The sequence below is a fragment of the Chiloscyllium punctatum genome, chromosome 29 (genome assembly GCF_047496795.1).
Source record: "Chiloscyllium punctatum isolate Juve2018m chromosome 29, sChiPun1.3, whole genome shotgun sequence".
NCBI classification, from domain to species: Eukaryota; Metazoa; Chordata; class Chondrichthyes; order Orectolobiformes; family Hemiscylliidae; genus Chiloscyllium; species Chiloscyllium punctatum.
This window is the reverse complement of record NC_092767.1, coordinates 39,350,940-39,423,028: the sequence shown is the minus strand read 5'-3', so window position 1 is coordinate 39,423,028 and position 72,089 is coordinate 39,350,940. Positions and strand designations below refer to the sequence as shown.

Genomic DNA, 72,089 nt, shown 5'->3' with positions numbered 1-72,089 from the left:
TCACCTCCATCAAGTGAAACACATGAGATATTACATTGACTCAAGAAAAACAATTCCTGGAATTGTGAAATAGAATGGGAACGATGTGGAGTATTCAGTAGAAACTTTCAGTAGCAGTTGGTGAGTGTCGGTGTGTGGGTGATATTCACCGTCGAGCACAGGGAGATGGAGCTGTGACTGTGAAGCTTTTATAAAAGAGTCCGAGAGATCGCCATCATAGAAACAGGCCTTTCGGCCAGCGTGACTATGCTATCCAGTTTTCACCGTTAAACTAGTCCCTTTTGCCTGTGTTTGGTCCATGTACCCCCCGTATCTAACCCATCCATGCACCTGTCTAAATGTTTCTTAAATGATGAAATTGCACTCACTTCCACCACCTCTGGCAGCCCATTCCAGACACTCACCATCCTCAGTGTAAAGAAAACTGCCTCTCTATACCCTTTTGTATCTCTCCCCTCTCACCTTAAACATATGCCCCAGAGTTTTAGACTCCCTTGGGGAAAAGCTGCTGGCTACCTACCTTATCTACGCCTCTTATGATTTTATACTTTTGTATAAGGTCACCCCTAAATCTCCTGCGCTCCAGGGGAAAATGTGCCATCCTATCTCATCTCTTCTTGTAGCTCAAACCTTCCAGTCCAGGTAACATCCTAGTAAATCCTTACTGCCCTCTTTCTAGTTTAATAGTTACTTTCTATAGTAGAGCGTCTAGAACTGCGTACAGTATTCCAAATGTGACCTCACTCATGTCATAGAGTCATACAGCATGGAAACAGACCCTTCAGTCCAACCTGTCCATGCCAAGCAGATATCCCAACCCAATCTAGTCCCACCTGCCAGCACCCGGCCCATATCCCTCCAAACCCTTCCTGTTCATATACCCATCCAAATACCTCTTAAATGTTGCAATTGTACTATCCTCCACCACTTCCTCTGGCAGCTCATTCCATACGCGCATCACCCTCTGCATGAAATAGTTGCCCCTTAGGTCTCTTTTATATCTTTCCCGTCTCATCCTAAACCTATGCCCTCTAGTTCTGGACTCCCCAACCCCAGGGAAAATACTTTGCCTATTTACCCTATGCATGCCCCTCATAATTTTGTAAACCTCTATAAGGTAATCCCTCAGCCTCCGACGCTCCAAGGAAAACAGCCCGAGCCTGTTCAGTCTCTCCCTATAGCTCAAATCCTCCAATCCAGGCAACATCCTTGTAAATCTTTTCTTAACCCTTTCAAGTTTCACAACATCTTTCCAATAGGAAGGAGACTACAATTGCATGCAATATTCCAACAGTGGTTGCAACATGACCTCCCAACTCCGATACTCAATACTCTGACCAATAAAGGAAAGCATACCAAACGCCTTCTTCATTATCCTATCTACCTGCGACTCCACTTTCAAGGAGCTATGAACCTGCACTCCAAGGTCTCCTTGTTCAGCAACACTCCCTGGGACCTTATCATGAAGTATATAAGTCCTGCTAAGATTTGCTTTCCCAAAATGCAGCACCTCGCATTTGTCTGAATTAAATTCCATCTGCCACTTCTCAGCCCATTAGCCTATCTGGTCCAGATCCTGTTGTAATCTGAGGTAACCCTCTTCGCTGTCCACTGCACCTTCAATTTTGGTGTCATTTGCAAGCTTACTAACTGTACCTCTTATGCTCACATCCAAATCATTTATGTAAATGACAAAAAGTAGAGGATCCTTGTGGCACTCCAGTGGTCACAGGCCTCCAGTCGGAAAAACAACCCTCCACCACCACCAGTCTCTGTCTTCTACCTTTGAGCCAGTTCTGTATCCAAATGGCTAGTTCTTCCACTATTCCATGAGATCTAGCCTTGCTAATTAGTCTCCCATGGGGAACCTTGTCAAAGCCTTACTGAAGTCCATATAGATCACATCTACTGCTCTGTCCTCATCAATCCTCTTTGTTACTTCTTCAAAGAACTCTTGTACGCCTGCAACAAGGCATTCCAACACCTGTACTCCATGCTCTGCAATTTGTTCAATAAACAATAAACCTGTTTGTTATTAATTATTTCTTATTATTACCTGTCTTCAGTTGTACATAAAGCTATATTCAATTTGTCTTAAACATATGTTTATTACACAAACAACCATATGTTCAAGTGTGTAATTATTCCCAGCGTTAGACTTTAGACATTAGACAATAGGTGCAGGAGTAGGCCATTCAGCCCTTCGAGCCTGCACCGCCATTCAATAAGATCATGGCTGATCATTCCTAATCAGTATCCTCTTCCTGCCTTATCTCCATAACCCTTGATTCCACTATCTTTGAGAGCTCTATCTAACTCTTTCTTAAATGAATCCAGAGACTGGGCCTCCACTGCCCTCTGGGGCAGAGCATTCCACACAGCCACCACTCTTTGGGTGAAGAAGTTTCTCCTCATCTCTGTCCTAAATGGTCTAACCCGTATTTTTAAGCTGTGTCCTCTGGTCCTCGTGTTTCCTGCTGCCAGAATGTCCAATCCTTTCATAATCTTATATGTCTCAATCAGATCCCCTCTCAGTCTTCTAAACTCAAGGGTATACAAGCCCAGTCGCTTCAGTCTTTCAGTGTAAGGTAATCCCGCCATTCCAGGAATTGACCTCGTGAACCTACGCTGCACTCCCTCAATAGCCAGAATGTCTTTCCTCAAATTTGGAGACCAGAACTGCACACAATATTCCAGGTGTGGTCTCACCAGGCCCCTGTACAGCTGCAGAAGCATCTCTTTGCTTCTATACTCAATTCCTCTTGTTATGAAGGCCAGCATGCTATTAGCCTTCTTCACTACCTCCTGAAACCTGCATGCTTGCCTTCATTGACTGGTGTACAAGAACACTCAGATTTCTCTGTACTGCCACTTTACCTAAATTGATTCCATTGAGGTAGTAATCTGCCTTCCTGTTCTTGCCACCAAAGTGGACAGTCTGTGTTTGATACTGGGTCAGAGATTGGTCAGCGCTGTAGCTGTTCCCCTGTGGGAATGATAGGGTCTGCATCAACAGGATGTGTAAATACTGGGTCAGAGATTGGTCAGCGCTGTAACTGTTCTCCTGTGGGAATGACAGGGTCTGCATCAACAGTGTGTGTAAAATCAGTCAGGATCAGGTCGTAGTTTGGAACCAGTGACCATCTGCACAATGTGTGCCTGTCCCACTCTCATCAAATACACTAGAGACCCCGACACTTGCAGAAATCCCGCTAACAAAACTCTGAAAGAAATCACATTTGTAAGGGAAAATTAATTAAGTAATCTACCTCCCAGTCCCTAAAAGGCCGTTTTTTGATGCTCCCACTGCATTCACTTTGACTATCTCTGGTCCCTATCTCATGTCTGGTTGCAGGGTCGGGTCAACTTGTCAGAGTCCAAAGGCAATTTTGTTGATTTGTCTGTTAAATATTTGCCTCTAACACAGATCTCCACAAGGCTCCATTCAGTCTTCGACTTCAACAAATGGTGCATCATCCAATGGTAAAGACTGGAAAGGACCCAGCATCTCATTGTGCACCCATGTGTTCAATGCAGGCTACACTCAGCTAAATATTCAAATATCACTCTCCCACACTGTTGACTATGTATTACTGTAGACAATACAAATGTGCACTCTGCTAACTGTCCACATGTCATTGTCACACACAGTAGACAGCAATCACTGTTGGAAGTTCACACTTTGCACACTACAGAGTGTCCGTATATTAGTTATCAAATATTATAGATGTTGCATTCCTGTAGATATTGTATTACTGTAGACAGTACATATGTTGCACACTGTGGACTGTCCATACATCAGTTATCTCATACAGTAGACATTGTATTCCACGCCAGCACTGTAGCTGTACTGGCACACCTTTATTAGGCATGTGACAATTTTTAGAGACTGATGTTGTCAGGATGCACAATCTTTGCAGTATACAGTGCGACCAGTCAGGTGATGGCAGTTTAGTGGAACAGGGAGGGTTGAACCTAGACTAAGTGTGGGATATCCAGTGACCAGGATCCAGCCCGTGACATCCCCACATCCACACACAAACCTCTCTCTCTCTGTCAGACTGACTTGTTAGAACCAACCGAGATTGCTGCAGATCTGTTCCAGTCCCAGAGTCACAGCTTCTTGATGCTGTTCAGACTGAGCTGGAGGGAAAGGAATTGCTGGACCTTTCCCTATTCCAGCAATTATTTCACACAATTCCCACGGGATCAACACAAGGTATGAATGAGACTGACATGAACCTGTAAAGTCAGCAAGTTTTACTTTTTGATTGAGTTTCTGAGGGTAAACATCAATCCTTTTCACAGACAGCCATCCAGTGATTACACAGATTTGTTATACAAGTCTGTTCATTGTAAAAATGACCATGAGATTCAGCTCTTCCTTGACAACAAGCTAAGGAACACTGAGGTAATGCCAATGGTTCTGCAACATTATACAATATTGGGGTGAAGATATAGCCACAACTACTCCTCTGTTTTCATTGATTTGGTTCCAGTTTCTTCCATCTGTGGGAAAGTTGGCATGGTGGCTCAGTGATTAGCATCTCTGCTTCACAGTGTCAGGGACCTGGGTTCAATTCCGCCCCCTGTCTGAGTAGAGTTTGCATGTTCTCCCTGTGTCCATGTGGGTTTCCTCCTTCAGTCCAAAGGTGTACAGGTTAGGTGGATTCACTATGCAGTAGTGTCCAGGGATGTGCAATGCTAGGTGAATTGACCATGTAAATTGGGGTTACAGTGTTAAGGTGATGCACTGAGTTTAGGTGGGATGCTGTTTGAAGGGTTAGGGCAGACCCAATGGTCCAAATCACCACCTTCTGCATTGTAGGGTTTCTATGATTTAGACAGATTGGGCAAAGAGAATGAATGAGCAATTGACTTCCAAAACAGGCTGCATAAGGATAATAACAGAGCACAATTTCACACAGAATTACCACCATCTGAAATAGTTTAAGAGAAAAGAAAAAAAAATAGGAAATTCGGTCTCCTCACTTCAGGAATTGATTCTGAGCTGGCTACCCACAGCCAGTGTACTGTGCACATGTAGATAAAAGGTGACCTGATAATGGGATACCAGCTCTGTGCAGTTTTTTTCAGAATCACAATTATTTTACCATCTACAACACTACCTGCATCCCCCCACACACCGTTCCCCAGCAGCATCTCATTCATCCACCCACAAAATCAGCCACTAGAGATATGCAAATGTCAAGTTAAGATATTAATAAACCTTCCATGCTTTGTAAACACTAGGAACGGTATTTGGACACTCTATGCTGTTCTATTTGTTCATTACAATGCTGATTTATGTAAAAGAACATTTCACTGCTTTCTTGATCTGGTGCCTGAATTTGGACTGTGTTGCCCCACAAATAAATGCATTTGTGCAACCACTTCAATTCAGCAAAATAACCCCGACTTGTTCAAATACGTGTAAAGAATGATTTCCATACTTACCTGGCAGGGGAGATACCATGATCACCAAGGGGGTTCTCCCAGGACGAGGTTAGGATCAAGTATCTGTTCTTATCAGAACAGGTTGCGAATTATCAGAGCTAGTGAAGAGATCATCTAGGATCAAGTATCTGTTCTTATCAGGACAGGTGTCGAGTTGCGAGTCTTCAGAGCTAGTGAAGAGATCATCGCTGGATCGTGATTGGACGCTGGAGGATCGTTTGGTTGTGCTGACCTGCTCTTCGTGGATCTTCATGCTGGCTTCGGCCTAACGCCAATTCAGGGACCAGCCAACATCAGAGCTATGGCCTCGACATTTGCCCGCAGCCCTGGGCAGGGGGTTCGAAATACAGTCAGGGTGACTGTGAAGAAGATTGAGGATCATACACCACTCGACCACACCTTGTTTATTAAGAAGGTAGTGTTGGGATGGTGTGGGTTTGCTACTGCGGATGTATACTGCCTGGACGTAAAATACAGAAATGCTCCCGTGAGACTAATCAATGTGTACGGCCCAGTGGGTAAGAGTGAACGGTTGGCCGTCCTGCAACAGCTTCCACTGCTGCTGGCTACGTCCAGGCCGGTCATTCTGGCCGGAGACTTCAACTGCATCATTGATGCAGATGGACGATCCGGCTGGGGGGACAGTAAACAAGACGCTATGTCCAGAGCCCTGATGGAAACGGTCAAAGACGCCAAGCTGCACGACATCTTCAGCATCCCTGCAGATGGAGCGCAGCGTAGATACACCTGGTCACGGGCAGACAGGTCTATCCGCTCAAGGATAGATTTGTGTCCCGAACGCTCTCGGTCAGATCCACCGACGTCAAGCCAGTGTTCTTCTCTGACCACTGCTTCCTGCTGGCCGACTGTCACCTACAGGACGAACAGCGGGCGGGCAAGGGAACATGGAAACTGAACACTAAGCTGTTGACCCCGGGAAACATCGAAGAGCTCAAGAGGGATTACGCAGGTTGGAGAACCGTGAAGCCTCTCTTTGAGTCTCCAGCAGACTGGTGGGAAACGGTAAAAGGGAACATCAAGAGGTTCTTTATCCTCAAAGGTGTCCAGGAGGCGAGAGAGAGGCGGGGAAAACTGTCCCAGCTCCAGGAAAGTATGCAGAACCTGCTCCTGCTGCAGACGATGGGGGTCGATGTCACGGAGGACCTCAAGGAGGTGAAGGGCCAGCAAGCCTCGCTCTTTGCCTCGGAGGCCTCCAGGATAATCTTCCGGTCCAGGGTCCGCTCGGTGGAGCAGGACGAGACGTGCACACGTTTCTTCTTCCAGAAGGTGCACAAACAGCAGCCTGAAGAAAGAAGATGGCTCGGTAACGTCATCTCAGGCTGACGTCATGAGGATCAGCAAATCCTTCTACGCCAGCCTGTATGACTCGAAGCCAACCGACAGCGCGGCCTCCTAGTCGTTCCTGTCCTCTATCACGGAGGTCCTAAATGACGGAACACGAGAGAGGCTGGACCAGTCGCTATCTCTGGATGAACTGACCAAGGCCCTCGAGTCCTTTGAAAAGAATAAAACTCCCGGAAATGACGGCTTACTGGTCGAGATTTATTCCGCTCTTTGGGACTTGATCGGCCAGGACCTGCTGGAGGTGTATGTCAGTATGCTTCGGGCAGGTACCATGAGTGAATCCATGAGGAAAGGCATCATCACCCTCATCTACAAGCGGAAGGGGGAGAGGGAGGAAATTAGAAATTGGAGACCGATCTCACTGTTAAATGCAGACTACAAAATCTTGTCAAAGGTCATCGCCAACCGGGTCAGGTCTGCTCTGGGATCGGTGATCCACCCGGACCAAACCTGTGCTGTACTGGGCAGGAAGATCTCTGAGAGTCTCGCACTCCTCAGGGATACGATCGCCTACGTGCAGGACAGGGGGGTGGACACCTGCCTCATCAGCCTGGACCAGGAGAAAGCCTTTGACAGGATATCGCATACATATATGAGGGATGTCCTCTCCAAAATGGGCTTTGCAGTCTCAATCAATGGGTGGGAATCAGATAGCTTCCCTGTAAGATCTGGAGTCAGGCAGGGATGCCCCCTCTCACCCGCCTTGTTTGTGTGTTGCATAGAGCCATTTGCCGAATCCATCAGGAAGGATGCGAGCCTGAGAGGGGTGACTATTCCTGGCAGCGGGGGCCTGCAGGTTAAGGCCTCCCTGTACATGGATGACGTCGCTGTTTTCTGCTCGGATCCGCTGTCCGTGCACAGACTCGTGTGCATCTGTGACCAGTTCGAACGGGCCTCGGGGGCCAAGGTAAACCGAGGCAAGAGCGAGGCCACGCTCTTCGGGAACTGGGCCGACCAATCCTCTATCCCCTTCACCGTCAGGACTGACCATTTGGTTCGGGGGGGCTGGGGCGTGCGCCAAGACCTGGGAGGAGCGGATCAGGAAGATGAGACAGAAACTAGGCAGATGGGGGCAACGGTCGCTCTCCATCACGGGAAAAAACCTGGTCATCAGGTGTGAGGTACTCTCAGTATTGCTATATGTGGCACAGGTCTGGCCTATCCCCAGGACCTGTGCCGCTGCAGTCACCCGGGCCATCTTCCAGTTCATTTGGAGAGCAAAGATGGACCGGGTCCGAAGAGACTCAATGTACAAAGACCGGTGCAATGGGGGAAAAAACACGCCCAATGCCACCCTCACCCTGATGGCCACCTTTGTGTGTGGCTGCATCAAGCTGTGCGTGGATCCCCGGTACGCAAACACCAAGTGTCACTACGTACTGAGGTTCTACCTGTCCCCGGTGTTGTGAAGGATGGGCCTGGCCTCGCTGCCGCGGAACGCTCCGAGTAGTTGGACCGTTCCGTATCACCTGTCCTTCGTGGAGAAATTTATGAGGAAAAACACCTTTGACCACAAGTCCATCAGGAAGTGGTCAGCACGTAGCGTCCTTGAGACCCTTCGGGAAAAGGAGAGGGCGGATCCTGTCGAGCGGTTCCCTGAGCAGACTGTCAAAGCCATTTGGCAGAATGCCTCATCGCCAGAACTTTCCAACAAGCACCAAGACGTGGCTTGGCTGGTGGTGAGAAGGGCTCTGCCTGTGAGATCCTTCATGCACGCCCGGACTCTCTGCCGCACCGCACGCTGCCCTCGAAGTGGCTGCGGGGGGGACGAGACTGTCACACACCTCCTTCTGGAATGTGCCTACGCAGAGGAAGTCTGGAGAGGAATGCAGTGGTGCTTGTCGAGGTTCGTCCCGAGCAGTGCCGTGACGCGGGACTCCGTACTCTACGGCCTGTTCCCCGGGACTCACACCGAGACGAACATTAACTGCGCCTGGAGGATCATCAACTCGGTGAAGGACGCTCTCTGGACGGTCCAAAACCTGTTGATCTTCCAGCTGAAGGAGTTGACCCCGACCGAGTGTTGCAGACTGGCACATTCCAAGGTCCAAGACTACGTGTTGAGGGATGCGCTGAAGCTTGGGGCAGCTGCCGCCAAGGCGCGGTGGGGAAAGACCACCGTGTAAGATCGGCCTGCCTAAAGAAGAACAGGGGGCCCATGCGGATGTTTTTTTGGGCTCTGCTGATGCCTCAGCCAAATATATGTATATATACAAGATTGAAAAATGCACATACCTGTATATGACAAGGATAAATTCGAATCTGTGTTTGTAAATGTGGACATATGTATGGCATGACCAAATGTACAGATCATCAAATCATTTTATGAATAAAGTATATTTTTGAAATAAAAAAAAAGGACGTGTACTGCCTACAGGATTTCCCTGGGGCAGGCTACTTCGATGTGACCTTCAGAAGCGTGAAGCAGGGCGAACAGCTCCTGAAGGTCTTCAAAGAGAAGGAAGGGGAGCCACTGTTTTCCATCTTGTCGGCGACCCCATTGTGTGTGCTTCCTGCACAGAGGAATCGGGTTGTTACAATCCATATGTACAACCCTTATGTTCCAGCGGCTGATGTCCTGACCTTCCTGGGAAGGTACGTCCAAGTTGAGGGAGAAGCCACTGATGTGATCGAACCCTTTGGGACCTGGACCAGTAAGCGGCAGGTCAGGGTAACTCTGAGGGGCGATGATAGTGGGAACATCCTCCACCCACCCTCGAGCTTCGCAATTGGAGGGAGCAGAGGCTACCTGACATATGCAGGGCAGCCGAAAGTGTGCCGAACCTGCGGGAAGTCGGGACACGTGGCGGCGGATTGCAAAGTGACCATCTGCAGGAACTGCAAACAGGAGGGTCACTTGACTAAGGACTGTCGGGAGGAAAAGAGCTGCAACCTGTGCGGAGAGGCGGGCCATATGTATAAGACCTGCCCAAGACGGGGGGCCCCTTCTTACGCACAGATGGCTGGAGGTGGCAATGTGAGCCGTGGACCCCCAAAGACCAGTAAGGTCCACCCAGACAGCAGGGAAACGGAGTCTGGTAGCACCCAGAAAGAAGAACAGGCTGGAGTGGAGGAGGCGGCAGCCAGCGGGGAGACACAGCAGCTGATCCTAGCTCTAGCCGGGCAGATGGAAGAAATGGAGGAGGAGGTAATCAAGCAGGCAGAGGAGTGGATACCTGTTAAAAACAGGAAGAGGAAATCTTGCCAGGCCCCCAAAGCCTCCCAGCAAAAGGGGAAAAGACAGCTGCACGAGGGAGGGATGGCCAGCTCTTCGGAGGGGGAAGATAGACGCAAAGAAGGCCATCACCATCAGAAGAAGAGACAGAGAGCCGTCGGTAAAGAGGAGGGCATTTCCTCCCAACCAGGAAACAATGGACCCCCCGAAGTCCACCCTCCACCCAGTGAGAACCAGGAGATACCCACTGCCCCACAACTACAGGCAACCGAGAGCTGTGATCCTCTGACAGTCCCATTGTCAGACACAGAACTGGACAGTGAGGACCCTTGCCCTGGCTCAATGACACCAGAGCGGGTAAATGACCCCAGTGAGGAGCTGGACAGCTACCTCAGCTCAGCGAAGGTCCAGCAGTTCGTGCTTACCTTGGGGATGTAGACAAGCTACCCCAGAGACAGGACAGTCATATGGACAATGGTAACCCCATAAACTGGGGGTTAAAGAAGTTTCCTTTGCTTTCATATAACAGGGCACCCACTCAGTAGGTGGGTTCCGCTGAAGCCACAGCCAAATACCAAGAGACTGGATAGTTAATAAAGGTAACTGTTAATAGGATAACTGTGAATTCGATTAATTCAATTTGTTCTTTGTAATGTTAAGACATGCAATGTATATAACTATGAACAACATGGAAAATTGTACAAGTACCAAAGATTTATTTACATGAATAAAGTTTATTTTGAAATAAAAAAAATGATTTCCATCGATGGGATCAGTTCGAGGAATTGTATTGTAAATGAAATTTATCACATATATGGATCACAAAATAACAAAGCTGCCAGAAATGGTAGAGAGTAATATTATAGACCTCCTTCTGCTCTCCATCTCTGGATCACTGTGATTCTCTTCTTTGTTCTGACCCCTCTCCCTTACGGACTCGACTGGTTACTAATATGTTTCTGACTGTCAGAGCGTTGTGCAGCAGAATTAGATCAAATGGCAACAATGCATTAATAACTGTAAGGAACCATTTAAATCCCACCCAGCTGGGATTCACTATAATAGCTCGGCTTTGAAATACAAAACCACGGTAGGTTGTTGTTAGAACTACAACAGCATTTCTCTTTGTGCAATATTTAGTTTTTCATTTTCTGGAAGCAAATAGTGACAAAACGATCAAAGCTGAAAATGACAATGAACCAGACAGAGCAAGAAGTGGCTGTTATTGACAGGACATAGTTTATGCTTCACACAGGAGTTTTATCCAAGAAAGATAAAGGGAAATAATAAACATTGATCTGCCTCAGTATGACCTCAGTGATAACAACCATCAGATCAGTTGCTGCCATGGCCACCAGGTAGCAAGAGGTGCAGGAAGACAGGCCACTCTTTCCAGAGATAAAATATTAAGTGCAACTAAATTAACTGTTGCTAGGGAGAGAAAAGAAAATAGACTAAAATAGTTTGAAGCAAGTATACTGTCCGAGTCCAGGCTGTCATATCTGTATTTTGATACAAAAAGACATGGACTTTGAATTAAGCATAAGGTTAAACATCACAACTGTGATCTCATTTAATCTCAGACATGCCTATTCCAAGGTTTAATACACAGAGTTTATGGGATAAACTTTCGTCCACTTCCTGAAAGCTGATTGACATCTTTGTAAGTTTCAATGAGATTTTTGAACCTTGATTTAACTGACTTTACAGTTTGAGCATTTCCCAGCCTGGTGTGGGAAATCAGGAAGCTGAAGGGAGGCAAACCCAGAATCAATGAAAATGTAAGCACACTTCTTATCAGGCTGGACAAATGGGAATGGTTTTCTTTGACTTAGAGTCACGAGAAGCTAAAGCTGCACAATGTTGAAGATCGGATCCCATTCCGGTTGTATCTTCAGATCGTACTGGGATTTGGTCAATCTAAGTTTGGTCAGACATTCCTAATTTTAGACATTACCTGGACCAGAATTCCACTCCAGATTCCACCATGTTACCCCATTTCCCATCACACTTCTGGATGATGAGTTGAGTGGCCTCTTGCAGATGAGTAACAGCAGGTCCAAATACGAGGGTGAAGCCCTGTATGGAAGAGTTGTCTTCTGACCAAAGTTTAAACACGTTGCCAAAGAATCATATCATGAGCAGTGACCTCAGTCACCAAAGTGGACCAAATGCAGCTGGACCTCAGTTTGCTCTGGATTCCCCATTTGGGTAGGGGTGGGAGCAGGAGAGCAAGATGAGCTGGGACAATGAAGCAAATAGAAACAAAACCAAAGCTTTTGGAACAGATTCAATTCTGTAGAAGGGTCACCAGGCTCAAAACGTTGACTTTGTTTTCTCTACACAGATGCTGCCAGACCTGCAGAGTTTCTCCAGCAATTTCTGTTTCTGATTTGATAATATCAATTTTTCTTTTACAGGCATCGCTGGTTTAGATATCACTGTACTAAAGTCATGCCAACTACAATCAGAACCTCACTTGTATCCGAGGCAGGAAATCAAAACTCCAGAGTTAATTGATATCAACCGACAAGTTTGAAAATATATGATAAAAAGTGACCTGGTATCTGCAGAAAGACGGTCAGCCACTATCAGTCCCACAGTAAAACCAGCATATTTACACAGTTTCTGTACAAACCCACTTACCCGGAATACCAATGATGGCCAGGATCGTGTCATATATTTTGTTGACATTGCGAATAATTCCGTGCATTTTCTGAATGCATTACTCTGCCTCGAACAACCCGACTGAATTAAACTTGGAGTCAATGAAGCCAATTATCTATATTCTCTGGAAATCTCCACAGAGACATTCAGATTGTAGCATTTTCAAAGATTTTGTGTACAGTTTGGGTAAACAAATTCTGGCAGCTATCCACGTCAGAACACTGATGAGGTAGAATATGATGATACTGAATTGTTAAGTAATACAATTGGATAATTTATGTGAATCAATGATTTTTTTTTGTTGCAAAAGTATGCAGCATTTTATGAAATAATATGTGCAATACATTCCATTAAAGTCCATTTCAAATCATATAGAACAGAAAAGGCAAAGTGACCATAGTCCTGATCTAGACAGAGGTCACAGGTGGTGGTTTAACCTGAAGATCATGACATCTCAGACAAAGGGAAAGGTTGAGAAGGAGAGCCCTTCTTGGTAACCTCAGCCAGGGTGCCATTTGAATTCTGCTATTAGTATTACAAGCCAGCTGCCCTGCCAACTGAGCTAAACCTCATAGTGTTCAGGGCTGTGCAAGTTAGGTGCATTAGACTGGGGTAAATGGAGAGTAGTAGGGTAGGGGAATGGGTCTGGATGGGTTACTCTTCAGAGGTTTAGTGTGGACTTGTTGGGCTGAAGGTTTTGTTTCCACATTGTAGGGATTCTGGAAAAAAAAGGCAATTGTGATTGTTGGCCCTTATTTCAAGGAGGTTGGAGTATAAGAGTAGGGAAGTCTTCCTGTAACTGTACAAGGTGCTGGTGAGACTACATCTGGAGTACTGTGAACAGTTTCAGTCCCTTTATTTCAGGAAAGGCATCATTCCATTGCAGGCAGTTCAGTGAAGATTCGCTTGGATGGTCCCGAGAATGGATGGATTGTCTATTGAACAAACATTAAACAGTTTGGGACTGTACTCACTGGGATTCAGAAGAATGAGACGTGATCTCATTGAAACATAGGCTTTGACAGGGAAAATGCAGGGAGAATGTTTCCTCTCATGGGAGGCTTGGCCAGTTCACCGAACCTGCACATCTTTGGAATGTGGGAGGAAACTGGAGCATTCTGAAGAAACCCACACAGACACAAGGAGAACGTGCAAAATCCACACAAACAGTTACCGGAACAGTTTGTTGATGGCGTTTGGAGGTGGCAGAAATGGAGCTTAAGCAGTGTAGAGATACCTAACTCAATTCTGGTTTTCTTCCATTGACCAGTCCCTTCCCACTTACATCTATAATTTCTCTGATATTTTACGTCAGTTTCAGAATTTTCAGTTTGCAGGCTCTAGCCACCTCCCCTTTACCGTGGACAAGCAACCCTTTCCCCATCCCTCCCCATCAGGGTGGTCTCAGGGCTCTCTGCTTCTTCCTGGAAAAATGGCCCGATGGGCCCTACCCACCTCCACCCTCCTCCACCTCGCTGAGCTTATCCTCACCTGAACAGCTTCTCTTAATGGCACTCACCTTCTTCAGGTCAGAGAGGTGGCCATGGATACCCACATAGAGCCCAGTTATGTTGTCTCTTTGTGGGGAATGTGGACAAGGGAAGAAAAGCAGAACTGAGTTAGGTCTCTCTACACTCCATAAGCCCCAATTCTGCCACCTCCAAATGTCATCAACAAATATGTCCTCCCATCTCCTCTCCTCCCGTGTCAGCCTTCTGCAAGGACCATTCTCTCTGGGAGACTCTGGTGCACTCCTCCTTCATTCTGCAACCCCAGAAGGTGGAATATCTGCCCATTTACCTCCTCCATCATCAATATCTCAGCGGCTAAACACACCTTCTAGATGAAGTCATGCTTAATCTATACTTCACTCGATTTTGTTTACTGCAATCCCTGCTCAAAATGTGGTCTCTACTACACTGGGGAAACAAAGCATAGACTGGGTGACTGCTTTGCAGAACATCCATGTTCTGTGTGCAAAAAAATGTCCCTGAGCTTCCAGTTGCTTGAAACTTCAGCATCCCATCTTGCTCTCTGGCCTACATCACTGTGTCAGGCTTGCTGCATTGTTCCAGAACAGTGCCTCATTTTCTATTTGAGAGCTCTAGAGCCTTCTAGACTCTGAGTTCAACAATTTTAGAACTTGAAACTCCTTCTCCCATTCCTTGCCCCAACCCCAAGCCTTGTCCTTGCATGGTCTGGTATTACATACAACTCATTATTAGCCATTAATTTATCCCCCAATTAGCTATTTGATTTCCCAGGCTGCTCCACTTCTCCGTCTGCCAAACTGTTTATCTCTCTCTCTGGGCTCCATCTGCACTTTACTCCTTCCCTACCCCACCCCCAACCCACTCTATCTTCTGCATTAAAAAACGCTTTCCTAGTGACTAGCAGCTCTGTGGAAGAGTCACTGGACCCAAAATGTTAAATCTTGATTTCTCTCCACAGCCACTGCCAGACTTGCTAAAGTCTTCCAGCAAATTCTGTTTTTGTAGGTGATATGTTGTGATTTGTTTAATTAAATGCTGATTGGAAGCTGCTGCTGTTCCAGACCAATCATGTGATGCTGAGTGACCGAGGGGCATTGCGATTTGCTGAAACACTGAGGTTTCCCGAAGTCCCAATGGAGGCTTTGATTACAGAACGTTTAGGGGATCGATGGTAGCGAAACCTCCAAGCAGCTTCCACCCCAGTGGGACTGGGACTTAACCAATGATTTTTCAAAATTGAGAGAAAATCTTTTGCTTTATTGTAATCTTTGCATCTATTTGCTCCTTCATAATGTCAGAGGTGAGAATATTTACTGACGACCGTACAATGTTAAGCACCATGTGCAGCTCCTGTCCTTACTGTATCCTGGAGCCACTTGTCAAGCTGTTGCTTCCAATTCTGGAATCTCCATCACTGAAAAAGATAAAGTTGACAGGTGCATTCACATTCGTGTCCTACCTTAATTTGGAACTAGATTGGTATTCCTGCATTGTCACTGAATCAAAGTCATGGAAGTCCCTGCCTAACATCAGTATAGATACATCTTCACCGGATAGACCAGTTGTTCAAGTCGGCAACTCACCAGCACTGTCTCAATGGAAGGGAATGACAAGCCTTGCTAGTGTTGGCCCTGTTGCTAAACTTTAAGTTAAAAACAAGATTGCTGGAAAATCATGTATCCATAACCTCTCAACACAAATGGAGCTCCATTTCAGGTGCATTGTTTGTAGATATGTTCGATGTTCAAAGTTATTGCACATCTCTGGAGCAGGTGGGATTTGATCCTAGGCCTCCTTGACAAGACACACGGATTTTACCATAAGAGACCTTCAAATTATGGATTTATGAGGTGCAATTTTGGATTGATTGTCTAATCTATGTTATAACTCAGTCTGTAAATGCGCTATTTAGTTCCTGTAGAGGGAAATAAACGTTTTGCTTTGGGAGCAGAGCATGATAATTGGAGCTGTTCTGGGAACGTCGTTAAAACAGGTAAACATCTTACAACTCCGACAACTTTTCATAAGACACAACAGGTTTTAAAACTAAATTGGTTGGTCAGCTTGTCTGAAACATCCTACAAAAGCAATAAAAATCATACTAAATATGAAACCTTTCTGCCTTCTCCCCATGCTCAGTAATTGGACTGCACTTTGCAGCTGAGGATGATGTAAAAATGCTGAAAATGTGTTGCTGGAAAAGCGCAGCAGGTCAGGCAGCATCCAAGGAGCAGGAGAATCGATGTTTCGGGTATGAGCCCTTCTTCATTCCACTGACTGCCTGATTTTACAATATCATCTCAAAGGTCTCTTCTGTTTTGAGCAACTGACAGTGCAGTGATTGGGGAAAAAAAATGATGTTTTGCAGTGCCCTTCTTGAATGAGTTCTGGATTCTCACCAGAAGTGAAATTCATTTTGAGTATATTCTGTCTTCATTTAGATCATCATCTAACCTGCATCTTTATGTCCAAGGCCTTTCCAAATGCTTGTTCCTTTTCAAAAAACTTTGAGCAAAGAGAGTTTTAACTACTTCAAGTTAAAGTAATAGTGGTGCAATATAGTTCGTATTTTGAAATAATTCCATTGGAAGCTTTGACGAAAGAAAGAGTGACAGGGATTTTAATACTTGGCTTTTTTTTAAAACTGAAGACAATTCTTTGAGAAATCTAATCTAATCTAAAAATAAAGTGACAAAGCTGATTGATGAGGGAAGGGCTGTAGATGTCATACTCATGGACTTCAGTAAGGCATTTGATAAGGTTCGAGCTGAAAATGTGTTGCTGGAAAAACGCAGCAGGTCAGGCAGCATCAAAGGAGCAGGAGAATCGACGTTTCGGGCATGAACCCTTCTTCAGGAATCTTCGGGCTCATGCCCGAAACGTCTATTCTCCTGCTCCTTGGATGCTGCCTGACCTGCTGCGCTTTTCCAACAACACATTTTCAGCTCTGATCTCCAGCATCTGCAGTCCTCACTTTTTCCCATTTTATAAGGTTCCCCATGGTAGGGTGATGGAGAAAGTGAAGTTGTTGGGGCTCTAGGGTGTACTAGCTAGATGGATGGAGATCTGGCTTGGCAACAGGACACAGAGAATAGCAATAAAGGGAGTTTCTCAAAATGGAGAACTGTGACCAGTGGTGTTCCACAGGGATCTGTGTTGAGACCACTATTGTTTGTTATATACATCAATGATCTGGAGTGATGTACAGGTGGTCTGATTTGCAGATGACATTGAGATTGGTGGGTTAGCAGCTGATGAAAGGGACTGTCAGAGAATGCAGCAGAATATAAACAGATTGGAGATTTGGGCAGAAAAATGGCAGATGTAGTTCAATCCGGGCAAATGTGAGATGATGCATTCGGAAGATCCAATTTGTGAGCGAACTACACGGTAAATGGAAATGCCCTTAGGAAAATTGACGTACAGAGTGTTCGGGCCCTGAAGGTGGCAATGCAGGTCAACCGAGTGATCAAGAAGGCGTACGGTATGCTTTCCTTCATCGGACGGTGTTGAAGAAAATCTCACATGCAGACTTTGGGAATTGACCAAGTTTATTACATCTCATAATATGTCATGGGTAGCAGCCAGCCCATAAAACAAATGGATCGTGACTGCGTCGAAAAGCTCCAGTTCAGTGGGGATTTATAAATGGCCCAATGACAATTTGCTTAACTAGACTCAGTACCACAATTAGCCACTAGATAGCTGATTTACACTTACATGCAGCAGAGTTGAGACCTTGCCAAGAGTGGGTATTAATGGTGCATTGTTCTCAGGATTTGTGTCAATACTCTGTATTCAAATGCTGATTAGCGACAGTCTCCAGATAAGGCAGTTCATGAGTCATGCGAGAAAGCATACTATCTCATAGGTAAGGCAAGTCTATTTCTAGAGCAAATTATACAATGATGGAAGAGAAAGTTAAAAATCAGACAACACCAGGTTTATTTGGAAGCACTAGCTTTTGAAGTGCTGCTCCTTCATCAGGTGGTTGTGGAGTATAAGATTATAAGACACAGGTCTTTGTTAATATATCATTTCAGTTACATTGCACTGTAAACTTTTGCTATAAATTCTGTGTCTTACGATCTTATATTCTATGACCATCGAAAGCACTGCGAAGGCTAGTGCTTCTAAATAAACCTGTTGGACTATAACCTGGTGTTGTGTGATTTTTAACTTCAAACCGAATGCAATATTCTAAGTATGCTTAACCAACATAATATAAAGCTGCAACATGACTTCCTGACTCTTGGACTCAATGTCCTGACCAATACTGGAAGTACGACACACACCTTCTTAACACCCTATCTACATGCGTGGCCACTTTCAGGGAGCTACAAACTTGAACCCTAATATCCCGCTATATATTGATATGTTCAGGGTTCTGCCCTTAACTATATACTTTTCCATAACATTTGATGTCCTAAAGAGTAGCACCTCACACTTAGACAGATTAAACGCCATCTGCCATTTCTCAGCCCATATCTGCAACTGATCCATATGCCGCTGCATCCTCTCACAACCTTCTACAATATCCACAACTCTCCTGATCTTTGCATCATCTACAAACTCACTAACCCACCCATCTACAACTTCATCCAAGTCATTTATATCTGTTACAAAAGCAGAGGTCCCAGTGTGATTCCCTGCGGAACACCAGTAGTCACCATTCTCCAGCCAGAAAAACACCCTTCCACAACTGCTCTCTGCCTTCTATGGGCAAACCAATTCTGAATCCATGTGGCCAAGTTACTGTGGATCCCATGCATTATACTCTTCTGGATGAGCCGATCCATGAGGGACCTTGTCAAAAACCTTATTAAAATCCATGGAGACAATATCCACCCGCTCTACCCTCATCGATCACCTCCTCAAACAATTCAACCAAGTTAGTACGACACGACCTGCCCTACACAAAGCCATGCTCACTGCCCCTAATTAGACAGTGCTTTTCCAAATGTGCTTAAATCCGATCCTGGAGAATTCTGTCAATAGCTTCCCAACAACTGATGAAAGACTCACCAGTTTATAACTTCCTGGATTATCCCTAATTGCAGTCTTGAACAGAGGAACAACATTAGCTTCTTGCCAGTCCTCCAGTACCTCTCCAGTGGCTAGTGAAGATACAAATGTCATGCTCTACTAATTCCCTGCTTGAATTCTTTCTTGCTTTCTTTATGTTCTTTACAGTCCTTGTCCAATTTTAGCTTCCTAAACCCTCCATTTGCTTTTTTTCTTTTTGAGTAAATTCACAACCTCCCTCTTAATCCAAGGTTCCCTTACCTTGCTATCCTTATCCTTTCTCCTTACTGGAACATGCCGGTCCCAATATTGACCCATTGGGAACTCCACTCCAAATCTTCCTCCAGCCAGAAAAATATCCACTGACCATTGACTCTCTCTTTCCTATCACTCAGTTAATGTTGTATCCATGTTGCCTGTGCCTATTGTACCAGGACTTATAATCTTCCGCACAATTTGTTGTATGCTATCTTCTGGAAATCCATGTTAATCACATCAGTAACATTGCCCTCATCGATCCTTTCTGTTAAGTCATCAGAAAACTTCAGCAAGATAGTTTTACACAATTTCCCCTTGACATTTTTTAACCAACTCTCCTTTTTTGATGTGTGAGAAACAGAGCTCACAATATAATAAATTTCAGTCGGAGTCAAATTCTGAAGCAGTGAATTTTATTGAAACATTCTTGCAAGAAGGGGTGACTAGCAGATAGCCACCCCGATCCAGAAATTACTCCACAATTTATACAGTTTAATTCTCAGTACTTCCCCGTTTACCTCATTGGCCTTCAAACCTATCAATATTCCTTACTGTGTTCTGCCCCTGCCCAGCTGCGCTCTGCCCTTGTTTACTTCTCCCCCTACTCCAAGCCGGGCGACCCTCCCCCCTATAAGTGACTTGGCTCGCCTCAGTGCTGGCATGAGGGAAATTTGCTGAGCTTAGAATATCTTGATGTTCTTTTTCAACTTATCAACTTGTCTGTAACCTCTTCCAGTGTTTGCATGCATGTTCCATTCTTGTAAGCACATTTTAGCTAACTCAGCTCTTTGCTGAAACCATTATACACTGGTGTAGGTTAGTTCATTCACCTTGTATAAGCAATTATGCTTGCAGAAGTAACACTACTTTACCTATATCCCACACATGTGATTATCAGTTTTATCACAATAGTTGCTTCCAGAAGCTCTCCCAACACCAGTATTAAACTGACAAGGCTGTCAATTCCAGGATTAACTTACAAATCTTCACAGAACAAGGTCATAATGTTGATAACCCTCCAGTCTCCTGACACCTCCTCTCAGTCCAGAGGAGACTGTAATGTTGTGTCCAGTGCCCCTCTCACTTCAATCAGGATCCTTGGATGGATCTCATCCTGATCTGGTGTCCTGTTAACCCCGAGTGCCAACATCATTGGTAATTGGATAGAAAAACTTTCCTCCTCAGTGTATCCGCACATTAACAGTTTACTGATTAGTATCATAGATGTTTTCTCACCTTCACTGGAAAGACTTAAAAATAAACTCTTATTTCTCTCCAGCGCGAGGCCCCAGTCCGCGAGCTCGCGCAGAGTCGGTTAAACGGCCGCGCCTCGAGACCCCGCGTGAGCCCTCAGGGCGGGCCTTTACTCTCATCCAGCTCTGATTGATCAGAACATCTGTCAATCTCGTGCTTATAGCCAATAGAAGTGCGGTCCAGCGTTGGGAATGTCATCTGGAAGTGAATGTGGATGAAAAGAGAAATCGCTGAAGAAACTTGGCAGGTTTGGCAGCTTCTGTGGAGTTAAAACAAAGGTAACGTTTCAGATTCAGTGACCCTTCATCAGTACTGAAAGTAGCTCGGAAAAAAGTGCAGTTAGTGGCTCTCACTCCTGTAATAGGTGGAGATGGAGCCCAGAAAGAGAGAGAAGAGACACTGATAAAGGGGATGGATAATTGTGAGGCAGGGAGAAATAAAAGCTGATCCTGGGGAAAATGTAGGAGCAGATTACTGCAGATACTGGAATCTATTGAAAACAAGTCACATTCCTGATGAAGGGCTTATTTCCGAAATGTGGACGGCACAGCATTTCTGCGTTTTTGGGGTTTTGCTTGAGGGAAGGATAGGATTGATAAATCAGTGGCTGAAAAGGTGGTGCAATGTGCAGGGATTCAGTTTCTTGGATCGTTGGGATCTCTTCTGGGACATAAAAGATCTGTTCAAAAAGGATGGGTTTCACCTGAACTGGAAAGGGACCAATATCCGACTGGGGAGATTTGCTCGTTCTAGTTTCGGATCCTGTCAACATTTTTAGAGTGGTGAGTTGGGAGCTTCTAAGTAACAGTGAATAGACAGAAATATGAGGATGGTTCTGAATCAGAAAAGAGCAAGTTAATTCGAAAAGACAGACATGAGCGGTCAGAGAATGATTTAACTCTCAGGTCAGGCTGATGAGCTCAGCGCATGTATGGGAATGTGGGTTTGGGATGTCAAAGCTACTACAGGAGCTTGGCTGAGGAATTGACAAGAGAGGCAGCTCAACATTTCAGGCTTGAGGTGTTATAGGAGGGATAGTAAGAGAGGAGAGGAAATGGCATATTTAATTAAGGAATACATTACTACTGCAATTAGAATAGATATTTCTGAGGGACTGTCATAGTGTTAAAGTTTTGTTTGGTGAAGAATTTGTTAAATGTGTTCAAGAAAATTTTCTTTATCAATATATAAATGTTCCTGAAGAGAACGAGCAAAACTTGAATATTTTTTGCAAAATAAGGCAGAGCAAATGACTGGAACTAGTGATTGTAATGCTGTTAGTTTTAAAATAGCTATGGAAAAGGATAAATCTTCCAAAAAAGTTAAAGCTCTTAATTGGAATAAGGCAAAATTTAAGGGAATGATGCAATAACTTTCAAAAGTTGATTAGAGCAGACCGTTTACAGGTAAAAGTATGACTGACAAGTGGGAGTCTTTAAAAGTGTGATAATGAGAGTTCAGAAGCGTATGGTCCTGTTGGTTGAAGGGTATAAAGAGGGTATGAACATGCTTAAAAAGGAAATCAGAAAGGCAAAAATGGAAAATTATATAGCCTGGCAAGTAAGATTTAAGATAACCCAAAAAAGATTCTTTAAAAACTTCAAGAGCAGGAGAGCAATGGAAGACAGAGAGAGAGAGAGAGAGAGTAGGACCCTTTAAAGATCAACAATGTTGTCTTTGTGTTGAACCTCAGGAGGTGGGAGAGATGGTAACTGAATATTTCACATCAATTTTTACTGTTGAAAAAGAAATGGGGGCTCGAGAACTCCGGGAAATAAATATTGATTTTTTAAAAACAGTTTATGAGGAAGAACTGGAGGTCTTAGAAAATGTAAAGATAAGTAACCCTCCAGTGCCTGATTATATGTGTCCCAGGATGTTGTGGGAAGTTGGGTAGGAAATTGCGGGGCACCTCGTAGAAATATTTGTATATCTATGAACATGGGTGAAGAACGAAAGGACTGGAGTTTGGCTAATGTTGTGCTATTGTTTAAGAAAGGATGTGAGGAGAAGCTTGGGAACTATAGACCTGTGGGTCTAACTTTAGTGGTGGCTAAGTTGTTGGCGATGATTCTGAAAGATAGGCTTTATATGCTTTTAGACAGGCAAGGATTGAGTAGAGATAGCATGGATTTTTTGCAAGAAAAATCGAACCTCACAAACTTGCTTGAGTTTTTTGCGGAAGTAATCAATAAGATTGAGGGCAGAGCAGAAGTTGTTGACTTGGATTTTAGTGCAGCCTTTAACAAGGTTCTGCATTGTTGACTGGTTAGTAAAGTTAGATCACACGGGATTCAGGGTGGGTTTGCCAATTCGTTACAAAATTGGCTTTGGAATAGGAGACAGAGGATGGTGGTGGAGGGTTGTTTATCAGACTGGAGGCCTCTGACCAGCGGTGCTCCATAGAATTTGGTGCTAGGTCCACTACTTTTTATCATTTTACATAAATGATTTGGATGTAAATATAGGAGGTATGGTTAGTAAGATTGCAACAAGTTTGCTTCGTCCTAAGATGACAGCACCATGTGGCAGAACAGCTCTTGTGCCAGAACTCATTTGCTCCGACCGCTTTTCTCTTTCTTTCTTTTGCTTCTCTGTTTTATATTTCTCTTCTTGACCTTGTCCTGAGCTTGGACAGTATCATGGCAGCAAGCGTCCAACACAGGGAAGAGTGGGCCCAGGACACACCTCAAGTGAGCAGCTACTTACTTTTCCAGAGCATGCACAGGACCTAAAATCAGTGTCTGTCATATCGGAGACGACATCAGTGAGATCAACCCAGAGGCAAAAGATCGTGCCTGAGGTTTGGCGACTTTATTGTAGGTTGGGTCCAGCACTAGCACCAGTGCAGTGGTGGAAAGGCACGATGGCAACATCGACGAGGTGGGTCTACCGGTGAGTTATACAGCTCTGACGTTGGTAGGTTTGGCGCAGCCATTGGTTTGGAATGGTCGAGCAGTACATGTCTAAGGATCAGCAACTTCAATGTTGGTTGGGTCCACGTCAGATGATGGTGAAGTGGAGGTGGAAAAAGGATGATGGCGTAGGCATTGATTACCGTGTTTAGCTGGCTCATCTTCAGCCATGTCTTTCCATTTTTTCTTATTCTTAAATTATTCAAAATAGTGCTGTGTCATGGTGACAAATGAAATGTTTTCACTGTATTTTATTGTATTTTTAATGTAAAATGCACATGACAATAAAATAATAATCAAAATCAAATCACACCAAAATTGGTGGTGTAGTGGACAGTACAGATGGTTATGTCAGAGTACAATGGAATCGTCATCATATAGGCCAATGTGCCAAGGAGTGGCAGAAGGAGTTTAATTCAGATAAGTGTGTGGTGTTGCATTTTGGTATGGCAAATCAGGAAAGGACCAATATACTTAATGGGAAGTGTTGTCAAATACAGAGACGTTGGGGTGCAGGTTCGTTGTTTCTTGAAAGTGAAGTCGCAGGTAGACAGGGTAGTGAAGTAGGCTTTTGGTGTGCTTGCCTTTATTGTTCAGCGTGTTGAGTATGAGAGTTAGAAAATCATGTTGCGGCTATACAGGACATTGGTTAGACCTTTTGGAATGCTGTGCGCAATTCTGGTCTCCCTGTTGTAGGAAAGATGTTGTTAAACTTGAAAAGTTTCAGGAAAGATTTACGAGGATGTTGCCAGGGTTGGAAGGCGTGAGCTGTAGGGGGATGTTGAATAGGATGAGGCTATTTTTCCTGGAGTATTGGAGGCTGAGGGCTGACCTTATAGAGGTTAATAAAATCATGAGGGGCATGGATTGGGTGAATCACCAAGGTCTTTTTCCCAGGGGAGAGGAGTGCAAATCTAGAGGGTATAGGTTTAGGAGACGGAGTTGGATAATCAGAAGGACTTAGAGAGGAATCGAGAAGTTTGGGCAGCTCAGTGACCCAGGATTGTTCCCAATTGTCAAACTTACTGTTGTTTCTGGCATTCTTACCTGCATTTCATTTCACTTAATTCTATGAAATCGGTCATTTCTTTCACAATCATACCAGCTGGTAACATTTACATCACAACAGAACAGCTAACACTTTCATAGAGATTTTACAAAACGTGATTCACACTTGTCCAAGAGAGCAAATAAATTAATGATGAACTTGGAAGATTTTGAATACAGGTAAACAGGTGAGAATTGGGTGGCACGGTGGCACAGTGGTTAGCACTGCTGCCTCACAGCGCCGGAGACCCGGGTTCAGTTCCCGCCTCAGGCAACTGACTGTGTGGAGTTTGCACGTTCTCCCTGTGTCTGCGTGGGTTTCCTCCCACAGTCCAAAGATGTGCAGGTCAGGTGAATTGGCCATGCTAAATTGCCTGTAGTGTTAGGTTAGGGGTATGGGTGGGTTGCGCTTCGGCGGGCCAGTGTGGACTTGTTGGGCCGAAGGGCCTGTTTCCACACTAATGTAATCTGACTTTGAGAATTTAGAGGACAACATGCTCCATTATAAAGATTAAATCACATACTTTTTAAAAATCTGTGTCTTTTGATTGCAAATGTATTTTCAGCAATACTTTACTTGGTCTGTTTCCATTCAGTTCATCCTGGCCTGATGCCGATGTCACCCACTTTTATCATGACAAATTAAATGAAGTTAATTTTGACCCATCAAGCATGCAGGTACAGCAGGCAGTGAAGGAAGCTCATAGCTTGCTGGTCTTCATAACAAGAGGAATTGAGTATAGAAGCAAAGAGGTTCTACTGCAGCTGTACAGGGCCCTGGTGAGACCGCAAATGGAATATTGTGTGCAGTTTTGGTCTCCAAATTTGAGGAAGGACATTCTGGCTATTGAGGGGGTGCAGCTTGGATTCACGAGGTCAATTCCCGGAATGGCGGGACTATCTTACTTGAAAGATTGGAGCGACTGGGCTTGTGTACCCTTGAGTTTAGAAGGCTGAGAGGGGATCTGATTGAGCCGCATAAGATGATTAAAGGATTGGACACTCTGGAGGCAGGAAGAATGTTTCCACTGATGGATGAGTCCCAAACCAGAGGACACAGTTTAAAAATAAGGGGTAGGACATTTAGAAAAGAGTTCAGGAGAAACGTCTTCACCCAGAGAGTGGTGGGTGTGTGGAATGCTGTGCCCCAGAAGGCTGTGGAGGCTAACTCTCTGGATACTTTCAAGAAAGAGTTGGATAGAGCTCTTAAGGATAGTGGAATCAAGGGTTTTGGGGATAAGGCAGGAACAGGATACTGATTGAGGATAATCAGCCATGATCATAATGAATGGTGGCGCTGGCTCGAAGGACAGAATGGCGTACTCCTGCACCTATTGTCTATATTATGTAAGATGACAATAACTCATTCAAGGACATGAATTTTAAGGGGTATCTTAAACAGGGGAAGGACCTGTTCACTCGGAATTATGAGACTGGCCGAAGGAAAGTGCAGCCTCTCAACCTGCACCAGCCATTACCTCATGGCTGTGGTGACAGCAGATCTATTTATTATAATCACAGAGGTTATTCTGTGGCAGATTAAATGTATTAATTTCCCCTGTCTTTCCTGGATCTCACCACTGTGTAGTGTTCACAATGTTCTGATTCATTCAGCCAAAAATTGTTCTGTCTGGTTGACAGTTACCTCCTCCTCTGATCGATTTAATTGTCATCTGTTTCCAGAATGTGGATACACAGTAATGCACCAAGAAAAATGCAGCTGTCGTCCTCTGAATAACATGCATTCTGGTCTATTTTTAAAAACATCCCCTTCTACTATAGATATGAACTGACAGAGGTAATTGCCAATTGTTTCTGTTATCCAAAGCAGAATTATTTTTCTGTGCTGGTTGGTGGGATTTGACAGTTTTGATTGTGTTTCAATACCCTTGGTTCCATACATTTTAATTCTGTCGCTCAGTACTGACAGTGAGACATATTTCTGTGACAAGTCGGGCCCATCAGAGACTGAAGGGCCAGAGCAAAGGAGAGAATCCCAGTGACCCAGAGATGGAAAGCAGAAGAAAGTCTGTGATTTTACTTTTGTCGTTATCCGACATTTTCATCATTCTGTGGTCGGTGCAAGAATTATAGAATTCTTTTATTATAACATTCAGGGAACATACCTGAGATATTACAACATTTCAGAATTTATATTTGCAATGGTTTGCGTTTCACTGGTGAATTTAAATTGCTGCATAAAAACTCAGTTCAAGTTCAGGCTGCAAGTCAAAGAAATGATGAAGTATCCTGTCATATTAATTATCCAATTAATAAATAAACAACATATCTGAGAGTAGTCTAGAGAACCCAGTATATACATCGCATGAATGAAAAAAAAACTCACGAAGGCTATTGCGAATAACCGGAACCCAAGCATTGATCTTTATCCTACCCAGTGTCATTACCTTCCACTCCAAACAATACAGGTTCTGTTTGCTATGAATTCTCAATTCAAGTCAGTATATTATCCTGATCCCATTTGCTTTGATGTTGCAAACTAACTTTTTATGTGGGACTTTGTCAAAAGATTTCTGAAAATCCAAATACCCACGTCCACTAGATCTCCCTTATCTGTTCTCTGAGATAATACCAACTTAATAGAATTATTTGAGGAAGTGACAAAGTTGATTGATGAGACAAGGGCTGTAGATGTCATTTACGTGGACTTCAATAAGGCGTTTGATAAGGTTCCCCAAGGCAGGCTGATGGAGAAAGTGAAGTTGCATGGGATCCAGGCTGGACGAGCTAGATGACTAGAGAATTGGCTGGACAACAGGAGACTGTGAGTAATAGTGGAACGGAGTTTCTCAAAATGAAGAACTGTGACCAGTGGTGGAGTAGCAGTTAGTGAAGGGGACTGTCCGAGAATGCAGCAGAGTATGGATAGATTGGAGAGTTGGGCAGAGAAATGGCAGATGGAGTTCAGTCTAGGCAAATGCGAGGTGATGCATTTTGGAAGACCCAGTTCTCAAGCAAACTATACAGTAAATTAGAATCCCAACAGTGTAGAAACAGGCCATTTGGCCCAACAAGTCCACACCAACCCAGTCCCCTACATCAATTAGTCCAGACTTCCCCTATCTAATGCACCTTGCTTACATATCCCCGAACACGATGAATAATCTAGCAAGGTAAATTCACCCAATCTGTACATCTTTGGACTTAAGCCCTGGGGAAATTGACATACGGAGAGATCTGCGTGTTCAGGCTCATATTTCCCTGAAGGTGGCAATGCAGGTCAATAGAGTGGTCAAGAAGGCATATAACATGCTTTCTTACGTAGGACGGGGTATCAAGTACAAGATTTGTCAGGTCATGTTACAGTTGTATAGGACTTTGGTTTGGCCACATTTGGAATACAGCAGACAGTTTTGGTTGCTACATTACCAGAAGGATGTGGATGCTTTGGAGAGGGTGCAGAGGAGATTCACCAGGATGTTGCCTGGTATGGAGGGTGCTAGCTATTAAGAGAGGTTGAGTAGAATAAGATTATTTTCATTAAAAAGATGGAGTTTGAGGGGGGGATCCTGACTGAGGTCAACAAAACCATGAGAGGTATAGACAGGGTGGATAGCAACAAGCTTTTTTTTACCAGGGTGGGGGACTTAATTACTTGGCGTCACAAGTTCAAGGTGAGATGGGAAAGGGTTAAGTGAAATATGCGTGGAAAGTTCTTTACACAGGGAGGAGGTAGAGATGGATATGATAGCGTTGCATAAGATGTATCTAGACAGCTACATGAATGGCCAGGGGACAGAGGGATACAGATCATTGGAAAATAGGCGACAGATTTTAATTGAGGATCCGGATCAGCAGAGGCATGGAGGGCTGAAAGGCCTGTTCCTGTGCTGTAATTTTCTTTGTTCTTTTTTGTTAGCGTGGTTTTGTCAGAGGGACAAAATGCATCACAAGTGTGGTGAAAGTTTTTGAGGAAGTGACCAGGTCTTTGAATGAGAGTAGGGCAATTGTTGTAGTTTATATGGATTTTAGCAAAGCCTTTGACAAGATTATATTCAATTCCCTACAGTATAGAAACAGGCCATGCAGGCCAACAAGTCCACACTCACCCTCCAAAGGTTAATCCATCCGAACCCATTCCCCTACCTTTACCCCTGCCTAATGCACCTATCTCTATGGGCGATTTCGCATGGCCAATTCACCTAACCTGCACACCTTCGGACTGTGGGCGTAAAACAAGCACCCAGAGGAAACCCGCACAGACACAGGGAGAATGTGTAAACTCCACACAGACAGTCACCCAAGTCTGGAATCGAACCCAGGGCCCTGGTGCTGTGAGGCAGCAGTACTAAGCACTGTGTCACTGAACTGTCCCAAAGCCACACATAGGAGATTGACAACTAATGTAAAAACATATGGAATTCAGAATAAATTAGCAAATTGACTCAGTCAGAGGAAGCAGAGGCAAAGCTGAAAGAAGACTGTTAGTGTAATTGGAGACTGGTATCCAGTGGGATCAATTTTGGATCTTTTATTGTTTGTGATATTCGTAAATGATAAGAAAGAGTGTGTATGTGTGTGTGTGTGGTGTATGTGAGTGAGTGTGTGTATGTCTGCATGTGTGTGTTCATGTATGTGGGTGAATGTGTATGTCGTTGGGGGGTGGGAGTGGGGGTGGTTGGGGATACTAAGTAAGTTTGTGATGACACAAATATTGATTGGGTGGTTGGCAGTGAGGAAAATATTCTTAGGCTACAAACAAAAATAGGTAGATTGGTCAAATAGGCAGATCAACGACAGATAAAATTTAATCCTGATAAACCCTGACGTGATACATTTTGCCAGAAGTTGCAAAGCAAGGCAGTACTCAGTGAATGGGAGGACACCCAGGCTGCATAAAGCAACCAAAAGATCTGAAGGTGCTTGTTAGCACATCTCTGAAGGTGGCAGGACTGACTAATAGGGTAGTTAAGAAGGTGCACAGGATATGTGCCTTTACTCGTCAAGACATAGGTTATAAGAGCAGGGAAGTGCTGTTGGACTTTGTTTAAGCCATAGTTGGATCATTGTGTGTAGTTCTACTCACCGCAGCATGGGAAGGATGTGTTTGCATTGGAGGGAGTGCAAAGGAGGTTCAGCAGAATGTTGCTTAGGCTGTAGCAATTTAGCTGTGAAGAGGGAGGCTGGATAAGCTCGGGTTGCTTCACTAACAGAGATCGGAGTATCTATGAAGACCATAGAGAGGGTGAATAGAAAGCAGTTGTTCCCCTTAGTCCAAGGGCCTATAACAGGGTGGTGTAATTTTAAGCTGAAAGGCAGGAGGTTTAAAAGGCACATCAGCAAAATTCTTCCCCCCTAGAGGTTGGTGAGGGACCTGAAATTGAAATCGGAAACCTCAGAAAAGTACTTGGAAGAGCACTTGAAATGTCATAACATTCAAGGCTATGGGCCAAGTACTGGAAAGTGGGACTGTTGTAGATTTAGTGTCATTTTGGTGGGATAAACATGATGGTCCAAAGAGCCTCTTCTGTTCGATGTGATTCTGTCATTTGAGAATTCTGAGGATAAGGATCTGAATTTGTTCCTGTTTTTCTTTGTATGTGTTTTAAGAAAGTATTACCTAATGTGAGTTCGAGCAGTTGTTGTGGTCCGCATCAGCTTTTGGTTCTAAACCAGAGTGCTCATTCACAGATAGAATTTCCTAAATGGGTTGCAAAACTGAATTTAAAAATGTGTTGCTGGAAAAGCGCAGCAGGTCAGGCAGCATCAAAGGAGAAGAAGATTTGATGTTTTGGGCATAAGCCCTTCTTCAGGAATGAGGCTAGTGTGCCAAGCGGGCTGAGATAAAAGGTGGGGGGGAATTTGGTGGAAGGGTGCTGGGAATACGATAGGTGGAAGGAGGTGAGGGTGAGGGTGATAGGCCGGAGAGGGGGTGGGTGCGGAGAGGTCGGGAAGAAGATTGCAGGTCAAGAGGGCGGTGCTGAATCCGGGGGTTGGGACTGAGATAAGGTGCGGGGAGGGAAATGAGGAAGCTGGAGAAATCTACATTCATCCCATGTGGTTGGAGGATTCCTAGGCGGAAGATGAGGCGCTCTTCCTCCCAGGCGTCGTGTGGCCAAGGTCTGGTGATGGAGGAGGCCAAGGACCTGCATGTCCTTCGCGGAGTGGGAGGGGGATTTAAAGTGTTCAGTCACGGGGTGGTTGGGTTGGTTGGTGCGGGTGTCCCAGAGGTGTTCTCTGCAACGTTCCGCAAGTAGGCGGCCTATCTCCCCAATGTTGAGGAGACCACATCGGGTGCAGCGGATACAGTAAATGATGTGTGTGGAGGTGCAGGTGAATTTGCAATGGATATGGAAGGATCCATTGAGGTCTTGGAGGGAAGTGAGGGGGCAGATATGGGCGCAAGTTTTGCACTTCTTGCAGTTGCAGGGGAAGGTGCCGGGAGTGGAGGTTGGGTTGGTGGGGGGTGTGGACCTGACGAGGGAGTTGTGGAGGGAGTGATCTCTCCAGAACGCTGATAGAGGTGGGAGGGAAATATATCCCTGGTGGTGGGGTCTGTTTGGAGGTGGCGGAAATGACGATGTATCCGGAGGTTGGTGGGGTGGAAGGTGAGGACCAGTGGGGTTCTGTCTTGGTGGCGATTGGAGGGACAGGGTTCAAGGATGGAGGTGCGGGAAGTGGAGGAGATGCGGTGTAGAGCATCGTCGACCACATCGGAGGGGAAATTGCGGCCTTTGAAGAAGGAGGCCATTTGGGCTGTTCGGTAGTGGAACTGGTCCTCCTGGGAGCAGATGAGGCGGAGGCGAAGGAATTGGTATTCTTTATACAATCCACCCCGAGACCCTCAATTAGATGTGGACATCATTGCAGTGTTCTGATTTCTGTTCATTAAACAGCCAGAATCATTCTCACTCAGTCCCATTTAGTTCCCATTTCTACAAGTAGATTCTATCTCATTTGTTTTCTTTTTTACTGTTTTCCTTTTTTATCTGCATCCAAATGATATCCAGTGTCACTATTTCCAGTGTTAGTGTCTATAGTTAAAACATCTGACATCGCAATGTCCAGCATTACACTGTCCAATGTCACAGTCTGATCTCAAAGTATCTAGTGATAGTGTCCAGAGTGACAGTGTTGTAACCAGAGTGATAGTGTCCAGAGTTATTGTGCCTGGAGGTACGGTGTCTGGAGTGATACAGAAAAATGAAGCTGAACCAAAACCAACCTCCCGATCACTGGATTTGCAACACAGTGACATTCAACCATTCAATGACCTACAAAATCGTTCAATTGTTCCTGACCAGAATTTACAAATAACAGATCTTGGATGTCAAGTTTATAACTTAATAGATTGTTAATTTCTGTTTATGTCACTATGCAGAACACAGATGATCATAAACCCATGCACCCCCCTCCCCCCCCCCCCCCAATTCGCACACCAGCAGACAATTAAGAGATAAACTTGTTTAAAATTTTAAATTGCCAGTTGATAACAGTTTCAATGATAAATAGTAGGCCATCATGAAATCCTTTATGCTGGGTTGTATTACAGGCACAAGAACTGTACACCATGTTTGAATTTAAAGTCACCAGTCAATGCGAACAAATTCTGCAGAACTGTGGAGACTAATACTCATTCCCGACGACTCACATTCTCATCTCAGATCTTTTAACAAGTTAACAACTGGGGAAATAACTAGACAAAGTCAAACCAAAAAGAAGATCAGACCAGTCCAGCAACTTCCAAAGAAGCACTTCCTCCAAGCCCAAAATCCAGTCAGAGCAAGGTCACTCATGGTTTTTGCTTTCTTTCTCACCATTCTCTGTGGTTACCTGCCTGACAGCATTCCTCTTACTGATTGACCCATTCAATATCCATCCAGCTGTCAGTCCCTGAGCAGAACTACATCTCGGTGCTGAAGCGTCTGCTGTGTTCAGAGAGCAGTAATTCACCTGCATTATCTTTCCTGGCCAGATTCTAACAGCAAACATCAGTCTTTTGGCTCTCCAATTTTTTTTTAAAGAAGAACTAGCCACTGTTCAAAGTTCAATTCTCAATTTGGACTCAGTTCCAAACCAAAATGAGAAAAATAAAAAAATAGTGATGGTCACAACACTGGTCTTGCAGTGTCCAGCTGTGCATGCCCACTCGTGCAGTGTTCCAGGAATGCAGTGTCCACTCGTGCAGTGTTCCAGTAATACAGTGTTTCAGTAATGCAGTGCCCACTTGTGCAGTGCTCCAGTAATGCAATGCCCACTCGTGCAGTGTTCCAGTAATGCAGTGTCCACACGTGCAGTGTTGAGATTATTGGTGGATGTGTCCCTGTGAGACTGGGCACAAGTAACCCCATCGACCTGTGGCCAACCACTTCAACTCCCCCTCCCACGCCACAATGACACTTCCTGCACCACCAAATCCAAGTTATCTGACGACTGGAGGAAGAACACCTCATCTTCTGCCTTGGGACCCTCAACCACATGGCATCAACATTGACATCACTAGTTTCCAAATCTCTCCTCTCCCCCCACCTCATCCCAGATCCAACCCTCCAAGTCGGCTCTCCCCTCTTGACCTGTCCATCTTCCTTCCTAACTATATGTTCGACCTTCCCCACCGACCAATCACAATTACCCCCCCAGCTGGATTTACTGAGCACCTTCCCAGCTACCTTCCCCAAAAGCCCCACCCTCACTCTATTTATCTCTCAACCCCCTTACTCCTCCACATTTGTGATGAAGGGCTTATACCTGAAATATCGGTTCTCCTGCTCCTCGGATGCTGCCTAACCTGCCGTGCTTTTCCAGCACCACACATTTTGACTCTTACAGTGACTAATGTTACAGTGCTAAGTTTCACAGTGCCCAGTGTTACAGTGGATAGTATTAAGGTATCCAATCTCCACAGTGCCCAACACTATAGTGCCCAGCCTCACACTGTCTCGTGTTACAGTGGCCATGTTACAGTATGCAGTCTCACTGTGCCTGGCCTCCACAGCAGCCAGTGTTATAGTATACAGTCTCACAGTGCCTAGTTTCACAGTGCCCAGTCTCTCAGTGTTTCCGATGTCTCACCCACCACCCCTACCACCATCACCGAGGTTTACTCTGTCCCAACCTCTAACCCAGCCCCAGTTTTACCAAGTGTCCTGTTTCGGAGATATTCCTCCATGCACTGTACTGCCGTGTTGTCCATGTTGAGGTCAAACCTATTTGCAAAGAAACATCTCTGACGGACCACCCAATGTAGATCTCCTACCCCATATACACAAACCAAGTGGCGATACCTTCCCGTGCAGGGAGGGTATAGGGCACCCCTCGCAATGTCACCAGCCTCAAAGGACCACTTTACTGCCCGGCCAAGTGTCCTGGTGGCTGCTTGGGTGTACGGGATGGAGCCTGGTACATTGGGCATTCTGTGCAGGGTAGCCCACACATGCTCGTCTGGGCTGTAGGTGTCCTCCGACCACTTGAGGAAGGCCTGGATCTCGGCACTGTCAAACACATGGCCGACAAACTCTCTGGAGGCCATGAAGTAGGCGCTGCCCACGAAGATGGAGGGGCTGATGTTCGGCTGGTCTTTGAGTTGCGCCGTCAAGACGACTTGGTCGAGGGTATCGTGGTGGTATTGCCAACGTTTCTAAAAGGCAAGCGCAAGAGGGAGTGAGAGAGATGAGAAAGCAGAAATGATAGCTTTTCAACTTCACCTATGGCTTTTTCCCTCCCCAACTCCTCTGCACTCTCCTCGCCCCCAGCTCCAGCAAGATCCATGCACACTCCTTCTCTCAGTTACTCACCTTACAGTGGAGAACAAGGCCATTCAGCCCCTCAGGCCTTTCTCACTCCTATTGCCTAGTGCCAGTCACCTGCCAATTTCCCCATATCCCTGCCTCCCAAACCATCTCCCAATGCTCATTCGCTGAGCAAACATAAAACTCATCCTCAAACTCTCCCAGTGGATCTGGCTCCAAAAATACACTTCAAACTGTGCCCTCTGGTCATAAAGATTGAGAGCACCCGAAAAATAGATCCTTCAGCCCATCGTGTCTGCGCTGGCAAAACAGGCTCCTTGCTACTCCAGTCTCATTTTCCAGCACTGAGAACATTGCCTTTCATGCCTCACCAGTGCAATGGAGACACTTTCCTGTGGTCATCAACTCCTGGAGTGGGACTTGAACACAGAGCTTTTGCCTTAGAGAGAAGGACATGGTGTGCAGGGATATAGATCTTTGAAAGTTGCATTGCAGATAGACAGGGTTGTGAAGTAGGTGTTTGATACCTTTACCTTCATTGGTCAGGGCATTGAGTATAGGAGTTGGGATGTAATGTTGCAGCTGTAACAGAGATGGATAGAGCTCTGAAAGATAGTGGAATCAAGGGTTATGGGGATAAGGCAGGAACAGGATACTGATTGTGGATGATGAGCCATGATCATAATGAATGGTGATACTGGCTCGATGGGCTGAATGGCCTACTCCTGCACCTATTGTCCATAAGTAGGAATATCTTTGACTATCTCTGATATGCCTTTGCCATTACCAAGTGTGATCTATTGTCTGTAGAGGACATTGGTGAGGCCACTTTTAAAATACTGCATACAATTCTGGTCGCCCTTCGAAAGAAAGGATGTTGTTAAACTTGAGAGGGTGCAGAAAAGATTTTCCAGGATGTTGCCAAGATTGGAGTGTTTGAGCTACAGTAAGAGGTTGAATAGGCTGGGGCTATTTTCCCTGGAGGGTCAGACGCTGAGGGGTATCCTTACAGACGTTCATAAAATCAGGAGGAGCATGGATCGATGTTGAAATGATCAGCCGGATGATAGTGCACTTCACACAGCTTCCTTTATCACATACATGCAAGAAGACTCAACCAGCCGGGTTAAAGCCCACCCTTGTCTGGAGAGTCTGAAACAGGAAGCTGCAAACACACTTTTACAGACAAATCAGCATTCCCTTTTCACGAATTACATTTTGATTCCAAGCCTTAGCAACACAACTGATCAATCAGATCCTGATCTAGGTACGTGATGTTTAGCATTAGATCATTGACCTTAAACTTCTACAACACCTGTTGAGTGTTGTTTCGGTCTTCCTGCCTTCTCACTTAACGGGAGCCAGTTTCAGTAAGCTAGCTCGCTTACATACGTGCTTGGCTGCACTTTTCTGTTGCTGATCAGAATTGTTTAGCTGACCTCCTTTTCTGTTCTTGCCCCATTTTGATTCCTTCCAGTTCGGCTGTATAGCCAAAGGTCTTTTCCCAAGGGTGGGGGAGTCCAAAACTAGAAGCATAGGTTTAAGTTGAGAGGGGAAAGACCTGAGGGGTTACTTTTTCATGCAGTGGGTGATGTGTACTTGGAATGAGCTACCAAGAGGTGGTGGATGCGGCTGGTACAATGACAATATTTAAAAGGCATCTAGATGTGGACATGAATAGGAATAGGTTAGAGAGATATGTGCCGAAGGCTGGCAAATAGGACTAGGTCAGATTGGGATGACTGGTCAGCGCAGACAGGTTGAACTGAAGGGTCTGTTCCATACTGTATGATGCTGTAACTCCATACTCTCTGGTTATTGAGGTTTAGAGCACCAAAATAATAAGTTGCCCTTCAGCCCATCGTGTCTGCACTGGTCAAAAAGACCAGCTTCGAACTATTCTCATCCCATTTTGTAGCACTTGGCCCATACCCTTGAGTGTCTCACAAAAGCAATGAAGACACCTTCCTATGGCCATCAGCTCCTGGAGTAGGACTTGAATCCAAAGCTCCTCCCTCAGAGTGAAGGACACCACACATTAGATTCTCTACAGTATGGAAACAGGCCATTTGGCCCAACAAGTCCACACCAATCCTCTGAAGAGCAACCCATCCACACCCATTATCCTACCCAATATTTACCCTTGACTAATGTACCCGAACACTACGGGCAATTTAGCACGACAAATCTACCTGGCCTGCACATTTTTGTGGATTGTGGCAGGAAACCAGAGCACCTGGAGGAAACCCAAGCAGACATGGGGAGAATGTGCAAACTCCACACAGACAGTCGCCCAAGGCTGGAATTGAACCCAGGTCTTTGGCGCTGTGAGGCAACAGTGCTAACCACTGAGCCACCGTGCCACCCCTTTCGCAAGACACAAGACACTTTATTTACATTGTGTCAAAAGATATCTTTTATCCTCGGTCCTTGTGGCATCATGCATGGGAGATATGGATCCTTGGTTACCAAGGGGAGGATAGATGGTATGCAGGAATGTGGATGGTGGAACAGGATCAAAAGGGCCAATGGCCTACTCTTGTTCCTTGTATGTATGGGAGCAGATTTTTTTTTCCAACTTACATCGGAACTTGCCATCATCTCATACAAATGTAGTTTAGGCTTCATTTACGTTTCAATTCCTCAGATCTCCCCACCATGCCTCTAACCCAAAAACTTACATCTGAATTCCATTGCACTTGGACAATCGGTGAACAGTGAAGTGTATTTCCTTGTCTTCATTACCGAGTGCTCATCCTGTACCCATTGAATAAACCTCACCCCAATCTCCTTTGTTCCAATGGGAGCATCGTTGACCTTTCCAACTGTGCCATCCAACTTAAACCCTGGCACCATTCTGCGAAATCTCCTCCCTGTCCTGAGGGCCCTCACATCGTTTTATAGTCACCGGAAATGACCACAACAATCCAACTGGGGCTAAACCAATTCGACATGCAGCATAACTCAACCATTTATTGGCATCAATGCCTCTATTTATGAAGCCTTCTGCTTTTCTACCCTCTTATGGCCTCCCCCATCTTCTAATGTTGATGAATGTTTATCGCCAGATCCCTCTAATCCTGTGCACTCTTTCCGATTGTGCCATTACATTTCTATTACCTCTCCACATCCTTCTCCCAAAACATAGCACCTTACACTCTTCTGTATTCACCACTGACTGGATGCTGTCTGTTCATTGTGGTGACTCTGGACAATTCACATCATCCTCACCATTTGCCAATCCTCCAGGTTTATCATTGCCCCGAATATGGGCATTCTGCCACATACTCCAAGATTGATATCACTGACATATTGAATAAAAGCAGTCGTCTATTTAAGGCTGAGATACGGAAACATTTAACTTACAGGATAGTGAAGTTATGGAATTCTGTACCACAGAAAGCTGTGGAGTTTGAGTCATTGAATATATCCAAGAATGCGATTAACAAATATTTAGTTTTCAAAAGCATCAAAGGCATGGGGAGAAAGCGGTAGTATGGCATTGAGATAGAGAATTAGCCATGATCATATAGTATGGTGGGCCTCATTGAGGGCCAAATCATCTTCTCCTGCTCCGGGTCTTGATGTTTATATGTCCCAGCTGTGTGGATCATTCCCACCTACCAACCTACCAACCTCTCGTCCAAAACAAGATCCATGAATCAGGGCTTGTGTTGTCAATTTTGTTGTCCAGCCATTTTTATCTAGTGCCTAGTGAAACACTTCATTGAATCCAGTTCAGACAATATTCTCTGCATTCAAATTCTCAGCTACTTCATCAATGCATGATGCGAGGTTGGAGACTTACCTTTTGAAAACCTGCACTGACTTCGCTTCATTAATTTGATCTAAGGCAGGTTGGTGCGAATTGCAGCCATAACTACCAGCATGAATGTCAAATGCATGATACAAAGTAAACTAGGATCCATGCGGTGTGAGCCTCGGAGACCCAGGTTCAAGTCGCTTCTGCTCCAGAGTTGTGCGATAACATCTTTGAACAGTTTCATCAGTAAATGTAAGACCATTAACAAGGCAGGATAGGAGTCGGCCATTTGGTCCCTCAAGCCAGCTTCACGAGGATCATGGCTGATTCAACATTCCTCAAGTCCATGTTCTTGCCGTATCCCAGTAACGCTTAATTCCTCAACTGAGCAAGAATCTGAGCCTTAAATATATACAAGGACAGCTCTCTGTGGCTAGGAATTCCAAAGATTCACAACCTTCTCAGAGAGGAAATTCCACCTCATCTCAATCTTAAACTGGTGCCCCTTTATTCTGAGACAATAACCCCCCCCCGGATTTGGACTCTCCCATGAGGAGAACCATCCTTTCAACATTTACCCAGTCAAGCCCCTTAATCCTGTCCATTTCAATGGGGTCACCTCTCATTCTTCTAAACTCCAGTGAGTAGAATCCTGTTTAGCCTTTTGTTTTTAAGACAATCCCTCCATAATGGGGCCATCCCACTGAACATTCTCTTAACTTCCTCAAATGAAACAACATGTTTTCTTAAATATGGTGACCAGAAGTGCTCACAGTACTCCGGATGTGCTCTCACAAGCACCTTGCACAGTTGCAGTAAGACTGCCTGACTTTTATACTCCAACCCCCCTTCAAATAAGGGCAAACATTCCACTTCAGTTCGAAAGAAAGGTCACCAGACTCGAAACATTGACTCTGTTTTCTCTCCATGAATGCTACCCGACCTGCTGAGTCTCTCCAGAAATTTCTGTTTTTGTCCAACATTCCATTAGTCTTCCCAATTACCTGCTGCCCTCGTGTGCAAGCTTTCCACGTTTCATTCACTAGTTCCCCTGAGTCCCTTTGTGTTGCAGCTTTCTGAAGCTTTCTCCATTTAAATAATATTCTATTCTTTTGATTTCCCTTCCAAATGAACAACTTCACATTTTCCCACATTGCACTCCATTTGCCAACATTTTTGTCAACTTAACCGATCAATATCTGACTGTAAAGCACATAAGACAACATTTTTTACTGTAACTCGATTATACATGACAGTAATATATCAGCAAGGTTTGAGAAGGTTTGTAGTTCAGGTTGAGGTTTTAGATGTAGGTTTGCTCGCTGAGTTGGAAGGTTCGCTGAAGATATTGCCTAGTATGGTGACAAAACATCTCAAAATGAACCTTCCAGCTTAACGAGCAAACCTACATCCAGAGTAATATTTCAAGTCAACCTCAGAGTACAACGGGATCTTGATCAGCTGGGATAATAGGCCGAGGAGTGCCAGATGGAGTTTAATGTCGATTAAATGTGAGGTGCTCCATTTTGGAAAGGCAAATCAGGGCAGGAATAATACACTTCATGGAAAAGTCTGGGGAGTGATGATGAAACAAGGGATCGTGGAATGCAGATTCATAGTTTCTTGAAAAAGGAGACGCAGATAGACAGGGTAGTGAAGAAGTCGATTGCTACACTTGCCATTATTGGTCAGTGCGTTGTATGTAGGAGTTGGGAGGTCATGCTGTGGCTGAACAGGACATTGGTTTGGCAATTTCTGGAATACAGCATGCAATTCTGGTCTCCCTGCTATAGGAAGGATGTTGTGAAACGTGAAAAGGTTCAGAAAAGATTTACAAGATGTTGCCAGAGCTGAATGTGGAAATGCAGGAGATTGGTACTAGATGTAGAATAATTACAGACACGATGGACTGAATGACATCCTTCCGCAAGAATTCTTTAATTCTGTGACTGGCGCAGAGGAAGATTAACTTCAAGGTTCATGTTATCAGGAGGGACACCAAAGCCCTTAGCTGAGTGGTCAGAAAACTCCTTACTCTTTATTTGAACTAAGGCATAACCTGTCTCCACCAATATCATAGCATAAGTCAGCCATTCGTCCCTTCAAGTCTGCTCCACCATTCAAGAAGATCACTGCTCTTCTGGTTGCAATTTCAATTCCACATTTCTATCGTTTGCCCCGGGTCCTTATCTTTTTTTTAAAAAAAGGTCACCTTGCTCATCCTTTCATAACTTCATCAACTCAGCCTTCACAACTTCGTACAGAAAAGATTTACACAGTGCAACAGCCCTCTCAGGGGAAAATAATTCTGCAAGGCATTGGTGAGGCCACTTTTGGAGTATTGGATAAATTTGTGATCGCCCTGCTGTTAGAAGGGTGTTGTTAAACTGCAAAGGATGCAGAATAGATTTACAAAGATGTTGCCAGGACTGCAGTTATAAGGAGAGGCTAGATAGGCTAGGACTTTTCTCACTGGAGTATTGGAGGGTGAAGGGTGACCATATTGAAGTTTATAAAATTGTGGGGGAAATCAATAAAAGTGAATAGCCCCAGGATGGGGGAGTCCAAACCCAGAGGGCATAGGTTTAAGGTGAGACCTGAGGGTGGTGCAAATACGGAGCAAGTTGCCAAAAAGAATTGTTGTAGTGGGTACAACCACAAGATTTAACAGACGACATAAATAGGACAGGTTTATAGGGATATGGACCAAATACAGGATAAGGGGACTAGTTCCAATTAGGATACCTGGTTGGCATGGATGAGTTGGATGAAAGGGTATGTTTTGGTGCTGTAGGACTCTGACGATATCTTATTCTACAGAACACCTTGTCAAACCTACAAGAGAAAGCAATGTCCCAGCAACCACCTTACCATGTCCCCTCAGAGAAACTTATACATTTCAAAACGATCTCTCAGATTTCCAAACTTAAATGTGTAAAAGCCAATTTGTTCAACCTTCCTTCATAAGATAAACCCTTCATCCCTGGGAAAAAGGCAGGTGAAACTTGCTGTCAATGTAATTATTTTATGTTTTAAATGAGAGAAAAATGTACAGTCTAATTCTGATGTGGTCTCATCAAGGCCTTGTATGGCACTCTCTCCACCCCTCTGGCCTGGAAACGGACTCTACATTTTGAAGAAAAATGTCTGTGCTAATGGACCTGGACGAGAAAGGACTCTGTTTGTTGGTAATTAACTATCATATGGTGTGTTGGGCTTATCACCTGCACTGTCTTGCATGTCCCTGGGTCTGGCAGGTCTTACTGTGAGCTGGGAGGCTCGTGGGCCGTCCTGAAAGCTGTCACCCTGAGAGCCGGAGGGTGGGTAGGCCATCCTGCAAACCTGAAGGTTGGTAGGCTGTCCCGAAAGCCGGAGGGTGGGTAGGCCACCCTGATGACAGTCTCCCCGAGAGCTAGATGGTGGGTAGACCGTTCTGAGCACTATTGTCCCGAAAAGGGGTAATCGGGACGGGCTGTCCTAGAGGTGGTCGAAAGCTGTGTCAGAGCAGCCGAGAGCCAGAAAGCGCGTAGGGGCGGGCTGAGATCCAGAAGGCTTGTGGGCTGCCCTGCACGCTGTCGTCCAAGGGAAGGGGGGGGGCTGTCCTAGAGGTGGCCGAAAGGTGTGCCAGGATAGCCCACTGGCCAGATGGCCCATCGGGGTGGGTGAGAGCCCAATGGTACGTAGGGGCAGACCAAGAGCTAGAAGGTGGGTAGCCGTCCTCAGCGCTGTCACCCCAGGTGGGTACTGGGGCGGGCAGTCCTAGAGGTGGTTGAAAGGTGTGTCAGGGTGGACCGAGAGCCGGAAGGTGTGTAGGGGCAGGCTGCCTGAGAGTGGTCGGAAGTTGGGAGGGATGGGGGCTTGCTGGGTCTGTATTATCTGCACTTTTTAACATAACAGGATTGTCTTATGCATAAATGTCATTGTTGCTGTCTTTTCATATTTGAAACTGGGATTTGTGGTTTGTCCTCAATTCCATGTAAACTGGTTGAACGGTAAGGTTTGGGGCCTAGCTTTGCTGCTCCTCTCCCTTGTAAATTTGCTGATGTATGCAGCTGTAAATGTTAACTGTTGTGCAGTAACCTCTTTTTTGTACTTGTTTAATAAAATAAATAGGGGAATGCTCCTCTCCCTTGTAAAATTTCTATCTCTTGTATACAGTTGTAAATGTTAACTGTTTTTGTAAATTGTTTTGTAACTGTTTAATAAAATTTATAAACAGGAGATTCAGAGGTCTTCTTGATTTCGGGGACTGACTCTGTGCTGGCTGGGTCACAGTCAGTGTGTTACTGTTGGTTTCTGCTTGGTTTTTGTATGGGGGAAACCTGATTACTGAACTGGCTGAATTATTTAGCCAGTTTGTTAACTGGCATTCCTTTAGGGAGGACTGATTGTTAAACTCCTGATGCACATACTGTGTTTCAGGTGTAACTAAGTTCTCATTAGGGGATTGTTGTTTCACTGACTGGTTATAGTCCGTGTGTTACTCTTTTCTTCACTTTTGAGAAAAGGATAATGTTAATTTTGTGGTAGGGCTTAGTCCTTGTACTCCAGTTTTCTTTGTTTTTTGTATGTGTCCTCATTGTTTGGACTGAACCCTTGTGGAAGACATACATTTTACCAGAGGACCTGTTCCTATGGGGAGGCCCAGCCCTGAGCCTGGGCTTCTGAAGATTGAACACATGTGTGCGTGCTGGAAGGTGAGCACTTGCTGTATCCTGGAGTTTGGGAGAAGACCTTCCCTTCAGGAGTGGACCAAAACCCCTGTGAGTTAACCACCTTTACAATGTACTGTGTTCCTGTGAGTGGGCCTGGCTCTCCAAGGATGTGCCAGGACTCCATGGAGACTGAACACCTGTGTGCTGTGGGGTGTGCATTTGCTGCCTTTGGGAGTGGACTCTGCCCTTGGTTGTAGACCTTGTTTTTAGCAGTGGACTCTATTTCTGACAACACATGTTGTAAACTGGAGTGGACTCTGTTCCTGAGAACTCTATTTTTTTGAAGACTCTATATTTAGTCTCTGTGTACCAGAAAGGACTCCATTTTTTCACAATTAACTCTATTGTGTTTCTTGTTGGGCTTATCACCTGCACTGTCTTGTGTGTCCCTGGGTCTGGCAGGCCTTACTGTGAGCTGGGACGTTCATGGGTCGTCCTGAAAGCTGTCACCCCGAGAACCAGAGGGTGGGTAGGCCACCCTGATGCCAGTTGCCCCGAGAGCCAGTAGATGGGGAGGCCATTCTGAGCGCAGTCGTCCTGAGAAGGGGTAATCTGGATGGGCTGTCCTACAGGTGGTCGGAAGATGTCTCAGAGCAGCCAAGAGCCAGAAGGCGCATAGGGACAGGCTGAGATCCGGAAGGCTTGTGGGCTACCCTGCACGCTGTCGTCCCAGGGAAGGGGATGGGCTGTCCTAGAGGTGATGGAAGGTGTGTCGGGGTAGTCCACTGGCCGGACGGTGCATTGGGGTGATGAGAGCCCAATGGTAAGTAGGGGCAGACAGAGAGCCAAAAGCAGTCCTCAGCGCTGCCGCCCCGGGCGGGTAACGGGGCAGGCTGTCCTAGAGGTGGTCGAAAGGTGTGTCATGGCAGATCGAGAGCCGGAAGGTATATAGGGGCGGGCTGCCTTAGAGCGGCCGGAAGGTGGGAGGGATTGGGGTGGGTGGGGTGGGAAGACTTGCTGTTTTTTTGGGGGTCTGTATTGTATGCACTGTTTCTTACACAAGTGGACTGTCTTATATGTATGAATGTCATTGTTACTGTTTGTAATGATTGAAACTGGGGTTTGAGGTTTGTCTTCATTTCCCTGAAAACCGGTTGAATGTCAGGGTTTGGGGCTTGGCTTTGTCATTCCCCTCCCTTGTAAAATTGCTGTTTCTCTGTATACAGCTGTAAATGTAATTGTTTGTATAAACTGTGAATTGTTTAATAAAATATAAATAAACAGGACTATCTGTTTCCTTTCTTCCTGGTGATGGAATATAAATTGTGAGGAGCAATTATTAATGTTGTCTGCGAAAATCACAAAGCTGAATCATGAAAGAGGAAGGGGAGTGTAGGTTAAGCTGGATATACTTGTACAAACAGTTATAAGCATCTGTTTCCCGCTTCTGCAAAAACAAAAACCACAATCAAGAGGTCATAAGGCTCAGTGTGGATGAAGAATGAGAGGAAATGTTGCTTTAGCAAGCAAGGAAGCAGATGGCACTGAAGGAAGATATACGCTAACAGTAGACTACAGAGGGATGTGGTGAAATGGCGAAGCAAAACCTGTACTGTTACGCACAAGGCCAGATAAGGCAAGAGATAAACAAGAGGAATGGGCGCTGGGTTTAGAGTAGTGGGAGGAGGGAAAGGGAAATGAATTGTATCAAGGTTTTGTACTGTGTGCCTACCTTGTAGACATCACTCTTGCAAGAGTATATCAGATGATACTGCTGCTGCAGATCTTGTCTTGGACTGAAATTATTGAAGTGAGTGAGTTCTATTTCCCACATAAATTAAGATTCACACACTTGTCAGATGCAGTGAAAAACACCTACACACTTGACATGGGTACGAGGGAAAAATAAGCATGACTGCTGTCGGGTGGAAGTGGAAGAAAAATAAACAGGCATGTCAGGGGATCTGCTCACTGAGAGCTGGCTCGAGGGGAGCTGGATCAGCATATGAAGGACTCTTCAATCCTCTTGAGGAGACTGACTTCAAAACAGCCTCAGTGTGTCTTATGTGCTGCTGTTGGTGTCTTCCTACTGAGGAGGAGTTTATTTTTAATTTTTTTTCATGGTTTGTTGTGATTGTTTTCTGGGGTTTCTTTCTGCTTATTTCTGTTAATTTGAAGCTGTGCTCAGCTGCACAGGCAGCTACTACCACCACTGCTGCTACAGTCTGGGCCTGCTCCTCCGACTGAAGCCTGGACCGCGCCTGCACCCCTGCTGCTGCTGCCTGGGCCTACCTACACCTGGGGACGACTTCGACTGCTACTCCTGAGGCTGCTTCTGAAAAAAAATAAACAAGACGATCAGATGTTCTGTTCACTCTGAGCTGGCTCTGAGGAAGCTGCATCCGTGTCAAGGACTCCATGTGTAAACAAAATGGTGAGTTGGTGACTGGACAATGGTCTCTGGGAAGTTATTCTTGATGTCGGGGTTTCCTGCTCCTCGGATGCTGCCTGACCTGCTATGCTCTTCCAACACTGTTCTAACCTTGACTGTAATCTCCAGCATCTGCAGTACCCACTAACAGTCATAGAGATGTACAGCATGGAAACAGATCCTTCGGTCTGACCAGATATCCTGACCCAATCCAGTTCCACCTGCCAGCACCCGGCCCATATCCCTCCAAACCCTTCCTCTTCATATACCCATCCAAATGCCTCTTAAATGTTGCAATTGTACCAGCCTCCACCACATCCTCTGGCAGCTCATTCCAAACGCGTACCACACTCTCCATGAAAATGTTGCCCCTCAGGTCTCTTTTATATCTTTTCCCTCTCACCCGAAACCTATGTCCTCTCGTTCTGTACTCCCCGACCCCAGGGAAAAGACTTTGTCTATTTATCCTATCCATGCCCCTCATAATTTTGTAAACGTCTATAAGGTTACCCCTCAGCCTCCAACATTCCAGGGAAAACCACCTCAGCCTGTTCCACCTCTCCCTATAGCTCAAATCCTCCAACCCTGGCAATATCCTTGTAAATCATTTTGGAATCCTTTCAAGTTTCACAACATCTTTCCAATAGGAAAGAGACCAGAATTGCACGCAATATTACAACAGTGGCCTTACCAATGTCCTGTACAGCCGCAACATGACCTCCCAACTCCTGTACTCCATATTCTGATCAATAAAGGAGCGTATACCAAACATTGCCTTCACTAACCTATCTACCTGTGACTCTGCTTTCAAGGAGCTATGAACCTGCACTCCAAGGTCTCTGTTCAGCAACACTCCCAAGGACCTTACCATTAAGTGTATACGTCCTGCTAAGATTTGCTTTCCCAAAATGCAGCACCTCGCATTTATCTGAATTAAACTCCATCTGCCACTTCTCAGCCCATTGGCCCATCTGGTCCAGATCCTGTTGTAATCTGAGGTAACCCTCTTTGCTGTCCACTACACCTTCAATTTTGGTGTCAACTGCAAACTTACTAACTGTACCTCTTACGCTCGCATCCAAATCATTTATGTAAATGACAAAAAGTAGAGGGCCCAGCACCGATTCTTATGGCACTCCACTGGTCACAGGTCTCCAGTCTGAAAAACAATCCTCCATCACCACCCTCTGTCTTCTACCTTTTGAGCCAGTTCTGTTTCCAAAAGGCTAGTTCTCCCTATATTCCATGAGATCCAACCTTGCTAATCAGTCTCCCATGGGGAACCTTGTTGAATACCTCACTGAAATCCATGTAGATCACATTTACCGCTCTGCCCTCATCAATCCTCTTTATTACTTCAAAAAACTCAATCAAGTTTGTGAGACTATTTCACTATCAACCTAAGAATAATCCTTTCCATGCTCTGAACCAAACTTACATTCTTTTTTGTTCACTCTTATCTCTTCAGGGGTTGCCATAAGCACCCACATAGGCCCCAACTATGCCTGCCTCTTCATCCATCAGCACCATTCCCCACCTTTTCCTCCACTACATTGATGACTGGATTGGCACTACCTCGTATTTGCATGAGGTGGTTGAAAAGTTCATTAATTCTAATTCTACCATCACCTTCCAACCTGACCTCAAATTCACCCGGACAATCTCGGACACCTTTAGATTAGCTTACCTACAGTGTAGAAACAGGCCCTTCGGCCCAACAAGTCTACACTGACCCTCCGAAGAGTAACCCACCCAGACCTATTTCCCTCTGACTATTGTACCTAACACTATGGGCAATTTAGCATGGCCAATTCACCTGACCTGCACATCTTTGGACTGTGGGAGGAAACCGGAGCACTCGGAGGAAACCCACGCGGACACGGGGAGAATGTGCAAACTCCACACAGACAGTCATCCAAGGCTGGAATCGAACCTGGGACCCTGGTGCTGTGAGGCAGCAGTGCTTACCACTGAGCCACCTCCTTCCCCTTCCTGGACCTCTCCATCTCCATCTCTGGCAACCGACTAACCGCAGACATCTACGACGAACCCACCAACTCCCACAGCTACCTGGAATACACCTCCTCCCACCCTACCCCTGTAAAAACACTATCCCTTATTCCCAATTTCTCTGCCTCTGCTGCATCTGTTCCCAGGAGGACCAATTCCACCACAGAACATCTCAGATGGTGTCCTACCTCCAAAAACTACAATTTCCTCTCCCACATGGTTGACAATGCCCTCCAGTGCATCTGCTCCATTTTCTGTACCTTCACCCTTGAACCACACCCCTCCCAACGCAACAGGGACAGAACCCCTTGGTCCTCACCTTCTACCCCACCAACATCCGGATACATTGCATTATCCTCCACCACTTCTGCCACTTACAAACAGACTGCACCATTAGGGACATATTTCCCTCTGCAGTCCATCTGCATTTCAGAGACTATTCCCTCTGCAACTGCCTTGTCAGATCCACACCCCTCAACAACCCACCTTCCCTGGCCTCTGAAAAGTGCAAAACCTGCACCCACACCTCCCCCCCTCACCTCCGTCCAAGGCTCCAAAGGATCCTTCCACATCTGACAAATATACTTGTACCTCCACCAATGTCATCTACTGCATCATTGCACCCAATGTGGTGTCCTCTACATCGGGGAGACAGAACTCTTACATGCGGATTGTTTCAGAGAACATCTCTGGGACACCCACACCAACCAACCCCACCACCCCGTGGCGGAACACTAACTCCCCCTCCCACCAAGGGAATGCAGGTCCTGATGCCTGGATATTCCACCTTGGAACCCTGATCCGTCTGGTTGCAATGTTGATTTCACTAGTTTCATCATTTCCCCACCCCACCTTATCACAGTCCCAAGCCTCCAACTTAGCACCACCCTCCTGACTGGGCCATCTTCCTTCCCACCTGTCCACTTGACCTTCCACAACCCCCCCCCACCCCACCCCCCACCCCACCGATACCTTCATCTATCACATTCCCAGCTACCTTCCACCCCCAGCCCCACACCCATCCCACTTATCTCTCGGCCCCCTGGTCCACAAACCTCATTCCTGATGAAGGGCTTATGTCCGAAACATTGATTCTTCAGATGCTGCCTGACCCGCTGTGCTTTTCCAGTGCCACACTCTTGACTCTGATCTCCAGTATCTGTAGTCCTCACTTTCTCCTACACTCTTAACCTACCTACATTCCTGTATACTCTTGTAATCAGTCTATATCCCTCCTTATCCCAGGCTCAGCCTCCTCTTTCTACCCCATCCCTTTCACCTGACCATGTTCCCTTCCACCCATCTGCTCCACCCTACCCACTGTCCAATCACAGCCACCTTCTCCCTGCATCCACCAATCGCCATCCCACCTACCTTTCCCCAGCCCCACAACCCCATTCTGCAGCCCCTTCCTCGCCCCGGGTTCTGATGCAAGTTTCCGACCTGAAACGTCAATTGCCCTTCTATTCTGTTTGCAGCTCAACTCTCCAACTCCTCCTATATTCCTTTGTACATTCTGAACCTCCCTCCATGCAATTGAACTGTTCTAACAACCCTGTCTCTCTTTGTTACAGAGGGAGAGAGAGGAGTTACTGACGGAGAGGGATAAGTTAGTGGAGGAGAGGGATTTCAAAAGGGAGAGGGGTTATAGAGGGAGAGGGGTTACAAAGGGGTTACCCTTCCGTAACCCCTTTGTAACAGGCAGGAGTGAAGAACTGGAGGGGGGAGAGAGAGGGAGGGAGGATGGAAAACACTTGGATGGAGAGAGGCCCAGCAGACAGGAAGGCGGTTACCTTTTTGAACCCTGGTGCAGGATCTGACTCAATCACGTTGAAGCCGTTCAGAGCTCTGAGGCTGCGGACTATCTCCCGGTTGGTCTTCAGGGGGAAGTCTTGGCCACACACGTCGATGAAGTACCTCCAGGGGACAGGGCTCTCCAGCAGCTCCTTCATGCAGTTGAGATCTGCCTGAACTCTGCTCCAGCCAGCATAGGTGACCCACTCCAGCTTGGCTGCGACAAAGACATTGTGGATACACGACGCGATGGCCCGAACGGCCGCATGAAATTGACTCGGGGATTTGCGGTCCACGTGGATACAGTAGACATTCTGTGGGGTGTAAATGCTCCGTAGAAGCCTCTCGAACATCTCAATGCTCTGGTGGATGACCATGGAGTAAGCCAAGGGGAAGTCTTCCTCCTCAGGGCTCAGGGGGACAGTGATATACTTGCGGGCCCTCACAAACGATCTGCAATTTCGGGTCATGTTCAGATAATCTCCCTCAGTGATGGCTTGGTGCTTGAGGGAGACAGTAATGGAGTTGAGGAGGGCTCTTTCCACCTCCTGCCTGTCCCCCTGGATGATCTGCCAGCAGGTGGAGTTCTCCTCGTCCAGGAGGAGGGGTTCCTGCATTGGACTGGCGCCTGGTTTCACCAGCCTGAGGGTCAGCCGGCCCCCTCCTCTCTGGAGCAGCAGCCATTGGCACAACAAGACCACACTGAGCACACACAGCGCTGATCTGAGGCACGACCAGTGGGCACAACGCTGGCTCAGCTTGGGCACAGCGCTTTCCAGAGGGCAGTGTCCCCAGCCTACAGGCGATAGGCAAATGCAGAATGGATGCTCTCTGTGCTGGGCAGCACTGCCTCCACAAGGCTGTGGGGAAGGAGTGACTGCAATTTGCTGGAGAGGTCGCCCCAGCCAGTCCCCTCTCCTTGTTAGACTCTTGTCTTTCCTATTCCCCAAGATTCAACGAATGACTCCGACTTTCACTCCCTCTCTCCCTGGAACTGCTCTCCCTCTGGAATTTCTCTCCCACTTTAACACCTCTCCCTCTCTCCGTTAGCCCTTTGTAATCCCTTTCCCTCTATAACTCCTCTCCCTTTGTAATCCCTCTCCTCCACTAACTCATCCCTCTCCCTCAGTAACTCCTCTCGCTCCCTCTGTATCTCCTCTCTCCCTCTGTAACTCCTCTATCTCTTTCCTCTCTCTCTGTAACTCCTCTCTCACACACACACACATTAACTCCTCTCTCTCTTTCTCTGTCCCTCAGTAACTCCCCTCCTCCCTCTCTCGGTAACTCCTCTCTCTCACACACACACAGTAACTCCTCCCTCTCTGTCCCTCAGTAACTCCTCTCTCCCTCTCTCGGTAACTCCTCTCCCTCTCTCTGTCTCTCTCAGTAACTCCTCCCACCCTCCTCTGGATGACACCCAGCCAATGTTCCGTTGTTTCTCTCTCGGAGTCCGGGCTCCCCTCGCTCCCGATTGCCTGCCTGGCTACAGGCGTTTCCTTCCCCGGTCTCTGCTTCTCTCCGGCCGTTCCTGGACTGGTGTCGCCCGGATGGAGTAAACGAGAGGATCGCGATGGTGTACAGTCTGGATCGGAGAACCTACAACCAGAGAGAACACAGAGCCAGCCAAGTCCAATAACCCACGCCCCAGCCTGGGCTGAGATGCTCTTTCAGGAAGGAACCTGTGGGAGGGGTAACCCTTGGATGAAGAGAGGACCAGGAGACGGGAAGGACCTGTTTGTACTGTGACTCTTAACTGCCCTCTGGGCTATTCGGGATGGCCAATAAACACTGGCCTGGCCAATGGTGCCACCATCCCATGAATTTATTTGAAGAAAAAGTGACAATAGTAAGTCAAATTAAATCAAACTTCACCACCCGTCATCTCTCTCTCTCTCTCTCTCTCTCTTTCTCTGATGCGAAATTGGAATTATGGTGATTTGACCGTTCATAATAAAGCTGTGAATCTGAGCACAGCAAGTTGATATGGATCCAAAAAAAAATCCCCTGGCCGAGAGTGGCTCAGAGGTTAGCATTGCTGGAGCACAGTGCCAGGAACCAGAGTTTGATTCCAGCCTTGGGTGGCTGTGTGGAGTTTTGCATGTTGTCTGCTTGGGTACCCTTCGGGTGCTCTGATTTCAAAAATGTTCAGGTTAGGTGGATTGGCCATGCTGAATTGCCCATAATGTCCGGGGATGTGCAGGCTCGGTGGGTTACCATAGCCACACACACACACACACACTCCTGCAGGTTAAGCAATGCTCAATCTAATGCAACATCCTGGTGGTTCTCCTTTGCACCCCCTCCAGTACAATCACATCCTTCCTATCATGCGGTGACCAGAACTGCACACAGTATTCCAGCTGTGGTCTCACCAAAATCCTGTAAAGCTCCAACATGACACCTCCCTGCTCATGTATTCAGTGGCTTTGATCCTTCTTAATTCCCTTACCTGCCTATCCTGCTGCCTTCACGGATGGCTGGAACACACAAACCAGGATCCGTCTAATCTTCTGTGCTTGCCAGGGTCCTCCTATTTAACATGTACTCCCTTGCCATGTTAGTCCTCCAGAAATGCATGTCACAGAAATTTGGGCATTCAGTAGCACAGAATAGAGAAAAAAAAATGACTGGCATCAAGAGATGGCATCTTTTAAACATTGTAACTGTGCCCACATACATTACTTCATCTGGAAGTTCATTCCATCACAAACCACTCTAGGGAAAAAAGAGTCGCTCCTCAATTTTTAAATCTTTTTCCTCTGACCTTCCAAACATGGCCCTGAGTCTGAACTCCCCCACACTAGGGAAAAGACCCTTGTCATTCACCTTATCAATCACTGTCATGATTTTATAAACCTCAGCAAGGTCACCCCTCAATTTCCTATGCTGCAGTGAAAAACACATACAGTTCTGATGTGGATCCTTCAGAGAGGGGACAAAAAATGTTTACCAGGACGTTGCCTGGATTGGGGGATCTTACCTGTGAAGAAAGATTGGATAGACTGGGTTTGTGTTCACTGGAATGCAGGAGGTTGAGGGGTGACCTTATAGAAGTTTATAAGATTGTGAATGGCATGGATAGGGTGGAAAGTATGAGGCCTTTGCTCTGGGTGGAAGAGTCAGTTACTTGGGGACACAGGTTCAAGGTGGAGGGGTCAGGGGGGTGTTTAAAAGAGATATGTGAGGCATGTTTATCATGGGGAAAGGGTGGTGAGTTCATGGAACACACTGCCAGAACAGACAATGGAAGCAGACACAATTGGAGTTTTCAAGAAGCATCCAGCAGCAGGCATGAATAGGAAGGGAACAGGGGAATACGGATCCTGTAAGTGAAGACAGTTTTAATATGGAAGGCAAAATGTGTCAGTGCAGGCTTGGAGGGTTGAAGGGCCTGTTCCTGTGCTGTAATGTTCTTTGTAAAATGTCCCCAGCCTCTCCAGTCTATTTTTATATCTCAAACCCTGCACTCCTGGCATCATCCTGGTCAATCTTTTCTGAACCGTCTCCATTTTAATAATATCCTTCCTACAGCAGCGTGAGCAGAACAGGACACAGTCTTCCAGAACTGGTCTTACCAACTTCCTGTCCAACCTCAGCACACCATCCCAACTCCAATATTCAGAGAGCTGAACAATGAAGGTCATCACACTCCAGCAGGTATTGTTTCACCCTGACTCCCCTTGTAACTGTCCACATCTCGCTGGAACACTGATGTGAAACATCTTGGCTCTTTGACTGATTCAACCAAGTCTCATTTCCTACTGTTCTTGTGTATCCCTCAGAACAGGAATGTAATGTGCATTCCCATGGAACATCACAACGACATACTTGTTTGTGGATTCACATGAGGTGGGCATCGCTGGCTGGGACAGCCTTGTTACCCATCCCCCGAATCTCTCCGGCATAAATGATAAGGAACTGTCCTCTTTAACTCCACTGTCCTTGTGTTTTAAGAACCCTGACCACCAATGCAAAGTCACATGGGAGAGAGTTCCAGGATTCTGTCCCAGAAAAACTGAAGGAAGGATGATTATTTTCAAAGTTGGGATTAAGGGTGAAGTGGAGAGTAACTGCAGAAGGAGTAGTGTTGCATCATATTGCTGGCCTTGTCTTCAAGGTGATATTGATGTTGGGTTTACAAGGTGCTGTTGAGGGACCCTTCCTGAATTACTCGAGTAAATCTACAACAGGTATAACATTGTTTCCTGGAAAAAATGGACAGGCTTCATCAGAGAAGGGAAATGCAAATTGCTCAAAGTCTTATGAGATGATAACATGGAGGGCCCAAGCAGCTGAAGGCTGGTGGAGTGATGGAATCAGGGGATGGTCAAGAGGCTGGAATCGCAGGAGGGCTGACATCATGGAGTGATAATGAGCATTGATGTTACAGCTAAGACAGGGTTATTGGGACTGGAGGAGGTTTCAGGATAGGGTGGGGTGTAGGGGGCGGAGGGGGTTCTGGAGATAGGGAAGGTGTCAGGGCTGGATGAGGTTACAGAGATAGGGAGGAGTGAACTGGGTGGAGGGGGTTATAGAGATGTACAACACAGAAACAGACCCATCGATCCAACTTGTCCATGCCGACCAGTTCTCCTAACCTAATCTTGACTCAATTGCCTGCACTTGGCCCATATCCCTCTGCACCTTTCCTCATCAAATACCAATCCTGATGCCCTTTAAATGCTGTAATTGTAACAGCCTCCACCACTTCCTCTGGCAGCTCATTCCATACACACACCACTCCTCAGCCCATTGGCCCATCTCATCAAGGTCCTGTTGTACTCTGAGGTAACCTTCTTTGCCATCCACTACACCTCTAGTTTTGGTGTCATCTGCAAACTTATGAACTGTATCCCCTAGGTTCACATCCAAATCATTATATAAATGATGAAAAGCAGTGGACCCAGCACCGATCCTTGTGGCACACCACTGTCGCAGGCCTCGAGTCTGAAAAGCAACTCTCCACCACCGCCCTCTGTCTTTTACCTCAAAGTCAGTTCAGTATCCAAATGGCTAGTTCTGCTTGTACTCCATGAGATCTAACCTTGCTAACCAGTCTACCATGGGGATCCTTGTCGAACACCTTACTGAAGTCCACATAGATTGCGTCTACTGCTCTGCCCTCATCAATCCTCTTTGTTACTTCTCTGAACAAACTCAGTCAAGTTAGTGAGACATGAATTCCCACACACAAAGTCATGTTGACTATTCCTAATCAGTCCTTGCCTTTCCAAATACATGTAAGTCCTGTCTGTCAGGATTCCCTCTAACAACTTGCCCGCCACCAATGTCAGGCTTACCGGTTTATAGCTTCTCTCAGCTTTAAAGCCTCACCTTTTCATTCTGAGGCTATGTCCTCTGGTTCTAGTCTCTCCTACTCGTGGAAACACCTTTCCATATCCAGTCTACCACGGGGTCTCAGTATTCTGTAAGTTTCAATCAGATCTCCCTCAATCTTCTGAACTCCATTGAGTCCAGACCCAGAGTCCTCAGCCACTCCTCATGTGACAAACCTTTCATTCCTGGGATCATTCTTATAAAATGCCTCAGGAATGCTCTTAACTTACTATTGTGAGAGTTGACATTACACTGAATTACATATTTTGACTGCAGGCTATAAAACTACCGAAGTTTAGCAGCAAGCTATGTTAGTGTCCCTTTCTCACTGACTGCTGCTCTCTCCTCAACAGTTTGAAGGGTCTATGATGTGTAGATACTAAACAGTACAAACTGAGTATACACATCTCTCTGTCATGAGAACAACCCATGGTCTACTCAGACTATGTGGACTTTACCTTCACCAAGCATACATTAATATGATTAAGAAAACATTTACTCAACAACAGGAATGGGTTGGATGATTGCAAAAATAACTTGGTCCACATATATTTTGCCCGAACCATGGTTGCTACCATATAACCAAAAACAATTATACATGAGGAAGTCTAAACCCAGTTTATTCATCCTAGACGTGTGTTGCAATTCGATTCTTTCTGTTTGCTTGTCTTTGACAGTGCATTACTCTATAATGTAGGTATGCCTGCGCTCATGTATGTTCACCCTGTTCAATGTCCTTGTGTTTATCTTCATCTTCACTCTCAGAAGATTACTGCTGATCCCCTATTTCCTCCGCCTACAGTCCACACCCTGTTTGTCGACTGCACTTGAGAAAGGCATAGTGCCCCATTTCTGATCGATACTGCAATGCCCCACTGGAGCTTCCAACTCATCTTGAAGTGGTTGAGTTATGATTGTTCAACTATGGCCCTGGTGGAAGCATGGGCAGTGTTGTATTTTAATTTTGCCGTTGCCTCAGGGACGCACTAGCAGCTTGATAACATTCATAGACCCTCATTTCAAGGAGATTGGAGTGTAAGAGTAGGGAATACTTACTGGTGAGACCACAGAGCCATACAACACGGAAACAGACTCTCCGGTCCAACAAAGCTTTGCCAAACATTATCCGAAATTAAACTAGTTCCACCTGCCTGCTCCTGGTCCATAGCCCTCCAACCCTTTCCCACTCATGTACTTATCCAAATGTCTTTTAAACCTTATAATTGTACCCACATCCTCCCTTTTCTCAGGAAGTTCATTCCACATGCATAAAGAAAGTTCCTCATCTTTTAAAATCTCTTTCCTCTCACTTTAAAAATGTGCCCCCTAGTCTTGAAATGCCCACCCTTGGGAAAAGACAACTAGCATTAACTCTATCCATACCCATCATTCTTTTATAAACTTCTATCAGTCTCGAGTAATGTGGGCAGTTTTGGTCCCTTTGTTTGGGGAAATTTCATTGGAGGCAGTTGAGAGAAGGTCTGCTAGGCTAATCCCAAGAGAGCAGGGATTGTCTAAATAGCAAATGCTAAACAGGTTGGGACTCTACTCACTGGAACTTAGAAGAATGATCTAACTGAAAAATATGGGATTCTTAACGGGTTTTAGAGGGAAAATGCTGGGAGGAGATTTCTCGTCATGGGGGAGGCTAGGACCAGAAAGCATGGTCTCAGAATCAAGGGGTGTCAGTTTAAGACTGAAACAAGGAAGAATTTCTTCTCTTTGTGTCTTTGGAAGTCCTTGTCACAGTGGCCCCTTGTGGGGGCAGAGTCCTTGTGTATATTTAAGGCTGAGATGGATAGATTCTTGATCAGTCAGGGAATCAAGGCTTCCAGGGAAAGCACAGGAAGGTGAAAGTGAGGAATGTTGGATCAGTCACGATCCTATTGAATGGTGGAGCAGGATCAAGAGCTTAAGGGCCTACTCCTGTTCCTGTTTCTTATGGCATTATTGTCATGTGGTCATCCTGAGTACTAACCCACTGTTTTGGAAATCATGGTGTCGAATACTACCACAGTTGATGGTGAAATATGAATTCAATAAAATCTGGATTTAAAAACTAGTCTATGATGACCATATAATCACTGTTGATTCTCAGATTACAGGTTTATTAGTGAAATTCCAGATCCATGGCAATTACGTTGGCTCTTAACTGACATCTGAAATAGTCAAGTAAGACACTCAGTTCAAAGGTAATAATGGATGGAAAACAAATGGCAGCCTTACCAAAAAAGCCACATCCCAGGAAAGAATAACAAGAAAAGAAAAACATGTTATGAACCAAATTTAGAGAATTTTTCATTTAATTCCCTGCAACTCTTCTTCTGTGGCCCAAGGCCTTTGGAAGGAGGCAGGATCTCGGGACTTGTCTTCTACATCAACATCACGGCAGCTCCAAGACGGTCTGAAACAATCCTCCAAACTCTGGCATCGATGGTTCCATATAAGTTAAACATTGTTGAAGTGACAAAACCTTTCCACTCTCCAGCTCTGCAGGTTGGTGATAGAGCAGTCTAAAAGCAACATGGGTACAGGCTATGGCACCCTACAGCTGGGGGAAGGTAGTGATGGCAGAGAATCCCACTGCCCAGGTTGCTTGGCTCTCCTTGTTATGGGTGAATGATATAAACAAGTCTAATCTGGAGAAAGAGGCATCAGTGACAGCTTGGATGTATTTGCAGGTCGCCTCAATTGGGAGATGCTGCAAAAGACCCGATGTAAAATATATGTGTGTGTGTAAAATGTATGGGATTTTGAACTAATGACAAATGTGTTTTGTCCTAATTATTTGAAAGCACTCAATAATTATCTAGGTATGTCTTTCTGGAACCTTGACTTAATGGTGGAATGTGCCTCCTGGAATATTAATGGTTATTTGTTATATTGTGCTTGTTTGTAAGAAAAATCATTGACAGATTTTGTTCTGAGCAAGGATTACTGGATCCAAAACATTAACTCCTGATTTCTCTCCACAGATGCTGCCAGACCTGCTGAGTCTTTTTTGTTTTTGGAATGACTGCAGTTTTTGCATAGGAAATGGGGCATTATTTTGTGTTTTGAAATATTTTATAATATATTGCAAATAGAAAGGAAAACAAAGAACTGCAGATGGAACTGGAGATCTGAAAGAACCAAATTCAAAACATGCCTGAGAAATTCAGAGGCTCTAGTAACATCTGTGTCAAGAGAAACACCGTTAACACTGAGTCTAGTGTGACTGTTCCTCAGAACTCTGTTTCTCATTCCACAGATGCTGTCAGACCTGCTGAGTTTCTCCAGCATTTTCGATGTTTGTTTTGATTTCCAACATGCACAGTTTTTGCCTTTAGTCAGATCTGAAGGTAAAGCCGTTCATATCTGTGTCTTAGGGCACACTGTTCACAAGTAATCCATGGCTGATACATTAAACAATAAAGACATTTGAGAGTGCAGGTGGGAGACAATTTAAAACAAGGAAAAAGAGTAAGTGCTGAGGGAATGCAGCAAGTTTGCAGCGTCTGTGGAAAGAGAGACAGACAGACAGACAGAGTTAACATTTTGAGTTCAATGTTCAGTTTTCATGACAATTTAAGGTCTCCTCTGAATGACAGAACCTCCCCCTAGTTCTATTCTGGAAGCTCAGGACTGATGTTCATGTTCAAGTTTTGTACAAGGGCCAGATCCTACTCAAATGGCTACAGTTTAAGCAGTTAAAGCCTTGTAAATTTTGGGAATTAAGATGAGGGTTTTGCAATTAAAGCCCAGCTACCAAGCCAAATCAAGCAACAATTGAAAAGAATACATTTCCATAGGCTCAGAACAAGGCAAACAAACAAAATAAATTGATTGCAAGAATGTTTCATCATTGAGTTTAGTCTGCCCTTCCCTCTGAACATAATAAAACTGCAATGAACAATGCACCTGTTTCTAGAATTTGTTTTATTTCAACAATAAATACTTTGTACAGTGAGCAATAAAATCTTGCTGAGGACACAGGACAGTGAATATTTTCTCTGTGCTGATATTTGAAACACAGATGGAAGTGATATGGGATATTTTGGAACTATCATGGTCCCTGGATCACTAAAGATTAGATATGTAAGTAAGATACATATGGAAATCCTGATGATATGACTTGCACATTTCAAATTCCCATGACCCTCTGTCGACCCTTCTCCCTGACCATCAAGAACACCCAAGGCTTAACTCCCAGCCTACCTATGTACCAGCTCCCCAGCCTGTGATATCTTACCTTGGTTTATTTAGACATTTCAAAGCAATCCTCTGCCTTCTGCACTGAGTTTCAGTCACAGACATTGCAAACTCCTCGTTAGTTTCCTGGTAGCTGTTTGCTAAATCTAGGCTTCAACCACCTCTTGGGTAACTAAACTCCTGATAGCATCATCACACACACTGAGTCCCCTTTCCCATCTATCATTCTGTTTCTTTGTCCATGTGATTACTATCCAAACCCACACATTACCTTCTGAATACTCAGTGACCGAGTGAGTAAGCTAACCTCCAGATCCAGCCGCACAAACCTCAAGACCCTCCGAACCCTGTCAGCTGAAATTACAAACATACATCATGGATCATCCGATTTCAGCCCCACCCCCTACCCTCCCCTCATCTGACCTGTCAAACACCTTGACTGTTAGAACCATCCTCCAAACCAGAACTGACCAGAAAACATCACCACCCACACATTCTAATTACTCCCACCAACTGGACTCTGCAATTCAACCTCAACCATCCAGCTTTTGCCCCCAAACAGACACAATTACCCCCATTGAAATGCATTGACACAATAGAGTCAGGCCTGATTATACTGCCCCTTTTCCCAACGATCCGGATACACTCAAGGCAGAATGACCAGCTCATCCTTGTACCAGCTCAGCAATCTGCATTATCCAATCTTCATTTATTTATCAAAGCCATCCTCTGAAATGTGAAGGAAGGATGTGACTCAGGAAACACATAGATTTGGCAAAGATCTTCTGTGAAGATTGCAGCTCTGTACCAGCTGAGCGACAGAATTCCATGATTATGTGCGATGAATCTGTCACAGTCACATTCCATCAAGTTGCTCTGGAGAGTTTCAGAGATCGGAACTCTGGGTCGGGGACAGAATTGTCACATTCGATGGATTTCCAACCAGAATTCTTGAGACCAAAGTTTGGTTTCTGGTCACTGGATTCAAAACGTTAACTCTGATTTCTCTGCACAAATGCTGCCAGACTTCCTGAGCTTTTCCAACAATTTCTGTTTTTGTTTCTGATTTACAGTATCTGCAGTTCCTTCCATTTTATTTGATTATCAAGGACCTGAATGCTCAGCATTTGTCCAATATAAAATGTTCAAATAGCTAATTACTACGAGACAGAGACAAACAGTTAATAAGTCTGTTGTCCACCTGTAAACTTGTGAAATACTGACTCTCTTTGTCCCTGTGCTGCGTAACTGACTTACTCAAGGGCTAATGCAACAGGCCAAACAGACAGTAAGTCAGGTGGCATGTGAGACAGTATTGAATGCCCATTGAATGCTCATTGGTATTTGGTGCTAAAAGTTTGGATTAAGACGCAGTCTGGATAAATTAGATATTGCAAACAGGAGATAATCAAATGGACAGTCACTATTTTCAATAATATAAAAGAAAGAACTGTGGATGTTGGAAATCTGAAACACAAATAGAAATTGCTGGATATTTCTCTCTGCAATCTCTCTACCGATGCTGCCAGACCTGTGGAGTTAACATTTTGACCCTTTTGCAGAATTGGACTTGAAATGTTAACTCTACTTTCTCTCCACTGGCTTCAATAAGCAGCTCTGCCACCCCCATTTTGGAGCAGATATTTTAATCTTCATTTGCTGAGTAACATCAACTCAGACAGCTCAGTTTCCAGACATGAAAGTTTGTGTTTTGGAAATGGGCATGCAATTTAAATCCCTCTCATTTGCCCTGTTGAAAAGGCTTTGGCTTCTTTTGATGGGCAACATAAAGACAGACCGTTTTCCCAAGATACAAATATAAATGGTTTCTGTTCGTATGAACCTGTCCAATATGTTTGTATTTAAACAAATCAAAATAATAGCTCTGTATCTGAACGTGGGCAGCTTTTGTGTCAACTTAAACAAATCCATAGCACACATTGATGTAAATAAATACAGCATGAGGACAGTTAGGGGATAGCAGCCACTCAAGGGGCTGATCGATAGGCCCCCTGATGTTAAAAACAATAACTGCAGATGCTGGAAACCAAATTCTGGATTAGTGGTGCTGGAAGAGCACAGCAGTTCAGGCAGCATCCAACAAGCAGCGAAATCGATGTTTCGGGCAAGAGCCCTTCATCAGAAATAAAGGCAGTGAGCCTGAAGTGTGGAGAGATAAGCTAGAGGAGGGGGGGGGGGGGGGGCGGTGGGGAGAGAGTAGCATAGAGTACAATGGGTGAGTGGGGGAGGAGATGAAGGTGATAGGTCAGGGAGGGGAGGGTGGAGTGAATAGGTGGAAACGGAGCTAGGCAGTTCGGACAAGTCCGGACAAGTCAAGGGGACAGGGCTGAACTGGAAGTTTGAAACTAGGATGAGGTGGGGGAAGGGGAAATGAGGAAGCTGTTGAAGTCCACATTGATGCCCTGGGGTTGAAGTGTTCCGAGGAGGAAGATGAGGCGTTCTTCCTCCAGGCGTCTGGTGGTGAGGGATCGGCGGTGAAGGAGGCGCAGGACCTCCATGTCCTCAGCAGAGTGGGAGGGAGAGTTGAAATGTTGGGCCACAGGGCAGTTTGGTTGATTGGTGTGGGTGTCTTGGAGATGTTCCCTAAAGCGCTCTGCTAGGAGGCGCCCAGTCTCCCCAATATAGAGGAGACCACATCGGGAGCAACGGATACAATAAATGATATTGGTGGATGTGCAGGTGAAACTTTGATGGATGTGGAAGGCTCCTTTAGGGCCTTGGATAGAGGTGAGGGAGGAGGTGTGGGCACAGGTTTTACAGTTCCTGCGGTGGCAGGGGAAAGGGTCAGAATGGGAGGGTGGGTCATAGGGGGGTGTTGACCTGACCAGGTAGACACGGAGGGAACGGTCTTTGCGGAAGGCGGAAAGGGGTGGGGAGGGAAACATATCCCTGGTGATGGGGTCTTTTTGGAGGTGGCGGAAATGTCGGCAGATGATTTGGTTTATGCGAAGGTTTGTAGGGTGGAAGGTGAGCACCAGGGGCGTTCTGTCCTTCTTGCGGTTGGTGGGGTGGGGTCTGAGGGCGGAGGTGCGGGATGTGGACAAGATGCGTTGGAGGGCATCTTTAACCATGTGGTAAGGGAAATTGCGGTCTCTAAAGAAGGAGGCCATCTGGTGTGTTGTATGGTGGAACCGGTCCTCCTGGGAGCAGATACGGAGGAGGCGGAAAAAATTTGGGAATACGGGATGGCGTTTTTGCAAGAGATAGGGTGGGAAGAGGTGTAATCCCGGTAGCTGTGGGTGTCGGTGTGTTTGTAAAAAATGTCAGTGTCAAGTCGGTCGTCACTAATGGAGATGAAGAGGACCAGGAAGGGGAGGGAGGTGTCAGAGATGGTCCAGGCCCCTGATGGTAGACATGAAGAGATATTGGCTGCTTGTGATAGTGAGATGGCAATCATCACTGCTGACTTGAATCTACACAAAGACTGTGTAAATCAGGTTGGCAGCAGTAACGTGGATGAGAGGTTATTGATGACCTTCGAGAAAGCATCTTAGAGCTGCGTGTTCTGGAGCAACCAGACAGAAGGTTATGTTATTATCATCTTATTGATACTGTGTAATGTGACAGGATTTATGAAACAATCTCAGTGTAAAGGCACTCCTACGTAGCAGCCATCACAATATGATTCAATTTTCCATCCAATTTGAATGGAAGAAGATTGACTCTGAGGTAAGTATTTCAAACTTAAACAAGGTCCACTCTGCGGGCATGTAAACTAAGCCAGCTGAAGTGAATGGCATAACTGGCTCAGAGAGAGATCAGTAGAGACAGTGATGGCAGAGATTTAAGAGGATACCTCAGAATATTCAGAAGAAGTAGATTCTGACTGAAACAAGAGACTTTAAAGGGAGGACTCGCTTTCTGTGGTTGACTGAAAAGTTGAAGAAACCGTCCAACTTGAGGATATTGCAAAGATGGGTGGCAGGTCAGATGATTGATTAGAAAATAAATTATGGCAGAGAAAAAGGTTAATTAGAAGGACGAAATTGGAATCTCAGAACCCAACTCAAAATCTTAAAAACAACAAAGCAAGAGTTTCCATGGGTATTTAAAAACAAAACATGTACGCAATGTGAGTGTCACTCCTCTAGGGAGTGAGAATATTGAGTTATTGGGAGATGATAGGGGGCAAAAAGTGCAGAGCTGGAAAAGCACATCAGGTCAGACAGCATCCAAGGAGCAGGAGAATCGATGTTTCTGGCATAAATCCTTCATCCATAGATGTTAAGGAAATGGCGAATTAAATGAATTAGTACTTTGCTTCTATCTTCACTATAGAAGATACAAAAAGCATTTCAGTAATAGTGGTAAGACACTGTTTTGCTGACATTGAAACTTCAGGCCAACTGTGTCTGCATGCTGACTCAGAACTGAGCACATGTACAGTCCCAGATTGTCTGCATCATCATCCCAATCTCCCTCACCCTCTCCCCTCCTCTCTGAATCTGAACATCACCACCATTCTCCGCACCACCTCCACCAGCCCCAACCACCATCAGACTGGACATCAATCTCTCTCTTCTCCAGGTCACAATCTCTCTCTCACCCTCAGACTTTCCCTCCCACCCCCACTCTATCCCTCCAAATCTCAACATCCAGTGAAACTGAGTAGACATGGAAAGAAGATGCATGATTGAAACACTTCAACCAATCGCATTCACCCATGCGTGAGCAAGTATCTCCCAGGGGAATACTGCATGTGCTCCTCCGTGTCAACCCAACTGTAAGTCAGGAAGTAGGAGGGAGGGATGAACACAATGTAATTACAGTCACTAAGGAGGCTGGACTCAGCAAACTGATAATAGGTCTCGTCACCTTCTGTCTTCATCCCAGAGTCTTAAAAGAGGTTGTTAATTCGGTTGTAGATGCATTAATGCAAATTCTTTGAATTTCCCAAGATTCATTAGACTTCACTTAGTCAGAGATCATTTAGTCTGTCAATGTTTTGCCCCATCCCTTGTCAGTGACCATCACCTCCCTGCCTCTAAACCTCTCTTGGCCCCAAGGCCTATTTGGAATGACTTGATGGCACTAACTGCTGTTTTCAGATTCTTACTGACACTAACCTCTAGGATGCATAAGGTTCACTTGGTACAAGGTTCATTAATTGAAACCCGCTGTTTTTCTATTACTACGGTATAATAATTCTATTTAACTCTGAACGTATAATTCATTTCAACAGTCCCTTATTTTGAAAGAGGATGTAAATGCTTTAAGGACAGTTCAGAGGAGGTTTACTCGATGAGTACTTTGAATGAGTGGCTTGTGCAATCGGGATAGGTGCTCAGACTGGGTTTGTTTCTGCTGGAGTTTAGACGAGTTAAGAGTGATCTGATGAAACTGTATAGATCCTCTTAGTGATCTTGACACAGTGAATGTGGAATGGATGTTTCTTCTTGTGGGTGAGTTAAGAATTAGGGACCATGTTTATAAAATTAGTGAGGGGTCACACTTTTTGGACGGAGATGAAGAGAATTCTTTGTTCGGGTGTGTAACTTTGGAATTGTCTGTCCGAGAAAGTGGGAGAGGTGAGGACAATGGATATTTTTAAGTCACAGGTAGATTTATTCCCTTGCATAACAAGAATCTAAAGTTACACTGGGAAGATGGGAACTCAAAACATAGACTTATCAGCCATAAACTTATGAAAGAGTGGAATAGGTTCAAGCGAGCAAATGAATTTGTTAAAAGCATTCATAAAAGTTTCTTCAAGCAATATATAGAGGATCATACTCAGGAAGGGACAAAACCCGACCTACTCATGGGAAATAGGGTGATGGAGGTGATAGTGGGGGTGCACTTTGGGACCAGTCCTATTAATTTTAAAGTAGTTATGGAGAGGAACTGGTCCACAGGTTCAAGTTCTAAATTGGAGCAAGGTGAATTTTGATGGAATTAGACAGGAGCTTGCAGGGGTTGATTGGAGTAGTTTGTTTGCAGGTAAAGGGACCTCCAGCAAGTGGGAGGCCTTTAAAAGTGAGCTCGCTGGAGTTCAAGGTCTATATGTTCCTATGAAGGTGAAAGGCAAGGTTGACAGGAATAGGGAACCCTGAATGACAAAAGATATAGAGGCTTTGACCAGAAAACGAATGAGGTATGGCTGAGGTACCGGCAACTGGGACCAAGGGAATCCCTGGATATATACAGGGAATGCAGGATTTTACTGACGAAGAAATCAGGAAAGCCAAAAGGGGGCATGGGATGGCCTTGGCTGAGAAGGTTAGGATGCGTCCAAAGAGGTTCTTTAAGTAAAAAGGAGAAGAATAACTCGCGAAAGAATAGTTATTTCGTATTTTCTAAAGGCAAGTGTAAGTCATTGTGTTCCAGAGGCAATTCATTTGGACACATTGATAGGCTTGAAGCAAAACGCACTTTATTCTTACACTGCAGTTAAAATAGTGATTTTAAAATAGCGGCAATTCCAAGATGGAGGTGGAGTAGGACACCTGAGATTGAGCTTGTCCACTCCGTCCATTTAGAGTCATCGGGTCATAGAGATGTACAGCACAGAAACAGACCCTTCGGTCCAACTCATCCAGATATCCCAACCCAATCTAGCCCCACCGGCCAGCACCCGGCCCATCTTCCTCCAAACCTTTCCTATTGATATACCCATTCAGATGCTTTTTCAATGTTGCAATTGTACCAGCCTCCACCACATCCTCTGGCAGCTCATTCCATACATGCACCACCTTCTGTGTGAAAAAGTTGCCCCTCACGTCTCTTTTATACCTTTGCCTTCTTACCCTAAACCTATGCCCTCTAATTCTGGACTTCCCCACCCCATTTGTCTATTTATCCTATCCATGCCCCTCATGACTCTATAAACCTCTATACAGTCACCCCACAGCCTCCGACGCTCCAGGGAGAACAGCCCCAGCCTGTTCAACCCCTCCCTACAGCTCAAATCCTCCAACCCTGGCAACATTCTTGTGAATCTTTTCTGAACTCTTTCAAGTCTCACAACATCCTTTTAAAAGGAATGAGAGCAGAATTGCACACAATATTCCAAAAGTGGCCTAACCAATGTCCTGTACAGCTGTAACTAACTCCTGTGTTCAATACTATGATGAATAAAGGAACGCATACCAAACGCCTTCTTCACTATCATATTCTACCTGCAACTCTACGTTCAAGGTATAAGACCCTGCACTCCAAGGTCTCTTTGTTCAGCAACACTCCCTTGGACCTTACCATTAAGTGTATAATTCCTGCTAATATTTGCTTTCCCAAAATGACTCCTACATCACTACTTTACACTTGATAAACTTTTGCACAACCTCCCTGAAAATTTATTTTTATGTAGCTTTCCCATGAATTCTTGGCCTATAGAATACAGGCCTAATGCACTTTATGGTCTCTTAAGAATGTCAACCCCTGTGTTACAACTTCCCAACTGCAGCATTGCAATGTGCCGTTGCAGACTAGAGGGATAATTAGTGGGATTAGTTCAGCCTTGTTCAAAAGAGGAGAATTACTTAAATATCGAAGTAGTACATACTATTCAAGCTCAATGAAGGAGGAACAGAATATTGGTTTGCTTCAGCATTGTCTCATATCCTGCAGATGGGAGTCCTGTGAATATTCCTTCATTTGAAAAGGGGATTTTCAAACTAAATGAGAGAATAATTGTATTAGATGAAATCAATCAAGTCCCATTCACCAGCATCTGGCCCACACCCCTCCAAACCGCTCCCACTCAAATACCCATCCAGATGCCCCTGAAATGTTGCAATTGTACCAGCCTCCACCACCTTCCCCGGCAGCCCGGTCCACACGCACATACCTTTCCTTTACATTTTTCTCTTTTCCTTCTTCGCTTTTCCATTTTAGATCTTTCTTCTCTCTTCTTTCTTCTTCCTGGCCATGGGACTCCTGGCCTCAGACTGTGCACAAACCCAGCCTGACAGTCTCTCGGCCCAGCTGAGCAATCTCTCAGTGTCCCAAGGTGCCGCTCTCTCAATGGCTGAGCATGTGCAGTCTCTTGGCCAGGTGTGTTGATCTCTCTGCCTGACGTGGTGATCTCTCAGCCGGTTGTGGTGATCTCTTGGCCGGGTGTGGGGATCTCTCGGCCGGGTGTGGGGATCTCGCAGCACACCATGGTAATCTCTCAGCCCAGCGTGATGATCTCTCAGCCCGGCACGGTCAACTATCAGCTGGGGGTATGGTGATCTCTCAGCTGGGGGGATGGTGATCTCTCAGCCTGGTATGGTGATCTCCCAGCCTAGTGTGGAGATCTCTCACCCCAGCGTGGTGATCTCTCAGCCCGGCATGGGGATCTCTCAGCCTGGTGTGATCTCTCGGCTCAGCGTGATAATCTCTCAGCCCAGTGTGGTGATCTCTTGGCTCAGCATGATGATCTCTCAGCCCGGTGTGGTGATCTCTCAGCCCGGTGTGGTGATCTCTTGGCTCAACGTGATGATCTCTCAGCCCGGTGTGGTGATCTCTCAGCCCGGTGTGGTGATCTCTTGGCTCAGCGTGATGATCTCTCAGCCCGGCATGGGGATCTCTCAGCCCGGTGTGGTGATCTCTTGGCTCAGCGTGATGATCTCTCAGCCCGGCATGTGGATCTCTCAGGCCGGTGTGGTGATCTCTTGGCTCAGCGTGATGATCTCTCAGCCCGGCATGGGGATGTCTCACACCAGTGTGGTGATCTCTCAGCCCGGTGTGGTGATCTCTTGGCTCAGCGTGATGATCTCTCGGCCCGGCATGTGGATCTCTCAGGCCGGTGTGGTGATCTCTCGGCTCAGCGTGATGATCTCTCAGCCCGGCATGGGGATCTCTCACGCCAGTGTGATGATCTCTCAGCCCGGTGTGGTGATCTCTCGGCTCTTTGTGATGATCTCTCAGCCCGGTGTGGTGATCTCTCAGTTCGGTGTGGTGATCTCTTGGCTCAGCGTGATGATCTCCCAGCCCGGTGTGGTGATCTCTCAGCCCGGCGTGGGGATCTCTCAGCCTGGTGTGGTGATCTCTCAGCCCGGCGTGGGGATCTCTCAGCTCGATGTGGTGATCTCTTGGCTCAGCGTGATGATCTCTCAGCCCGGCATGGGGATCTCTCAGCCCGGTGTGGTGATCTCTCAGCTCAGCGTGATGATAGAACATAGATAGAACATAGAACAATACAGCACAGAACAGGCCCTTCGGCCCACGATGTTGTGCCGAACTTCTAACCTAGATTAAGCACCCATCCATGTACCCATCCAAATGCCGCTTAAAGGTCGCCAATGAATCTGACTCTACCACTCCCACGGGCAGCACATTCCATGCCCCCACCACTCTCTGGGTAAAGAACCCACCCCTGACATCTCCCCTATACCTTCCACCCTTCACCTTAAATTTATGTCCCCTTGTAACACTCTGTTGTACCCGGGGAAAAAGTTTCTGACTGTCTACTCTATCTATTCCTCTGATCATCTTATAAACCTCTATCAAGTCACCCCTCATCCTTCGCCGTTCCAACGAGAAAAGGCCGAGAAATCTCAACCTATCCTCGTACGACCTACTCTCCATTCCAGGCAACATCCTGGTAAATCTTCTCTGCACCCTCTCCAAAGCTTCCACATCTTTCCTAAAGTGAGGCAACCAGAACTGCACACAGTACTCCAAATGTGGCCTAACCAAAGTCCTGAACAGCTGCAACATCACTTCACGACTCTTGAATTCAATCCCTCTGCTAATGAACGATAATACTCCATAGGCCTTCTTACAAACTCTATCCACCTGAGTGGCAACCTTCAAAGATCTATGTACATAGACCCCAAGTTCCCTCTGTTCCTCCACCTGACCAAGAACCCTACCATTAACCCTGTATTCTGCATTCTTATTTGTTCTTCCAAAATGGACAACCTCACACTTGGCAGGGTTGAACTCCATCTGCCACTCCTCGGCCCAGCTCTGCATCATATCTAAGTCCCTCTGCAGCCGACAACAGCCCTCCTTACTGTCCATGACTCCACCTATCTTTGTATCATCTGCAAATTTACTGACCCACCCTTCGACTCCCTCATCTAAGTCATTAATAAAAATTACAAACAGCAGAGGACCCAGAACTAATCCCTGCGGAACTCCACTTGTAACTGGACTCCATGCTGAATATTTACCGTCTACCACCACTCTCTGACTTCGACCGGTTAGCCAGTTTTCTATCCAACTGGCCAAATTTCCCTCTATCCCATGCCTCCTGACTTTCCGCATAAGCCTACCATGGGGAACCTTATCAAATGCCTTACTAAAATCCATGTACACTACATCCACTGCTCGACCCTCATCCACATGCTTGGTCTCCTCCTCGAAGAAGATCTCTCAGCCCGGTGTGGCGATCACTCAGCTCGGTGTGGTGATCTCTTGGCACGGCGTGATGATCTCTCAGCCCGGCATGGGGATCTCTCAGCCCGGTGTGGGGATCTCTCAGCCCGGTGTGGTGATCTCTCAGCCCGGTGTGGTGATCTCTCAGCCCGGTGTGGTGATCTCTTGGCTCAGCGTGATGATCTCTCAGCCCGGCATGGGGATGTCTCACACCAGTGTGATGATATCTCAGCCCGGTGTGGGGATCTCTTGGCTCAGCGTGATGATCTCTCAGCCCGGCATGGGGATCTCTCAGCCCGGTGTGGGGATCTCTCAGCCCGGTGTGGTGATCTCTCAGCCCGGTGTGGTGATCTCTTGGCTCAGCGTGATGATCTCTCAGCCCGGCATGGGGATGTCTCACACCAGTGTGATGATATCTCAGCCCGGTGTGGGGATCTCTTGGCTCAGCGTGATGATCTCTCAGCCCGGCATGTGGATCTCTCAGGCCGGTGTGGTGATCTCTCGGCTCAGCGTGATGATCTCTCAGCCCGGCATGGGGATCTCTCACGCCAGTGTGATGATCTCTCAGCCCGGTGTGGTGATCTCTCGGCTCAGTGTGATGATCTCTCAGCCCGGTGTGGTGATCTCTCAGCCCGGTGTGGTGATCTCTTGGCTCAGCGTAATGATCTCTCAGCCCGGTGTGGTGATCTCTCAGCTCGGTGTGGTGATCTCTTGGCTCAGCGTGATGATCTCTCAGTCCGGCATGGGGATCTCTCAGCTCGGTGTGGTGATCTCTCGGCTCAGCGTGATGATCTCTCAGCCCGGTGTGGGGATCTCTCAGCTCGGTTTGGTGATCTCTCGGCTCAGCATGATGATCTCTCAGCCGGTGTGGTGATCTCTCAGCCCGGTGTGGTGATCTCTCGGCTCAGCGTGACGATCTCTCAGCCCGCTGTGTTGATCTCTCAGCTCGGTGTGGTGATCTCTCGGCTCAGCGTGATGATCTCTCAGCCGGTTTGGTGATCTCTCAGCCCGGTGTGGTGATCTCTCGGCTCAGCGTGATGATCTCTCAGCCGGTGTGGTGATCTCTCAGCTCGGTGTGGTGATCTCTCAGCTCGGTGTGGTGATCTCTTGGCTCAGCGTGATGATCTCTCAGCTCGGTGTGGCGATCTCTCAACTCACCGTGATGATCTCTCAGCCCGGCATGGGCATCTCTCAGCTCGGTGTGGAGATCTCTCGGCTCAGCGTGATGATCTCTCAGCCCGGTGTGGCGATCTCTCAGCTCGGTGTTGTGATCTCTTGGCTCAGCGTGATGATCTCTCAGCCCGGCGTGGTGATCTCTTGGCTCAGCGTGATGATTTCTCAGCCCGGCATGGGGATCTCTCAGCCCGGTGTGGTGATGTCTCGGCTCAGCGTGATGATCTGTCGGCCCGGCATGGGGATCTCTCACGCCAGCGTGATGATCTCTCAGCCCGGCGTGGGGATCTCTTAGCCCGGTGTGGTGATCTCTCAGTTCGGTGTGGTGATCTCTTGGCTCAGCGTGATGATCTCTCAGCCCGGTGTGGCGATCTCTCAGCCCGATGTGGTGATGACTCGGCTCAGCGTGATGATCTCTCGGCCCGGCATGGGGATCTCTCACGCCAGCGTGATGATCTCTCAGCCCGGTGAAGGGATCTCTCAGCCCGGTGTGGTGATCTCTCAGTTCGGTGTGGTGATGTCTCGGCTCAGCGTGATGATCTCTCGGCCCGGCATGGGGATCTCTCACGCCAGCGTGATGATCTCTCAGCCCGGTGAAGGGATCTCTCAGCCCGGCATGGGGATCTCTCAGCTCGGTGTGGTGATCTCTCGGCTCAGCGTGATGATCTCTCAGCCCGGTGTGGCGATCTCTCACGCCAGCGTGATGATCTCTCAGCCCGGTGTGGGGATGGCTCAGCCTGGTGTGGTGATCTCTCAGCTCGGTGTGGTGATCTCTCGGCTCAGCGTGATGATCTCTCAGCCGGAGTGGTGATCTCTCAGCTCGGTGTGGTCATCTCTCAGCCTGGTGTGGTTATCTCTCAGCCCGGCGTGGTGATCTCTCAGCTCGGTGTGGTGATCTCTTGGCTCAGCGTGATGATCTCTCAGCTCGGCATGTGGATCTCTCAGCCCAGTGTGGTGATCTCTTGGCTCAGTGTGATGATCTCCCCGCCCGGTGTGGGGATCTCTCAGCCCGGTGTGGTGATCTCTCAGCTCGGTGTGGTGATCTCTCGGCTCAGTGTGATGATCTCTCAGCCCGGTGTGGGGATCTCTCAGCTCGGTGTGGTGATCTCTCGGCCCAGTGTGATGATCTCTCAGCCCGGTGTGGTGATCTCTCAGCTTGGTGTGGTGATCTCTTGGCTCAGCGTGATGATCTCTCAGCCCGGCGTGGTGATCTCTCAGCTCGGTGTGGTGATCTCTTGGCTCAGCGTGATGATTTCTCAGCCCGGCATGGGGATCTCTCAGCCCGGTGTGGTGATGTCTCGGCTCAGCGTGATGATCTGTCGGCCCGGCATGGGGATCTCTCACGCCAGCGTGATGATCTCTCAGCCCGGCGTGGGGATCTCTTAGCCTGGTGTGGTGATCTCTCAGTTCGGTGTGGTGATCTCTTGGCTCAGCGTGATGATCTCTCAGCCCGGTATGGCGATCTCTCAGCCCGATGTGGTGATGTCTCGGCTCAGCGTGATGATCTCTCGGGCCGGCATGGGGATCTCTCACGCCAGCGTGATGATCTCTCAGCACGGTGAAGGGATCTCTCAGCCCGGTGTGGTGATCTCTCAGCTCGGTGTGGTGATCTCTCAGCTCGGTGTGGTGATCTCTTGGCTCAGCGTGATGATCTCTCATCCCGGCGTGGTGATCTCTCAGCTCAGTGTGGTGATCTCTTGGCTCAGCGTGATGATCTCTCAGCCCGGCATGGGGATCTCTCAGCTCGGTGTGGTGATCTCTCGGCTCAGCGTGATGATCTCTCAGCCCGGCATGGGGATCTCTCACGCCAGCGTGATGATCTCTCAGCCCGGTGAAGGGATCTCTCAGCCCGGCATGGGGATCTCTCAGCTCGGTGTGGTGATCTCTCGGCTCAGCGTGATGATCTCTCAGCCCGGTGTGGCGATCTCTCACGCCAGCGTGATGATCTCTCAGCCCGGTGTGGGGATGGCTCAGCCTGGTGTGGTGATCTCTCAGCTCGGTGTGGTGATCTCTCGGCTCAGCGTGATGATCTCTCAGCCGGAG

The 72,089-nt window shown here is 46.2% G+C and overlaps 2 protein-coding genes across 2 annotated transcripts in view; one reads left to right on the top strand and one right to left on the bottom strand.

Moving 5' to 3' along the window:
- The window catches only part of LOC140454420 (NACHT, LRR and PYD domains-containing protein 3-like), a 23,452-nt gene extending 21,413 nt beyond the window's left edge, over positions 1-2,039 (top strand). Inside the window, exon 9 of the mRNA XM_072549132.1 lies at positions 1-2,039. This exon is cut by the window's left edge and continues 148 nt beyond it. The gene's annotated coding sequence lies outside the window, so the exon portion shown is untranslated.
- A 31,678-nt stretch (positions 2,040-33,717) lies between these two features.
- On the bottom strand, positions 33,718-52,876 carry LOC140454666 (beta-1,3-galactosyl-O-glycosyl-glycoprotein beta-1,6-N-acetylglucosaminyltransferase 3-like). The gene is made up of 4 exons (XM_072549601.1): positions 52,848-52,876; positions 50,420-50,615; positions 49,019-49,687; positions 33,718-34,254 (listed from the first exon to the last, which is right to left on the bottom strand). The coding sequence occupies exons 1-4, from the start codon at positions 52,874-52,876 to the stop codon at positions 33,718-33,720; spliced, it is 1,431 nt and encodes a 476-aa protein (XP_072405702.1).
- Positions 52,877-72,089: the final 19,213 nt, after the last annotated feature.

What these genes read in the sequence shown, in the direction of transcription:
- LOC140454666 (XM_072549601.1), bottom strand. Translation starts at nt 52,876, where the DNA reads ATGCCCACCTCATGTGAATCCACAAACAA. An exon ending in TCATGTGAATCCACAAACAA is followed by an intron (nt 50,616 to 52,847) that starts GTATGTCGTTGT and finishes CTCTGGTTGTAG; the next exon opens with GTTCTCCGATCCAGACTGTA. An exon ending in TGGGTGTCATCCAGAGGAGG is followed by an intron (nt 49,688 to 50,419) that starts GTGGGAGGAGTT and finishes CTGCTGCTCCAG; the next exon opens with AGAGGAGGGGGCCGGCTGAC.